The sequence below is a fragment of the Ostrea edulis genome, chromosome 9 (assembly GCF_947568905.1).
Source record: "Ostrea edulis chromosome 9, xbOstEdul1.1, whole genome shotgun sequence".
NCBI classification, from domain to species: domain Eukaryota; kingdom Metazoa; phylum Mollusca; class Bivalvia; order Ostreida; family Ostreidae; genus Ostrea; species Ostrea edulis.
In genome coordinates, this window is record NC_079172.1 from 6,645,917 (window position 1) to 6,718,005 (window position 72,089).

At 35.5% G+C, this 72,089-nt stretch overlaps 1 protein-coding gene and 1 non-coding gene across 4 annotated transcripts; both read left to right on the top strand.

Moving 5' to 3' along the window:
- The first annotated feature begins 14,979 nt into the window (after positions 1-14,979).
- LOC125658009 (ras-related C3 botulinum toxin substrate 2-like) lies at positions 14,980-41,706 on the top strand. Of its 3 annotated transcripts, XM_048889025.2 has the most exons (6): positions 14,980-15,144; positions 25,544-25,689; positions 31,609-31,723; positions 32,328-32,445; positions 35,997-36,157; positions 38,880-41,706. In XM_048889025.2, exons 2-6 carry the CDS (start codon positions 25,574-25,576, stop codon positions 38,955-38,957), a joined length of 588 nt encoding a protein of 195 aa, XP_048744982.2. In that variant the 5' UTR covers positions 14,980-15,144; positions 25,544-25,573; the 3' UTR covers positions 38,958-41,706. The 3 variants fall into 3 exon arrangements, with proteins under 3 accessions (XP_048744982.2, XP_056004345.1, XP_056004346.1); XM_056148370.1 differs by lacking the exons at positions 14,980-15,144; positions 25,544-25,689 and adding an exon at positions 26,029-26,064; XM_056148371.1 differs by lacking the exons at positions 14,980-15,144; positions 25,544-25,689 and adding an exon at positions 26,103-26,107.
- Positions 41,707-69,520: 27,814 nt separating this feature from the next.
- Positions 69,521-69,593, top strand: Trnat-ugu (transfer RNA threonine (anticodon UGU)). Its single transcript has one exon. It is a non-coding gene; the product is annotated as a tRNA-Thr (tRNA).
- Positions 69,594-72,089: the final 2,496 nt, after the last annotated feature.

Consider the following 72,089-nt stretch of genomic DNA (forward strand, 5'->3'; position numbering starts at 1 on the left):
CAATGGAGGTTTCAAAACATGCCCAGACCTCAGATGTCAATTATGCAAATATAGCTCAGACACTGAGGGTTTTAGCAGTCGCAGGTCGCAGTTATAAAATATTGGGAAACTTTTCCTGCAAAACCAATAACTGCATCTATCTCATCAGTTGCGATGTCTGCCAGAAGCAGTACATAGGAGAAACAACAGAACTTCGCAGACGGGTCAACAACCACCGGTCCTCCATCAGAACCAAAAAAGATTTGCCAGTTGCAACACATTTCAATGACAATAACCACCGACGGGAAGACATGACAGTAGTGGTTATTGATCATGACCCTAGTTGGTCAGATACCGAAAGAAAGCAGAAGGAAAAATTCTGGATGCACAGGTTGAAGTCATTCGAACCACATGGTATCAACAAACCTATTGACTTCACCAGGATGAATACGGGTTAAACCCTTACTAGATTTTATGCTTCATCTAGACCTACTCGTCTGATCATGTCCCCAACAGTGGTACTATGACAATTTTTGAACAATTTTTTTTCCCTTTTTCATTCTGTTTACAATCACCCCCCCCCCCTCCTTTCATTACTTTGACCTTCATAACCGATTGTTTACATGTAAAACCCATTTATCAGTTTCTGTGATTCTATGTTTTTTGCACGTCTACCCTAGACATGATCAGTACGGGAATGTCTGATGTTGATTCAATTTCCTAGGCTGCTTATTCTTTGGGTTTTTGGGGTGTTTTTTTGGAGTTTACTTATTCACACTTGTTATTTACATTATTTTTCTCTCAAATTTTTGTTCATTTCTTATTTCATTTCTATAGTGTTCATTCATTTACTTAGTTTATTTTTAGTATTAGTTTGTCGTTGTTGTTTTTTTGTTGATATTTTTTTCTTATTATTATCTTTTATAAATTATTTATTCTTAATGCATGCATAGTTAAAATAGAATCTCTCTGGGTACGAGTTGGCTGTACTATTTGTCAACGTAATATGGTTAACTCGTTCCACTTGAGATTAAGTATATTTTTATCACTTCGTACATTTTATATCAGCTCTTTGGACGAATAAGGCATGTCCTAATTCGCTCCGCTTTTAACATTGATTGGCAAGCCTAAAAACCAAAAAACATGTAGTCTGCGTTGTAAATACGTTTGTAAATTAGTGTAGTTGTAGTGCTAAATGTATTTATATGTAATTTTTTGTTATTATTCTCTGTTATTAAAATCCACTTATGATGTCATTCTTTTATTCAAACACTCCATTATTTTTCAGGAATGAAGTGTTCGGAAAGTAAGTCAACCTTTATACAAGTAAATATAAATGCATGCAACAAAAGAATGAAAAACGTAAGACATGATTAAAATGCACAAAGTTTAGTTTAGCAAAGGTGGATTTTAAGTGGGTCAATGTACTCGTACTTCGGGGCCTCAGTCCATTACTTTTAAAGAATGGAGCGATACTCGTACATTAACCCTTACATATTGGCCACATTGTGTAATTCTTTTCGGGGACGGGTCGTCCCGAAAATTTGACAATATGGTTGTTCGTGTCGTTGGTCATTTTAGTGCTTTGTATAATTTTTTTATTTGACTTTGTATCCATGTTGTGGATCCGACACTTTTAGGTATCGGTTGTTGTTGGTGCTTATATCAATGTAATAGTGTTTATTAATTGATTTAAATTAATAAATCTACACAAATTTGTATATAGATTTCAAATTAAACATTATCTGAATAACCACTACATTGAGATGTGTTTTATGCTCATCCAAGTAGAACAGGCAGTACCTGTTCTGATTTATTGAATTTTGCCTTAGGTCATTATAATTAAACTTTTGTAAATAGGTTTGAAAGTGTTCGAAGTTCCTATTGGTTTTAGTGTTGTTAGCTGGTGTTTTATTGGTCAGTTCTTTTTCCCTCCAAAAGTTCTTGGTGGTGTTCAGTCATTCTTTGTCTAGTTGGTTTATAGAGAAGTTGGTGAAAATATATGACAGATATTTGACTGTTGACTGATCATTTCTTTAACAAGGTAAGCTTATTTTCTAACTTTAATATTATTTCTAATTTGCAGTAAACTTAATAATTTGGTAGATTTAATTCCATAGCACTTGCACAGTGAGAATGATATTTTGTGAGGCATAAATCAGTTAGCTTGAAATAAGTTAAATTTATGTGTTTCACAGATTTGGTATATTTTTAAATACATGCTTGATATTTTTATGATGCAAGTTTATTTATGTAAACTTCATAATTTACAGTCAATCTCCATGGACATTTTTGTTAAATGAGGGATTATTGCCACATCACTTATTCCCATAGAATGGTATGATGGTGTTCATGATATATTCTATGATTATAATGAATAATGTCTGTATAGTCATTATAGAATATCATAAATATATAGTATCAGTGTTTTTAAGCTTTTATAATATCATATGGTAACATATATTTCAAAGAAGTAATTTGTGTAAATAAGTAATACTTTGATGTATATGATTGTAAATATAATTATTTGTTTGATATGTTTCAGAGTGTCATACACATACATATACATGTATATCTAAAGCTTAGATTCTGGCAATAAAATGGAGGTGATCGACATCTAAGAACCCATACAGGACTTTGTTGTTTAATTCGACAGAAACCCTGTTACAAAATGGCGCCCACGTTGGGACTCCTCCACCTGTAAAATCCCTAGAGGACTTTTCTGGAAAAACAACAGTCAGCGGAGGTGACGAGTGTTCGAATAGTAAGACCAGCCCTTGACTTTGGTGCAGTGTGCTACGTTCAGTAGACGACCTACATAACTGTCACGCGTGAATGGACACAACTGTGCATTGTTTTGGAACATCGTCCTAGACTTACTTCGTCAATATTCATTTTTGGATATTATATTTGTGACGCATGTTGTAAGCATTGTGTGTTATATGTGCTGTGTGATGTGTGTTTTCATTCTTTGTGTTTGTGCAATTTTGGTTTACGTCAAGTGACATCTGAATCAGCTGATCGGTGAGTGTTTCAATTGTTACATTTTTCATTGCATCTTCTGTTTATACTAGTTTATTATTACAAAGTGTGTGCAAGCTAGTTTAGCTCTTAGATAGACTTCGTATTTTTACTGCAGTATAGAACCATTTAATTGATCGATCAAATAAGCAAACTTATATAAGATTGTCAAGGTCAAGTTTGACAAGACTATATCTTTTGTGGGGTTTTTTTTAAAAGGTAATATCGTAGAAAATTTAAGCAACTACAAGTACATTTTTTTAGTTTAAAAAGAAATAAGTATATATTTTTTTCTTCTGAATTCCGAGTGCCACAATCGAGAGAAAGATGGGTAAGTGAGGTATCACGTATTTGCACACTAATTATTACCTATATATTCTTATCAATTACTAAACCGTAATATCATAGTGTAATATCTATATCTTTTGACCAAGACACCTTGACAATTTGACAGATTATATTGGTTTGGTTGAAGTTGTTCAGAGCCGTAGTTTCGTTTGATTCACAGTACTTTATTTGTCTGGGTTGGAATGTAGTAGCAGTTGTTCAGTTATCTATATAGCAAGTTAGATTTATTGGGAGTTGATCTGAGTGACAAATTGTTCATATAGTAATTGTCAGTTAGTATATTTATATTATTTTTCTCAACAGCTATTATTTAAGAATTTCGCGTTTCGGATTCATAATTCCATCGAGATCGGTTTATTTTATGCTGCGCAATTCCAGTCGAGCTCGATATTCGCTTTAATAGTTACACCGGAAAACGTAAGTTTCTATACGAAAAATCAAATTTGAGCTAAATATTGCTTAATAACTCTAGTGTTTGTTGTTTATTTTACATAAAAGTTAAGCCTCAGGTAAAGGGTCTATAGTTCAACACACTTGTAGTTCCTTTGTAGGAGAAACTCGGTACAATATCAGTTATTTACACTTCGAACTGTGTGTCAGCTGATGTGTTATTTTTCTGATCAACCATTTCCATTTCAGCAGTATGCATTGAATTATAAGTATTTGTATCTGCGTTTCAAAACCCGTATTCGTCGTTCAACTATGAACGCCCCACTGTAGATAACTTATACGTATTTGATATTATTGCTGTTACAAGTCTGTTTTCAATAGTTCAAAGTGAACTACCCTCCTATACATGGAATTTCCATTATTTTTTGTACATATTTGTTTCTTATTTCAATTGCACTGCATTACAATGTCAAATCCAAGTATAGACACGGAGGATACAACTAATACTACAACAGACACTAAACCAGATGTCAAACTGCCAGTCACTGACGGTGAAATGTCAACAAAGGATATGAATCAATTTTGGAAAACATTGGAGAAAATGAAAATCAATCCACAGAAATTCATACATTGGGCAGTTAATCATGATGAGGAAAAGCATTCTGTGAAAGAATCTATGACGATGTTTAAAGAACCAATGGCAGCAGCATCGCCGCTAGCATCTGGCTATTATAAAGCTCCTTTACGGATTTCCACTTTCTCAGGTGATGGGAAATCAGACTCTTCATATGATTTGTGGAAGTATGAGGTGACTTGTCTAATGAAGGAGTCTCAGTCAGAAGAAGCTCTACTTCAGGCAATTAGAAGGTCTGTGAAGGGGGAAGCAGCCAAAGTTATTATGCGACTAGGTGTTGGTGCTTCTGTTGAAGAAATTTTATTCAAATTAGACAGCATATATGGGAATGTTTTGGAAAAGGAGGATATATTAGCTGAATTTTATTGTGCTAAGCAAAGAGAGGATGAAACTTGTTCAGCTTGGAGCTGTCGTTTAGAAGAAATTCTTTGTACTGCTTTGAGGTTAGGCAAGGTTCAGAATTATTCTGTGAACGAGATGTTGCACACAATGTTTTACAAAGGTTTGCGACAAGAATTGAAAGATGTTTGCGGACATCTGTATCACACAATTAGTGATTTCGATAGACTAAGAGTAGAAGTCAGGAAAATAGAGTCTGAACGCACAGTGCAGATCAAGTCATCAAAGGGCAAACAAGGCAAAGTAAAGGCAGCAATCTCTTCAAAGACAGACTCATCTGATGATGACAAGTTAAAGGATTTGCAGGCTCAGATTAATCAACTAAAGGCAATGCAGCAGCCATATTACATGCCTCCTGCACAGAAACCATATGGTAATAAGGGTAAACAATCTTTTCAAAAGGGAAAGAAAGGAAAGCATTCAAACAAAGGATATTCTTACCCAATGCCTGAAGCTAAATCTACTGCAGCATGCCCTGATGACCAGCAATCGAGTCATAGATCTGACCAAATCATATGTTATAGATGCGGTCAAGAAGGCCACATAGCTATTGGTTGCAGAGTCAGAGTTGACCACAAAAAGGATTCAAACTTCAGATTGCCAAATCCTGGGGACAAGGGTCTGGCAGAAGGAAGAACAGTCCCACCAACTTATCAGAGGAATTAGTTGGAACATCAAATGAGGTTCAAGTGGCTATTAATGGTGTTCCGTGCCTATCATTACTCGATACAGGAGCCACAGTCTCTACAATATCAGAATCCTTTTATATAACATATTTAAAGGATAAAACGGCACTTAATTCAATAGATGAACAAATTGACATTGAATGTGCTGATGGTCAATTGATGCCATATTTAGGATATATCATGGTGAATTTAGCCACATATGGACTGTCATCAGTAGAAATTCTACAAGATTGCATCTTTTTAGTTGTTCCAAACAGTAATTACAACTCAGAAGTTCCTGTTTTGATTGGAACAAATATTTTACACAGACTGATTGACATTACAAGATCAGAGTATGGGTCAAGGTTTTTGCAAAATGCAGATTTACACGCTTCATGGCACTTGGCATTTAGATGTCTGACATTACGTGAAAGGCAGCTGGAAAGAAATGGGAATCGACTTGCTATATTGAAGTCCGCTGAGTCTTGCAGGATTTTAATTCCACCCAATGGGAAAGTTGTTATTAAAGCTTGCTCAGACAGGAAGATTCCTTATCAGAAAGTTTTAGCTATGCTGCATTCAACTCCAAAGTCTAGCATTCCACTTGACTTAGATATCACCCCAAGTTTACATTATTATGACTTTGAGGATTCTAACATAATACCAGTGGAAATAAGCAATGTCACGACGCGAACAGTATTAGTTTCACCAAGAGCAGTTATATGCGAGATGCAGCCTGTTACAATTGCAGATACATCTATTCCTTTGTTAACTTCAGAATTTGAACAAATTTTAGAGAAAGTTCATATATCCGACACAATAGCAGAGACGGAGAAAGAGCGATGTAGAGGACTTGTATCTGAATACCGGGATATATTTTCCATTCTACAGATATTGGAACTACTGACAAGGTGTACCATCATATAGAACTGTCAGATACAACACCTTTTAAGCAGAAATACAGACGCATACCACCAGTGATGGTAGAAGAAGTAAGAAACCACATACAAGAGTTGCTAGCCAGTGGAATCATCAGACCATCTCATTCACCGTTTTCCTCTAATGTGGTATTAGTCAGGAAATATGATGGGTCCTTACGCATGTGTGTGGATTATAGACAGCTGAATTTACGGACTGTGAGGGATAACTACGCACTGCCAAGAATAGATGAAATATTAGATTCACTTGCTGGGAATTGTTACTTTTCTGTATTAGATATGAAATCTGGGTACCATCAAATCGAAATTTTAGAACAGCATAAGCAGCGAACAGCTTTTACAGTTGGGCCATTAGGATTTTTTGAATTCAATAAAATGCCATTTGGACTTGCGAATGCCCCGGCCACGTATCAAAGACTACAAGAACAATGTTTAAGAGATCTTCATTTAAAAGTGTGTTTTATTTATTTAGATGATGTAATTATTTTCTCTAGGACATTTGATGAACATCTTGACCGCCTTAAGCAAGTTTTTGATAGGTTTAGGAAATTTAGTCTGAAGATCTCCCCTAAGAAGTGTTCTTTCTTCATGAAAAAGGTAAAGTATATAGGTCACATTGTTTCTGAAGATGGGGTACAGGCGGACCCAGACAAGGTAGACAAAGTCTTAAACTGGCCTACTCCTAAAACTCCTGAAGATGTACAACAGTTTTTAGGCTTCGCAGGATACTACAGGAAATTTATCCAGGATTTTTCAAAGATTGCACGACCATTGATAGATATCATGGCAACTGGAAAGAAACCCAGAGGAAAAAAGAAACTACCTCCATTGACATGGCATTGGGGACCATCTCAAGACAAAGCATTCACTATATTGAAAGAGAAATTAACCTCATCGCCAGTGCTTGCATATCCTGATTTCAGCAGTCCATTTGAGTTACACACTGATGCATGTCAAAGTGGACTCGGAGCGATATTGTATCAAGAACAGGATGGGATTAAACGCGTTATTGCATATGCCAGCAGGGGACTTGGTAAATCTGAAAGAAATTATCCTACTCATAAACTGGAATTTTTAGCTTTAAAATGGGCAATTACGGAAAAGTTTTCAGATTACCTTACAGGACAGACATTTTCAGTGTTTACAGACAACAACCCCCTCACATATGTTTTAACTACAGCAAAATTAGATGCAACTGGCCACAGATGGATTGCAGCACTGTCTTCATACAACTTCAGTATTACATATAAGCCAGGTAAATTGAACACCGATGCAGATATATTGTCTAGATTACCAGCGAAGACCGAGACCATGGATACTGAAGCTGTCAGAGCGATAGTCAATGCTGATGATAAGCCACCATATATCAAGACACTACCAGTTTTGCCTGCTGTGTGTCAGCAGTTACATCTGCCTTCAAATATTAAGGACATTCGGCGCATTGACATTCAGCAAATTCAGGCTGAGGATGCTACCATTTCGGCTATAATAGGTTATGTCAGAGCAGGAAAGAAACCTCCAAGGAACTCTGCAAGTTGCGAGGTTGAGGCAGTTCTTCATCAAAACTTTAAGAAGCTGAAGATGAAAGATGACATACTTATTAGAGAGACACAGAATGCAGATGGTACCTGTCATCAACAATATGTTGTGCCACATACATTTAGTCCTGTGATCCTGCACTATTTGCACAACGATATGGGTCATCCAGGCAGAGACAAAACTATAGCTTTAGTCCGAAGTAGATTTTATTGGCCAAGGATGCACACAGATGTATTGAAGTGGGTTGACGAGTGTGAGAGATGCATCAAGTTCAAGACACCTAACAACCAGAAAGCATCATTAGTAAACATCACAACTACTCAACCTTTAGAGTTAGTTTGTATGGATTACATGACGTTAGAACCATCCAAAGGAAACATACAGAACATATTAGTCCTGACAGACCATTTTACCAAATATGCAGTAGCAGTACCAACGAAGAATCGAACAGCAAAGACTACTGCTGAGGCAATTTTTAACAACTTCATCGTCCATTATGGTCTGCCGCAGAAACTTCATTCAGATCAAGGAGCGAACTTCTGTAGTAATTTGATTAAAGAATTATGCCAAATTACTGGGATATCCAAATCCAGAACTACACCATATCATCCCATGGGCAATGGAATAACAGAACGCTTTAACAGAACCATTCTTTCTATGTTAGGCACTTTGGATCCAGAACAGAAACATAATTGGAAAAAACATGTCTCTCCATTAGTTCAAGCGTACAACTGTACTATACATGATTCGACAGGATTCTCTCCATATTATTTGATGTTTGGGCGAGAACCAAATCTTCCTGTAGATCTCATTTTTGGAATCGAGTGAAATTGCCAATTTAAATTGACTTCTTCATACATTGAAACCCTACAGGAAAATCTCAGAAATGCATATCATCAAGCTGAAACAGCAATTAAGAATTCTCAAACGAAACAGAAGTTGCATTATGACACCAAGATAAGAGGAGTAATCTTGAATGAAGGAGATCGAGTTTTAGTTAAGGTTGTCAGTTTTGATGGGAAACACAAAATTCAGGATAAATGGGAGGAAAATCCCTACATCATCATTAGTCAGCCAAATGTTTCAATTCCAGTTTATAAGGTGAGACGAGAAGATGGCCAAGGCAGAATCAGAATTCTACATAGGAATTTATTATTGCCCATTGGTTCCAAGTTATCTTCACCTGTTCCATCACCTAGATTTAGAACCAAGAGAAGTGAAAAGTCTCAAGATAGAGAAAAGAGATCTGCCATCCAGGATCAGTTGGAAGGATCTGATGATGATGCAGACAGCATGTATGTTACAGTGGAATGCCCTGTACCATTTAGTGATGCACTGTCTGAGGATGTTGCAGATAGTACTCACACTATTACTGGTGACGATCAGAGTGGTGTTGAGTACCTGGAGGACGGATCAGGGGAGGACGCTCCCAATCAGAGTACTCAGGAACTACCTGATGATCTTGATTCCAGCAGTTCTCATATGGATGATTTACATGAACCTGTAGCTGAGGTTCCTGATGAACATGATGATGATGATAACCAAGATGATGATAACGAGACCGATTTGCCTAGAAGGTCGACAAGAATCAAAAAGAAGCCGCAATGGATGGAACATTATGCCTGTAGTCTACAAACGTCTCAGCAACCCGAATGGAAGGATAAGGCAATGTGTTTTAAAGAAATGGCTTCTCAGTTGAGTATGATGGACAAAGAAATGTCGAAAGCTCTTTTAAAAATGTTTACCGAAAAATTCTGAGTTTTTATTTTTAATAAATTATCATGCATTTTTTTCAGTATTTCAACACTACATGACAGAGGGTAAGTCTTCCTTTAAATGACGTGGAAGTCATTTTAAAAGGAGGGGAAGTGTGTAATAATGTTTATTAATTGATTTAAATTAATAAATGTACACAAATTTGTATATAGATTTCAAATTAAACATTATCTGAATAACCACTACATTGAGATGTGTTTTATGCTCATCCAAGTAGAACAGGCAGTACCTGTTCTGATTTATTGAATTTTGCCTTAGGTCATTATAATTAAACTTTTGTAAATAGGTTTGAAAGTGTTCGAAGTTCCTATTGGTTTTAGTGTTGTTAGCTGGTGTTTTATTGGTCAGTTCTTTTTCCCTCCAAAAGTTCTTGGTGGTGTTCAGTCATTCTTTGTCTAGTTGGTTTATAGAGAAGTTGGTGAAAATATATGACAGATATTTGACTGTTGACTGATCATTTCTTTAACAAGGTAAGCTTATTTTCTAACTTTAATATTATTTCTAATTTGCAGTAAACTTAATAATTTGGTAGATTTAATTCCATAGCACTTGCACAGTGAGAATGATATTTTGTGAGGCATAAATCAGTTAGCTTGAAATAAGTTAAATTTATGTGTTTCACAGATTTGGTATATTTTTAAATACATGCTTGATATTTTTATGATGCAAGTTTATTTATGTAAACTTCATAATTTACAGTCAATCTCCATGGACATTTTTGTTAAATGAGGGATTATTGCCACATCACTTATTCCCATAGAATGGTATGATGGTGTTCATGATATATTCTATGATTATAATGAATAATGTCTGTATAGTCATTGTAGAATATCATAAATATATAGTATCAGTGTTTTTAAGCTTTTATAATATCATATGGTAACATATATTTCAAAGAAGTAATTTGTGTAAATAAGTAATACTTTGATGTATATGATTGTAAATATAATTATTTGTTTGATATGTTTCAGAGTGTCATACACATACATATACATGTATATCTAAAGCTTAGATTCTGGCAATAAAATGGAGGTGATCGACATCTAAGAACCCATACAGGACTTTGTTGTTTAATTCGACAGAAACCCTGTTACATCAATTGTCCATTTTTGAAAATTTAAATATAACGCCCACGACTTATTGCGGACATCAATTGTCGTTTTACTGCAATCTGTCATTTTAATGTTATCTTTTGCGATGATATTTCATGCATGCAAGTAACGAAATAGTTCAGTGTTATATTCATTTCTTTACGTTTTACTTTTCGCTATTTTCCGTGAATACATTTCGCGGGTTTCTGAGCTCATGCACGAGCGCTTTCGCGCTTAGTATATATACTGCTACTGGTCAGTGTTCGGGCAGTGCGAGGTTCGTTACAAGCAACAAAGGTCGCTTTTGTATTTCTGAGCCTTGGCCTTCCCTCCCACCTAGCCCATTTTCAGTTTTGAATTCATATGTTTTCATTGGTGATTTTTCAGCTTTGTCGATTTGATGTTTGCTTATTAAAAGCGATCTTGTAACGAACGCAACCAACCTATTCACTTTTTCTGTTTTGTTTTATGATCAAATAGTCCAGAAAATATTTATTTTCGGACGAGGGCACTGAGGGAGAAAATAAATGCATTGAACTGCTGGCAAAGTCATGGACATTACTAAAATATTGATGATTGGTTAGGGCGATCGAGTTCACAATGGACCGAACACTATATCTCATGAAACTCACTGAGTCTCATGAACTTATTTTGTCTGATATATAAATATCACCAGCATTAAGGAATGATAGATGAATGCATCCCGTCACCTTCGTCAAAGTCTGAATAAAAAAGATTGCAATAAAAGATATTGCATTCACAAAGAATTTGTCATTGCCCACACTGAATGAAAAAACAAACTAAACGAATGGCTAATTAATCAAAACTAGAATTTACGAAAACAAAATATGTTAAAATAAATACAGAGTCGTTGAAATTAAAAACAATAAATTCACAGTAATTTCCACATAATTGACAATTTTCAATGAATCCTCTTTTGAAAACAAAATAACAAAATCTCATAGCTGTTTTGTTTTGGACGGTGTAAATGCCCTTAGCACAAACATTAACTGTTCGTTCGCACAAATGTTGACGTGGCACGCCGACAATGGATACACTGAGAGGAGGAAAGCCGTGCTACATATTGATTGATTCATTGTATCTTGTTTAGCGTCTCACTCGAGAATTTTTCACTCATATGGAGACGTCACCAAGACCGGTGAAGGGCTTCAAATCTAGGCCTTTGTTCGGCGCTTACGGCCATTGAGCAGTAAGGGTTCTTTAGTATGCCACACCTACTGTGACACGGGACATCCGTTTTTAAGGTCATCTCCGAGGACCCATGACATTCACACCTGATGCCGAGCGTTTGGCGATGGAACTGTCACTAACTGTTTTAACGAATTAGGTCTGTCGCGGCCAGGATTCGAACGCCGGCCTTCCGCATGCGGGGCGAATGCTCTAACCTCTAAACCACCTCCGCGGTGCCGTGATACAGAAAAGAGGATGATCCTTGCGAATGGATTCCCTGCCTATATGTTTTATTGACTCAATTACAGGAAAAATGGTAATTGTCAGTGCAAAGGAGGAGGGGGGTGGGTGGCATTTATAGAATTTGAACCAATCTCGTATTCGAAATTGAAAAAAAAAAGAACACCCCCACCCCACCACCCCTCCCTTAATAGTAATGAAAGAATAAGACATGCATGTTTTAATTTTTGGTTTAAATCTTTGTACTGAATTGAGCGAGTTATAAAACTGAATTCAACGTAAATGTATCAACAAACAGAGCTGTTAGTCCAATGAACATGCACTGTACATCAAATTAACTTCATTTATTCTATATCGATCAGGGGAGGATCCAGGAATTGCGGTTACGGGGGGCGCCACTTTATGAGGCACGGGGTCCTGGATTTTACAGATTTTATAGGGGTTGAAATATGTCTCCTATTTAGTCATTTGTACTATTTTCTATTATTTTTTATAAGGTAAAATTAATAAAATGACGTATTTTTAAGGGTTTTTCGAAAAAATTAAATTCTCCCAATTAAGTAATTCAATAAATAAAATTTAAAAAAAATTGTCATTTATTTCTCCGGGAGTGGAAGAAATTATTGCTTCTTTTATCGTTTAGTACATTTTTCTAAACAAGATATCACGATTTACCTTACATTTGAAAATTTTAGGGGGGAGGGCGGCTGTGCCCCCACCCCCCTTAAATCCGCCACTGTCGATTAAGAAACCCGTTTAACAACTAATATTAGTCCAGAGATGCTGTATAAAAAGAAAGTTTAATGCTAAAATTCTGAATTTCTAATGATGTAAACTAATTCAAATTGATGGGTTACAGCGAATAGCAACTAAGGGATGTGACTGAATTCCTCAGAAATCAAAGGAAAACACCCCACCCTACCTGGAAAAATATTTTCTGTCACTTTAGATCAAACCCAGTGTTTCATTTTTTCGAAATATTGAACCAATCAAAGGATTTCCTCTGAAAAGAGGAAAACTCACAGCCCAGAAGAATATAGATTACACATCTAGACACTAGAAAATATACTATATGTTATCAACAGTTTATATCCTCCATATTTTAAACCTGAAAATTAAAGAAGATAGTAGAGAGGGTCATGGTATCAATGAATCAGCGGCGTTTGATTATAAAACAGGAAATTACCACGATTTTTATTGCATGTAAATTTATACGAAAATGTGGTGTTTTAAATCGTGCTGGTATTATTTTTTTCGATATAAAGCGTGCTTTAGTGATTATTTTGTATCGAAAGTGCAAAAAAGCTAGATATGCATATTCTCGTTGGAGATTTTCGCCCCATTAGTTTGTGACGTTATACGTGTCTAGCAAGTCAGAGAAATTTTGTTAACTTAGAACTAAACTTCGAAATACTTCAAACCAACGGAAAACCGCCTTTAATGACGAACTTACATATTGTATTCTAACCCATTTAATTCATGATTTCAACATTTCTGTTTACAAATTAATAGGCTCATTTTCCTTCAGACTGGACATAATCAGACACTGACTTTGGGAACTCTTAGGCCTATATAGCCAACCAGGTATATTGAGGCAATGATCAATGGTCTGGTAACCACAATAATTTCTTTGTAGCATACACTTTTTTATATATTTATACATGTATATGCACCTTTGATTTCATATGCAACGATATATTGATTTACTGTCCCTGCCCCTCCCCCAAGACCCATGCGTAGTTATGATAGTTAAAAAAAAAAAAAAAAATCGTCCTATTTACATTTTCACCAATACATATTGGTTTTGTTTTTCGTTCCGTTCTGTTTTCCATCCCGCGTTTTAGCAACACCCTTACCAGTGGAATAAGATTTAGTAAAATTTCACTTGTCTTTGAAGAAGAAAGTCGTCAATATACGCTAAAATCACCATGAACCAGTCAGGTATTATCAGTGAAGTACCCAGCGAAAGACTGTGACCAAAATTAAGTAATTTCAAAATTAATTTAATGTCGGGGCGGATCCAGGAATTGCGGTTACGGGGGGCGCCACTTTATGAGGCAGTGGGTCTGGGGGCCACCTTGAAGCCCCAAGTGAGTCCAGGGCAAAGCCATGGTGGGGGTCCAAGGGGCGAAGTCCCCGAAAGCTCCTGTATTTTACTGATTTTATAGGGCTTGAAATATGTCTCCTATTTAGTCATTTGTACTATTTTCTATCATTTTTTTTTGTAAGGTGTCATTTTTACGCAAATTTTAAGGGTTTTTAGAAAAAAATTAAGTTCTCCCAATGAAGTAATTCAAGAAATCAAAAGATTTTGTCATTTATTTCTCGGGAGTGGAAGAAATTATTGCTTCTCTTATCGTTTAGTAAATTTTTTCTAAACAAGATACCACGATTTACCTTAAATTTGAAAAATTATGGGGGTGGGGGTGGCGCGAATGTAGGAATTATAATTAGCTGAATTAAAAAAAGGACTTCAATTTGATTGAATGAACATGTTGATTAAATCATCAATCAAATGTTATGTAACACAAAGTTATTTTTGAATCGCATGTTTTACTGACCTCTCTCTCTCTCTCTCTCTCTCTCTCTCTCTCTCTCTCGTTGATACAGTTACAGCTACTTTTTAAAATTAAAATTAAAAATATCGAGAGTACCAAGATATACATTTTTTTCTTTTCAAAACTTGCCTTGATAAGATATTTAGAAATAAATTTAGAACTTATATATATAGATATATATACGGAGTCACGACTATCTTTGTACTGAACGTTTTCATTGGTCAGCTATAAATAGAAAAACTCTGCGATGAATAAAAATGGCAACTGTCTGAAGTATATGTGATGCGATTTCGATTGAAATTTTCGCGAAGAAATACTTATTGATAATGACTATTTAATCCATCAACAACAGAAAACAAGAAGAGGAACACATACGTAAGTATTACAAGATTTTAGAGATTATGAAAGCACGGATGTTGTTGCCGATTTCTTTGTGTGAAGGGACGACGGGTGAGGCCATAGAGTCTGTCGCTGAATCATACCTCATCACGTTCAAATGTATTTAGGATCGCCATATTAGATCACAGTTCGACATATATTGTCATCTGAGAGCTGTCTAGGGATATGCTAGAAAGGTAGTGGTATCCTACTAGGTCTGTTAGTGCAGGCGATGCTGAATATGCATGCGGCTTCAATTCGAATTTCCTCGAAACATATATGAGTTATTGATCTGCATAGTCAGAGACATTATGTCTCTGGTATGGCCTACTGTAAGCTGTGAAAATCCACATGGACGAGAAATACATTTTTGTCCAATGTCTATAAAAGCTCAATAGTGTTTTCAGCACTTTGTTGTTTAGGAGTAGTCCATTGGCATTCAGTGGAAAATATGGAAAATGACAGATGTAAAGATGCAGAGAGAAGTCTTCTGTGGTGTTGTCTCTGCTGTGATTTTTGATTAAGTTTCTTTGAAATCATTAATGTGACAGGCTTTCGATTTTACCAGGCTCCCGTTATTGGGTAATATTTTGAAGATTGTTAAGATATTTTTAATTTTGTTGTCATACATACGATAGTTTGATTCATGGCACATCTAGGGCTTTATGCGCAGAAGCACGAAATCCATCATCCTTAATGCAATTATCTGACTAGGACTCAGTTCCCATAACTTTGATCTCGATCATATAATAATTTTAAAAAATTGACGATGTCAGCTAGCTGTCCCTTGGCTTTTTAAACTTAGTTATCAGTATGATAAAAAATCTAATTCATCTAAATTTTGTGAAGCAGAAATTTTAATACCTGTGGTCTGGCATCTATTCCACAAAATTTGTTTGCCAGCAGTAAAAGTTAAGCATCTCGGGTAGTTGGTTGTACAATTATTTTGAAAACAGTATTTATTACCTTCATTCAGACATGATTTTTCTCTGCTCTAAAGTGGAATTCTGCTTTCTGGACTGGAAAAACCCATTCTCTATATAACGATTCCGTTTCTGGAAATTTCAAGGTTGTTCAATAAATTTTCACCATTTACAAATCTTATTTTCCAGAATATTAGTCTTGTGCAACCAGACGCTTATCTGTCTCCGGAAATCTCCTGCTTGTTGGAAATTTGCAGAGGCAGCAAAGTGTCTTGTTGAACAAAATTACCAGATTAATTTGAAATTTACTTAGTGGTCAGATTTACAGAATTCATATTCTGAAAAAACCGACTGAGAGAGGACTTTTAAATCCCCCTTCCGATTTTTCTACCTTTTTGCAGATGTGATGTTGCAATTGACTTAAAGAATAATGGACTTTGTAAAACCTGGATATTTTCTATAGATCTAGAATGTTTTGCAAAAATATCAAAATATGTAATAAACAAATGTAAAAAACTAGACTTCAGTTTATCCTTGTGCCAAACATGACTTCATCCATGAGTTAATTTATGGGAGTAAAGGGCATCTGAACTATACATGTAAACATTGTTAATTTGTTCAAATATTGTTTTATTGTTATGATAATAACTAAGTAGTGATTATAATCATGATAATAGGTTTGTAAGTTCTAAGAATTAGAATAATTCCAGATTCAATCATACACTGCATAAAGAAAATCACATGCACATACATAGTCAACATCACGGCTCAAAATTAACATATGCCCGTCAGTCTGTGACTGATTAAAAGTCTGGCGGACTGACATACATTTGATTTAGTCAGTCCGATGGGACTGGTCAATTTTCTAAAACGTCATTTTGGCAACATACTTATGGAATCTTAAACACACATTTGGCATTCCTTTGTAGATATCAGATGAACCAGATTTAGTAAATATAAATCTCACATAAGTGTTACAATATTGTCTGAGGCATATCAAGTTCAATTCCGTTGTTTTATTTGAATAACATGAATGAAATTTGTTTATTTTATATTTCTGAAAAACTCTGGTGGACTGGTTAATTTTTCTGCGGACTGGTTGAAATTATACCCTATCAGTCCGGCTGGACTGGTGACATAAAAAGTTAATTTCAAGCCTTGAACATCTCTGGAGGCAGGAGTTGTCTTGCTACGTTTATTTAACGCAATGTTGTGATGCTTGTGCAAATGAAATGTGGCGACTACTGCTGAACACAGATTGCATTTTGCTTGTGTGTTCGTTTTTTTTTCCATTACTGAAATAATTCCAACATTTTGATTTTCTGAATGTCAGACATTTTGCATAAATAACAGCCTTCGACATTGGTTTAAAACTTGGTATAGACCGTGGGTCTATGTCAAAACAAAATCACTGTGATAAACCTCATCAAATTGGCATAGACCGCAACATTGAAAAAAAACAACCCCAAATTTAAAACAATTTTATAAATTTCACTTCTAATATACTTATAAAGCATATTTTCTTTCCATTTCCATAATCATAATGTTTATCAGACGTTGACTGACCATGCAAGGTCCTTTGGGACTTTATTGCTTTAAATCTAGACAATTGGCATAGACAATTTGGTCCATCTCAATTACAGTTGGCATAGACCAGTGCCATTTGACATAGACTTGGTCTATGGTTAATTCCGAACACTGAAGGAAGGTCAGTCCCGATCAAAAATATTGAAAGTTAACCCGGATACCCAAAGAAATATATATGTAGGTGTATCGAATATTATGTATTGATACTCGATCGGCAAAGACTTAAAAATAAAAAAAAATTGAGATCTCGATATATCAGTGTTTGTCTGCAAATACTTTATCCTTGGCCATAACTTATGAATGGATGGTGATTGGGCTTTCATTTTTCACATTTGTTTTCCTTGCTTGTACCAAAATGTGTTTGACCCATCCATGTCCTTGACCTTGGAGTTTGGCCATATAGGGCATCAGTGTTTCACAAACACATCTTGGTTACTTTTTATCAATTATTAGTTCACCTGAGCTTTCAGTGAGCTTTTCTGATCACCCGTTGTCTGTCTGTACACTTTTCACATTTTTTACTTCTTCTCCAGAACCACTGGGCTAATTTCAACCAAACTTGGCAAAAAGCATCCTTGGGTGAAGGGCTTTCAAGTCTGTTCAAATGAAGGGCCATGCCCCCTTCAAAGGGGAGATAAACACAAAAATAGGGTAGGGTAATTTAAAAATATTCTCTCAAGATCCACTGGGCCAGAAGAGCTGAAATTTCATGAAAGCATCCTGACATAGTGCAGGTTCAAGTTTGTTGAAACCTTGAAATGCGGGGGTAGGTTGGGGCCACAATAGGGGATCAAAGTTCTACATGCGAATATATAGGGAAAACCTTTAAAAATCTTCTCCAGAACCACTGGGCCAGGAAAGTACTATTTTACATAAAAGCTTCCTGACATAGTGCAGATTGAAGGTTGTTAAAATGATGGCCCCAAGGGTTAGGATGGGCTCCAATAGGGGATCAAAGTTTTACGTACAAATATAGGGAACATCTTTAAAAAATCTTCTTAAGAACCACTGGGTCAGAAAAGTTAACATTTACATGAAAGTTTCTTGTCATAGTGCAGATTCAAGTTTGTTAAAATTATGGCCCCCAGGGTAGATTGGGGCCACAATATGGGATCAAAGTTTTACATACAAATATATAGGGAAAATCTTTAAAAATCTTATTAAGAACCACTGAGTCAGAAAAGTTTACATTTAAATGAAAGATTCATGTGCAGATTCAAAAATTTGAAAAAATCATGGCCCCTGGGGGTAGGTTGGGGCCACAATAGGGGATATAAGTTTTACATACAAATATATAGGGGAAATCTTTAAAATCTTCTTCTCAAGAAACATTGGGCCAGAGAAGTTTGCTTCCTGACATAGCGCAGATTCAAGTTTGTTAATATCACAGCCCCCGAGGGTAGGGTGGGGCCACAATAGGGGATTAAGTTTTACATACATATATAGAGGGAAAATCTTCTTCCCAAGAACCACTGGCCCAAAAAGTTTACATTTAAATGAAAACTTCCTGACATATTGCAGATTCAAGTTTGTAAAAATCATGGCCCCCGGGGGTAGGTTAGTTCCACCATAGGGATCAAAGTTTTTACATGCAAATATATATAGGGAACATCTTTAAATATGGGCCAAGGTGACTCATGTGAGTAATGTGGCCCATATGGGCCTCTTGTTCATTAAAGGGGAAGGCAACCCCAATTTTTGTTTTACAGGATATTCAATAAATGATAGGATTAATTATATGATAAAAATTTGTCATACTATTCTGTTAATATACGGCCAAGTTTAGCTGAACAGTACTAATTTGAAAATGTTAAAAATTTAATTCCCGCTATCTTAGTAGAGGCTGCTATGATGTGGAACTGTCTTGTATTCAAGACCAGAAAAATCAATAATTTTGACGTCACACTGTCTGTTCCGGTTTTGATGAGATTCTAAGATTATCACAGATGTACATGTGGGGCCAAAAAAAAAAGATAGTTTGTTTCCCCTCACCCGACCGACCCAGTGAAATTCCCGCCGACCCAAAAGTTTTTAATCATATTTTTCAGCGACATTTTTTTTTATTTCCGGAAAAATTCGGAGCCGTTTCCGGTACGAAACATTATTTTACTGTGACTGGAAGTTTCTATTTTTTCCCGGGAATCGATCTAAACACAGAGTTGTTTTGCCAGTCTGCCAAAACTGTGTACCAAAAGGGATACCAAAGAGAATGCCAAAAAAAATGACAGTTTTGAATTTTCAGAAACAATACATGAGTCTGACACTGTCTAGTCAATTCACATTCTAGTCATAAAATCAAATAAAAGTTTAATCGTTTATTTTTTTTTACTGAATTATGTAAATTTCCAAGACAATATACAAGACTAAATACTATCAGGTCTCTTTCTCTGTTTGGTAAATCAGCATTGAAAATAATTGTTTTTGAATATATGAACAGAAAGCAATACAAACAATAAGAGATGTGATATGATTGTCAAAGAGACAACCATCAACAAAATGACAAATATTAACAAACAATTACATTTCTACAGGTCATCCTATTAAAGGTATTCACTGATTGGTTTAAAGCATACTACCTTGTAGTATGTCTTAGTATATTGCCATGGAAATTTAGTACAAAAATATTGTTGTAGAAAAAAACAACTTTTTACCTACCTACCTACCCATATGTGAAATTTAGGGTTGGGAGAGGGGAAACAAACATATTTTTAAATGTGGCCTGGTAGATTTTACGAATAAATAGGTTGATGCCTTCCTGTTAAGCAGTTAATTACACTAATGCGAAGGGGAGATGTGAAAAAAGTTTTGTATTTCTCCCCCGAAATTCCTGACCCAACCAAGTCATCTGAAAAGAAAAGACTTAATTTGTAAACTGTGGATCCATCATTTGTGTACCGTTAATGACAATTTGAGGTTCAAGACATTTGTATGTGGAAACATGTAGCATGTAGCTGCCTGGTCTGCAACTCAACTGAACGTCTTCTTTTCTTTATTTCTTCTTATGAAAGAACGGGCTCAAATTTATACAGCTCCAAACTTAACTGTTGAGGTTCGTGACTTGTCATGTTTACAGTGGTGAAAGAAACCACGGAACCGATGGTGTGACGTCATAAATTAAACTTCAATGGCCGCTTTCATAGCATTTGATAATTTAAAATATATGATTGATTAATATTGATGTAATTGTTAAGCAAGGATTTTTTTTGTTAAAGACTGTCATTTATGATATCAGTAAGTAATACTTTATTCATAAAGGCAACAATGTGGTTAGGGAATTGCCTTTTGGTATAAAAAAAAAAAATTGTTTTAAAAGTATAGTCTGATGGGCTTGTGAAAATTGTGGTGTTACTGTTAAAGTGTTCTGAATAGAAATTGTGTCAAAATAAAGTATGTTTGAGTTAGTTTTTCTTTCCTTGTCACTGTAACGCTTGTGGCTTTGACTCTAACATAGATGTTTAAAGTAGACCTATACACGGCCTACGTCACAATCAAATGTAAATGCAGAACCACGCGTCCGTTTTCTGAAATGTGGTATTTTAAAGATATCAGTTTGATATTTACACGGCGATATGATTGTCCGATATTGATTCCTTCCAAGGTGTTCTTATCAGCTGCGGTCAAATTTTGTATTTAAAAAAGGGGGGGGGGGGCTAAAGATGATTCAAGTTTTAGATAAAAATCGGTTGGAGAACAACAACATTTTGGCGGATGAGGGCGTCCGTGAGATACATTGACTATTCATGTATGTAAAAGATTTACAATGATCCTGTTCAACATATGGAATTACGCGGGCATCAGAAAGTTGGAGAGACGGATGGGAAAAGGGGGCCAATTCATATTTCCACCAGCATCATCATAATAATATTATTTCTTTTGTGAGGATCCGGGTTAAAGTAGGTCCTCAGTACCCCATGCTTGTCGCAAGAGGCGACTAAATGGGACGGTCCTTCGGATGAGACAACAAAAACAGAGGCCCCGTGTCACAGCAGGTGTGGCACGCTAAAAAATCCCTACTCAAAAACTATTGGCGTCGAGCATAGGCCTAAGTTTTGCAGCCCTTCACCGGCAATGGTGACGTCTCCATATGAGTAAAAAAAATTCGCAAATGTAATAATTGCTATTTCAAAACTAAGCAGCTGTTGAATCCAAATTATCATGAACAAATACATGGTAAGCTTGTGTAAAAATAAAAGTTCACACTTCGCTGCTCCAGTCACCACAGATATCGTAGTTGTGTTCGCTGCTCCAATGTTGCAGATATTGACGCAAGCCTCAAAGAACGGCTGCAAATAAGTTGTTTTATTTCACCGACCGTCTGTCATTTTTTCCTCATCCCCTCTCCTTTTTTTCAAAATTATTGGGACGGCATCTGTATGACGCGATTACAACTGTAGTTCCTTATTGAGATTGCATCTACATAGATCGGCGTAAGTGGTGTACATGTAGTATATCCAATTTATGTACATGCAAATGATTCCATGATAAAAGATATAACACACATTACACAAATGCATTAATCATAATAGCAAACCTATCAAAATTCAGTTTGTTACTTTCGTTTTACATTCACATTGTGAATACCCGCTTCTAGAATGATATGTTTTCAGATAAAATGTAAAATGCAAACCACATGTATCTATAATACTTATAGTTTAACATAGTTCAAATTATTACATGTATCCAAGGTTGTAAATATACTCAAATTTCACATGTCGTATGAAAATATAATAAGGTATAATTCAAGATGGGGGGGGGGGGGGGGGGGGTGTACTTGTTGTAGAGCTTATAGCTATTAAAACGATACGTCAACATATGATTTTCTTACGCAAATCCTTTTTCTGAGATAATAATTTGTAAATTAAAAACAATTTATTCAAGGTTTAGTCCATAAAAATTGGGGGGAAAGACCAATATTGACATCAAATGGCATTTTCAACAGTATTTCTTTTAACATGTGTGGGCTCACAAAGTGCACATTATGAAAATAGTTATTCAAATTTATTAAAATAAATGATTACATATAATTAAATAATGGGTATATAGTCTATGTTGCTTATTACAGCCCATTTGTTTTGGAAAAATAATAATTATTAAGAAAAATAAGGAGGAATACATTTTCATTAATGCTGATTATATGTGGATGGGGTACTTACTTTTGAGAAGCAATAACAATGAAATTAGCATGTTGACATATATATTTTTCAATGTTTATCTATTACTGGAATATATATCTATCTTATAAAGGCAATTTTGTCATGATTGAGTCCATTTAAGGCCGAGTATAGGTCTACCTTAAAAGCATTTTAGTGAGTGTATAGATATATCCTTGACCTTCAAAATGTTTTGAAAGCAAACACACTGAAATGAAAAAAGAGAGGATGGTATGGAAAAAGAAACTTTCAGCACAAGGAATATGTGAAGAGAAAAATGATCTTTTCAGAAACGTTGCTTTCATACATTACAATTGTAACTTGGACCTGATGTTTTGTACATGATGCAAAGAAAATAACCAACTGTACTTTATAGCGAATATTGAAATGGAATAAAATGATGCCACCTTAGTTTTGAATTTCATACATTTTTCTTGGTTAGTAAAAAAGTCATTGGGGTAATTAAAATGTCAAACCTACTAGCCGTATTGTCTAAAAGTTTTTTGTGAAGACAGAATTCAATTTTTTCAAAAAAAATTTCATCTGATTCTGCGTGATGTAGTTCACTGAATTTATACCCTCATGTATTTTGAAAAATGAAATTTACTTCTTATATTTACATTCTACTTTCGTTTTTGTCAGAATGTAGGCATACTTTATTTATCAAGTAGTTTTGATATCATAAGCACATTGTTTACGACTGCAGTGCATTCATGAGGAAATGCTAATATTTACAATTTGTAAAAAAAACATTGGAAATGTAAATATACTTCAATGGATGCAGAATTTCTTACACTTTTAAATATAGTATTGAAATAATACTTTGGCTCTCCGTTACTGAGATCATAGGAAAATAACAAAACTTTTTGGCTCTCAAATTACTAAGGATTTGTAGACTTTTTTATGTTTGTGTTTTTAAAGTCATATCCTCAGAATAGATGGTCAGAGAATCATTTCAAAATTACGGCAAGAAAGTTTAAGGAAAGTAGGAGTCAATATAGATTTCCCCAATTTCAAACCAGGGGCAGAAGAGCCACTGAAAAAAAGTTTTTGAAGATAGTTAAATTTCGATAAAAATTGTACAAGTAAAAAAATAAAAATTGACATACTTTTGGCAAGTGAGCAAAAGCAGGAGTATGATGCCATAATAAAAGAATTGTCGTTCACATGAACCTTGTTCATGATGTATGAGTCCTTTAGTCATCATCAGTGATTCTGAAATCTTCAAAAATATACAGGGTTAATTAATTATGCCATTCGTGAACCTACCTCTTTCTCTTTATGGCATTTTAACCAAACTTTGCAAAAATGAATTACTACAAAAAAATTCCTAGATTTACAACAATTTGAGCTTTGTAACAGTATATAAAGCTCATTCCATATCATGTATGTATCTTGAACACAGTTACAACAAATTCAGACTTTGATATGATGAAATAATTTCATTTTCTAGTACTGCAAGTAAATTTTGATTCTTGAAATTTTTAGCTGTATTTAGTAAATATAGGGTAAAAGAAGGTTTGAATTGTGGTAAAAATTCCTAGTGTAATAAAGACTATGTGCAATATACTGGACGAGATTCTACAATATGTAAACAGACATTAGAAAGATCTTCCTTGAATGTTATGTAATTTGACCTTGTAGTTTAACGATTTCTCTATGTGGGACAGTGGGGTAACTGCAGAACTACCTGTGGTTGGTAGGGTTACCATAGCATGAAAGTTTTAACAGGTCTGTGATGCATATGCTTATCATTTACATGTTAAGGTTGTAGAACTGGCCAGCTTGTATGTGACTAACTGACTTACATCAAAGTAGTGCGGATGTACAGTTCTGTTATGACTTGAATTTACATGATAGATTTGTAAATTATATCTGTATGTGACAAAAACCAGTGCAATCAATATCAGAATTATAGAATTTATATTGTAAACACAGTGAGATTATATAATAACAATTTTTTTGTGGATATATTACATTTTTCAGGAGTATTCATGTAGAAATCCCTTCCAGTGAATGATTCATAGTCACTGATAACAGATTTTTGAATGACAGTGTTAAAATCATCAGTGAGTTTTTAGTTCCGCTTTAGAGAAGCAGACATCATGTAGATTGCAGGAAATGGTAAACTAACATCTTATCTCTGTACCACAAAGATAAAACCAGCACATATATAGATTCACTGCCCAGGTCATGTTACACTTGCTTGCTGCAGGCTTGTACACAAGTTGTGTGGATTTGCTGTTCAGTAGGGCTATATGATCCTAAGTTTTAAAGGCATTAAAAACCTTGTTATAAACATCCAGAATGTTGAATTTTTAAAAACACATTTACAAGAGAAGTACTAATCTTTTCTGCTGCCTTTTACACAGTTAAGGTAGCTGATCTATTAATAATTCTAGAGAGTACAGATGATTTTGTGATGCCCTGTACTGGGGAGGGAATATATGTAGACATTTAGTGAGAATATTTGTTTGATGAGCTTAGAAGTGCTGTAAGATCTGTCAAAACACGAGTATCTCACCTAAACATCTGTTAATTTGTTGATAGACCACTATATACATGCCCTCTGATTCATCACTGGTGTCAATGTAGTGTGCAGATTATAGATACTCTCTAAGCATGAAACAATGCTTTATTAAGAAACTGTTAATCAAGTGAAAATCCTTTGATAATTTTCAATTATTGCAAATGGAAGTGGAGATATTTTTTGATTTTGTATTTTTTTATTTATAGGAAATAAAGTTACATAATTAGAAGTGTGCCATGGCTCAAGGTCGGCCAATCAAATGTGTGGTAGTAGGAGATGGTACTGTGGGAAAGACATGCATGCTGATCTCATACACTACTGACAGCTTCCCAGGGGAATATGTACCCACAGTGTAAGTATACCATCGACAATTACCCAGGGGGAATATATACCCACAGTGTAAGTAAACCACTGACAATTCCCCAGGGGAATATATTGCCACAGTGTAAAAAAAAAACACCACTGGCAATTCCCCAGGGGAATAAGTACTCACAGTGTAAGTAAACCACTGACAATTCCCCCGGGGAATATATACCCACAGTGTAAGTAAACCACTGACAATTCCACAGGGGAATATGTACCTACAATGTAAGTAAACCACTGACAATTCCCCAGGGGAATATATTGCCACAGTGTATAAAAACCCACTGACTATTCCTCAGGGGAATATATACCCATAGTGTAAGTAAACCACTGACAATTCCCCAGGGGAATATGTACCCACAGTGTAAGTAAATCGACAATTCCCCAGGGGAATAAGTACCCACAGTGTAAGTAAACCACTGATAATACTCCAGGGAAATACATACCCAGTGTACAAGTAAACCACTGACAGTTTGCCAAGGCTCAATGGTAATACATGTAAACCCCTTACAATGCTATCAAGTTTTAGGGCTAAAAGCATGTTTTTCAGATAATTTTCCATATGGTTTCAGATATTTGCCTGAAATGTAGTCACAACCTTCCTCTCGGAGTTAGTATTTCAGCTTAATTGGTGCACCATGATCTATTTTAGGGCTAAAAATAGGTCAGATAATTTCCTGGACTTTTTCTCATTATGGATACAAATATTGCACTGAAACTTTGTCATGACTGTCCGATAGGCGTATGATGTACCGTTTGCGGTAGTCTTGTTACAAAATCTTCTGGAATTTGAAAGTGATAAAGATTTTTATTTACATGCATATTTCATTATTTCCAATGCATACAATGAACAAATATTGATAGGTCTTTATCACATTTTGTTGAATGATTGAAAATCCATTCCATAAAATCAGTTTCATTCACAGGTTATTGTAAGAAAAAAAATGGAAGAAATGTAGCTGTGGTTTGTTGCCGAGGCTACTGTCTGCACTGAGACAACTTGAAGTGTGGGGTTATGTAAAAATCCCCCCAGTCTGCTGTCCGTTTTCTGTAGAATGTTAATGATACATATTTCTCACATAATCACCAGTGTGAGATCGACAATACCCATGTGAGGTTGGTCTTCTGCGTTTGTCATTGTCCGTTGTGCTTTAACAATTGAACGTTTTCAACATCTGTGGGACAAGAGGGACATACATGTTAAATTTCAAGACTCCTGCACCCCTGGGGCCTTAGGGGTGGGACAAAAATTGACTGTTTTTTTCAAAAATCTTTTCTACAACCGCACATGTGTAAAAAAAAAAAAAAAAAAAAAAAAAAGTAAATGCATTGTGATGTAAAGCATGAAATAGTAAATGTCATGATCCCAGGGGTAGAGGTTCTGACTCCAGGGCAGGGCCAAATTTGGTGTATAGTGTTTATGTGTAAAACATTTAAAAAATATCTTTAATGCATTTGATACTAAATTGAAACTAAATACATCTTTAGAATGAGTAGATAGTCATTTAACAAAATTGTAAATTTCATGGTCCCAAGGGTTTTGATATCAGGGTGGGGCCAAAATGGTCAGTGATTAAATGTGTTAACAAGTGAAATTTTTTAACTTCTTTATAACTGCCATACAAGTATATTCTTTTCAAATTTGGTATGAAGCATCTTTGAGACAATGGGGGCATAAATTGTAAATTTCAGGATCCCTGTACCTCAGGGACCTTAGGGTTGGGCCAAAAACTGCATAATATTGACTACTTTTCAAAAATCTTCTTCGTTACAATCACACATTTGTAAGAAAAACTAAAATAAATGCATAGTGATGTAGAGCAGGAAGGCTTCTACCAAAATTGTAAATAGCATGATCCCTGCAGGTCTAGAGGTCTTGAGTCTAGGGCAGGGTGAAATTTGGTAGCTTATAGTTTTTATACGCCCGTCGAAGACGGGACGTACGTATTATGGTATGGCGTCGTCCGTCTGTCTGTCCGGACCTTGTGGGTAGGATTCAGACTGAACCGTAAGTAGGGCTGAAACAATTAATCGCGGTTCACTCGAACCGCGATTCACGGCATTCGGTTCAATTTTCGGTTCAACATCTTCAAATTTCGATTCGGTTCATGTTTACATTTTTTTTCCGGAAATAAAGAATTCAACACGGATTTGGTTTTTTACCTTACAATTTATTACAACAAAAATGGCAGACGCTAACTCGGGAATCGTGATTAAAAACTCTCCGGCAAATCTAAGGTCCCCTGTATGGAACCATTTTGGTTTTAAAGAGAATGGAACTGCAGCAGTATGTAGAATTTGTTTCACAGAAATAAATTACCAATGCTCTTGGATATTTTATAGCATGTGATATAATAAAGACCATATTCCGTTGTTGAAAACGATGATTTTCAGGGGGGAAATGAAATAAAAACATGAAAGTTGTGTATTTTTTATTGTTTATTAGAGTTTTAGACAACTATTGAATTGAATCGAAAATAATCGAATTGTGCCCTAAGAATCGAAAATTGAACCGAACCGTGAGGTACCTGAATCGTTTCAGCCCTAACCGTAAGCCCTAGGACTTTACAACTTGGTACATTTGATCACCATGACGAGAGGAAGATGTCTATTGTTTTTCAAGGTCAGGTCAAAGGTCAAGGTCGTAGTATCACTTATTAGGAAAACCTTATGGGCAAGATACAAACCGAACCGTAAGCTCCAGGATATTATAACTTGGTATATTTGATCACCATGATGAGAGGAAGATGCCTATTGTTTTTCAAGGTCAAAGGTGAAGGTCGTATCACTTTTTAGGAAAACCTTGTGGGCAGGATACAAACCGAACCGTAAGCTCCAGGATATTATAACTTGGTATATTTGATCATCATGATGAGAGGAAGATGCCTATTGTTTTTCAAGGTCAAAGGTCAAGGTCGTAGTATCACTTATTAGGAAAACCTTGTGGGCAGGATACAAACCGAACCGTAAGCTCCTGGATATTATAACTTGGTATATTTGATCACCATGATGAGAGGAAGATGCCTATTTTTTTCAAGGTCAAAGGTCAAGGTCATAGGTGTACTTAGTAGGAAAACCTTGTAGGTATACAGACCGAACCATTGGGACTAGGAGTGTCAAATTTAATACGCATACACCTTATTCCAAGTGGAGGAAGCCTATTGTTTCTCAAGGTCAAAGGTCAAGGTGGTTGTAGCAGGATTTTAGTATACTGTACCTGTACTTATACTTTAGCACTAACTGTTTCAAGCAAAGGTGTGTGGTATATTAGCAATATTTATGAAGTAGCACATTCTAAGGCTATCCCTCTTTATATCTTGATATCCATTTCTACAAGCATAATAATGAATTAGCTCACAGAGGACAGTGCTAACTTCACTAAAATATGAATCCCACTAAAATATGTTTTCCTTGAGCAAAATCTACCGGCGTATTATGCCACATTGGCGTTGCTCTTGTTTAACTTATACTATATGAAAACATAAGAATATATGAAGGGGATTAAAGGTTGTTTAAATGAAGGGCTATGGCCCCTTCAAAGGGGATATAATCACAAAAATCCAAAAAAAATTAAGGGTGGGGTCATTTAAAACTCTTCTTCCCAAGAACCACTGGGTCAGAAAACTTAAAATTTACATGGAAGCTTCCTGACATAGTACAGATTCAAGTTTGTTAAAATCATGGCCCCTGGGGGTAGAAAAAAAATCTTTTGAAATCATCTCAAGAACCACTGGTCCAGACAAGTTCAAATTCACAAGTCAGCTTCCTGGCATAGTGCAGATTAAAGTTTGTAAAGATCATGGCCCCTGGGAGTAGGTTGGGGCTGCAATAGGGGATAAAAGTTTTACATGCAAATGTATAGGGAAAATCTTTAAATATGGGCCAAGGTGACTCAGGTGAGCGATGTGGCCCATGGGCCTCTTGTTATAATGTTTTAGTTTAAACAAATGCAAATCACCCTGGGCATTCTATGAAGAAAAAAAAGATGAAAGAATTCAATAATCCCATTGGAGTTTGTAGATTTTATGATTTACCGGTCCCCAGCCAATTTCACTGGCTTCGGACCTGTGGGATCTGGTTAAGACTATTTTGAACAACACTTACAGCAGCAATTGTTTACAAGTTTGCAGCGCTTCAACACTATTAATTAAATGCAGAGGGTGAAGTGTTCATCGAATCTAATTTAGTGTCTGCATGTACACTGCATATAAATGTTTTACAATTACGGTGAAGGACAGGAGCTCACCAGCATATCTACTTTCTTATTTTTGCATCTTGTAACTACATTGAAATGCATGGAATTAGATTTTATTAAATATATTCTAATAATCACATACTTTATGGCATACCCATGACGTTTTCTCAGAAGCCAAAAAAATCTTGAAACAGTACGTATGTGCCTAAGGATAAAACATAATATTAAATTGCATTGTATGTTTCAACAATGAAAGTGTGACCAGTCTTTATAACTTCGACTTCTTAAACTTCAAGTAAGTTTTGCAAGTGAGTTTTATGAAGTACTAGTATTGATTGATTATGTAAATTCTTTAATTCTATTCATCCCCTGATTGATTATGTAAATTCTTTAATTCTATTCGTCCCCTGATTGATTACGTAAATTCTTTAATTCTAGTAGTTCCCTGATTGATTACGTAAATTCTTTAATTCTAGTAGTTCCCTGATTGATTACGTAAATTCTTTAATTCTAGTAGTCCCCTGATTGATTACGTAAATTCTTTAATTCTAGTAGTCCCCTGATTGATGACGTAAATTCTTTAATTCTAGTAGTCCCCTGATTGAGTGCGTAAATTCTTTAATTCTAATAGTCCCCTGATTGAATACGTAAATTCTTTAATTCTAGTAGTTCCCTGATTGAATACGTAAATTCTTTAATTCTAGTAGTCCCCTGATTGAGTACGTAAATTCTTTAATTCTAGTAGTCCCCTGATTGAGTACGTAAATTCTTTAATTCTAGTAGTCCCCTGATTGAATACGTAAATTCTTTAATTCTAGTAGTTCCCTGATTGAATACGTAAATTCTAGTAGTCCCCTGCCAGTGAAGTCAATGGAGATTTATAGTTTGCATTCTGTCTGCCCTTCTATCACATCTTCATTTTCTGTCTACCTTTCTGTCATATCTTCATTTTCTGTCTGCCCTTCTGTCACATCTTCATTTTCTGTCTGCCCTTCTGTCACATCTTCATTTTCCAGACTTTTTATGTCCCATGAAATGGCTGAGGCCTTTCTGTCCTTCCATTCTGCCATAATTCATCTCTGGTACTGATGCACATAATCAACTGAAATTTGGTATATAGATACATCATGAAAATAGCCAGGTTTAATAATCTCTTATATGTTTCTGGTTGAATAATTTTTGACAGAGTTATGCCCCTTAGACTTTGGTAAAAGTAAATAAATGGTTCAAAAGAATACACAGAAAACAAGTATCAGAAGATGATAAAAATACACATAACATTAAGTTAGAAATCGGAGCTTAAGAAACATTTGTTACTTTATTCTGTATATGACATGAACCTTGAAGTGCTAGTTACTAATGTTGAAACAACCCTGTAAATTGAATGTCAATTTCATGTCGAACAAAACAAGGTGCTCTATACAGTGAAGGTCACAGCAATACTTCATGCTTGTTTAGTGGTTTTATTTTAGATTTTACTCTGACCTACTGACCTAATTTTAATTTTAAAAAAAGATGCATAAACCTACAGTCATTTTGTGTTTTGTAGATTTGATAATTATACAGCTAACATTTTGCGTTTTGTTGTAGATTTGATAATTATACAGTGAACATTTTGCGTTTTGTTATAGATTTGATAATTATACAGCTAACATTTTGCGTTTTGTTGTAGATTTAATAATTATACAGCTAACATTTTGCGTTTTGTTGTAGATTTGATAATTACACAGCGAACATGATGGTTGATAGCGTTCCAGTCAGCTTAGGATTATGGGATACTGCTGGACAAGAAGATTATGACAGATTACGACCTTTATCTTATCCACAGGTGTGTTGATTTAAAGCATGCAGTATAGATTATCAGGTTTTTACCATTGGGTATTTTAGAATTTTTTTTGCCTCAAATGTTCTTTGAAAAGTTCTCTAATTGAAAATTTCATCTTAATCTCATTGGAATTCTTTTTGATTATTTTTATGTGAATATGATAACTGATACAGCACTTTTGCATTCAACGGACCTAGAGTACTAGAGTAGTAATAAGGAAATGATAGCGATGAAAGACAGAAGATGTGAATGAACAGACGCTGTAATTACGAACATTATTTGGAAATTGATTTATTACTGCACATTAAATCCGCTGTATAGGAAACAGGATTTGTAAAAATTGGAAATTTAAAGAACTGTTCATTAAAATACATATATGTATTCAAAAGAACACAAAAAATACTTTATCCTCCCAGCAATATAAATGGGTAATGATTGATTAGGCCCTAATCTAAAGAGTACTCTTCAATAGCAAATTCTAACCAAGCGATACCATTGCCTATGACTCTAATGCACTTTAGAACAGGTGCCTACATGTAAGCTGGAACTCTGTAAAATTCAATGTTCAGCTTGCTGTCTAATATTGTGTGTATTCTTTTCTTTGCAGACAGATGTCTTCTTAATATGTTTTAGTGTAGTCAGTCCATCATCATATGAAAATGTCACAACAAAATGGAATCCAGAAGTTAAACATCATTGTCCTGAAGCACCCATGCTTTTAGTAGGTGAGTAAATACGAGTACCCAGAGCTTCGTAGGTGTGAAGTTGACATGTATTGAACTCTGAACGGTGTGGTTTTTGCATACAATCACAGGTAGAGTAAAATGCTACATCAGTAGTCTCCCCTTGCACGGAGGTAGTAACCCTGATTATACCCCCCGCAAACGAAGTTTGGGGGGGTATACTGGAATCACTTTGTCCGTCTATCCATCCGTACGTTTGTCCGTAGACGCAATTTGTCCGAAGTTTATTTCTAATACCGCTGGACATATTTCATTCAAACTTTATGCATATCTTCTATATATTATGTAGTTGTGCATCTCCTATTTTCATTGAAATATTTTAACAGTTATAGAAGTTACGCTTATTTTCTTTCCATTTTGGGGGTTACGCACTTTGTCCAGAGTTTAATTCTAATACCATTGAACAGATTTGATTCAAACTTTATTCTCATCTTATATATATAATGTAGTTGTGCATCTTCTATTTTCATTGAAGTATTAGTCCCATTAGGACAGTTCTAGTTGAATCTCAAAATGAATGCGTGTGTAAATGTAGGTAAAGCGCATCTAGATCCACATGATTCAGTCTGTGAAATTAGCGGTTGTCTGAACGCCCTCGGCCACTGATTTTCCTGTCAGACTTGTAAAATCCGCTTGGCAACAAGTCTGACTGGCTTGTAAAAAAAAAAATACCTGTCAGAGTTTTAATTTGACAATCAGAAGTAAATAAATATTACGTGCATGCTCAAGTCATAGAATTAGAATAACTTGCTCCAAAGTCATTTGTCCCATTAATTACGCATCTTCACTCGGTCTGTTCCAGATTTGTCTTGAAAATTATTAAGATTTCGCATGCGTATAATTTATTTTATTTTTTCGGGCAAGTGAAATTGAGTTCAGGCATGTGGATATCCTGAAAATGGTTGCCCGAATGGCTTGTGGTTTGCAAATCTTAATATTATTGACTGATGATTCATGTAGGATGCTCAGCTTAATAATAATAATAATGATTGGTTTTATATAGCGCCTTTTCCAGCGTATGCTGCTCAAAGCGCTTTACAATAATCAATGTACATTATTACCCCGGCAGACCTTATATCAATCTAGAACTTTCTCAGCCTCCTAGGAAGCATACAGTGCAAGCTGCCACTACAAGCGCTAGAGCACTAACATTCTAACAATATCTTTCACTGTCTATAGCCAGGTACCCCTTTTACACTTGGGTGGAGTGAGGAAATTAATGTAAAGTGCCTTTCCCAAGGACACACCGTCAGCCCTGCCGTGGCCAGGACTCGAACCCACGACCTTTCGGTCGAGAGTCTGACTGCCTAACCACTCGACCACCGATGCCATTGGTGGCTTTGTGGTGCTCTTGCTTTGTTGACTACAACTTTATAAGGATAAGCAGTCTGTGATTTTGTCACCTTTATAACCACAAGAATTATGATTGTGTCCATGACAAGGGGTCCTTATAGTGCATGTTTAATAGAACAGAGAGATAACGTCACAGTAGGGCATGTTTAATAGAACAGAGAGATAACGTCACAGTAGGGCATGTTTAATAGAACAGAGAGATAACGTCACAGTAGGGCATGTTTAATAGAACAGAGAGATAACGTCACAGTAGGGCATGTTTAATAGAACAGAGAGATAATGTCACTGTAGGGCATGTTTAATAGAACAGAGAGATAACGTCACAGTAGGGCATGTTTAACAGAACAGAGAGATAACGTCACAGAGAGTTGACGTTACGTAGCGCCATAAAGACACCTGCATGTGTATGAGGTACAAGACTGGGATAGACTTGAAGGGTATTATGGTCTCAAACTACCAGGAAATGGAGGAAAATTCGCCTTCAGAAGCCCATGTTTTAATTTTCAGATTTCATTACCATGGCAACCAATTTTCAAAAATAATGTATATGGTTCTTGAAAGTACACATGTGAAAGATTTTAAAGGTCCATCATGACATCTGATGCTAGCCTGGAAATGGGTCGAGATACTACTCAGGCACCTGCCATCCTGGGAGTAAAAAAGCAACAAAAATGAGGAAAATATACCCATTTTCAACCCCTCCTAATGCAAAAAAAAAAAAAAAAAAATTCCCAGTATAATGACAGATATCAACTTTCAGCAAAATTCCTAACCTTTCCAACAAGGCCAAATTTGCAATAGGGTCCTTGATTCCTTTTCGAGATATTTTACATCAAAGATGCAGCATGCTCTTTTCAACTTACCGTTTAAAGTGAAAGTAGAATTGCCCGCCTAGAAGTCAAACTCTCATACATCTCACAGTCACAGTTTCGAATCCCATAAAAAGGCACTGGATCAATGTAGAATGGTCATCTCCCTATATTAATACAGATATCAATAACAATGAAACTATTTAAATTCTATAAAATACTCTTTTAACTTATTTACATTTTAACCCTGGTCACTTTAGCTTCGTATTGGCAATTCGCCAGGTATATTGAGACTTATGTTAACCAAGAAATCAGCATTCTTATAAAATACTGCTTAGTAAAATTTTGTAATTGACCAAGACAAACAAAGCATGATTACTGTTCAAGTCTGCCCATGCCAGTAGATTGTTCAATGTACAACAATAAAATAAATGAGTACTTCTAGATATTGTGGTTATAGTAATTTACTGTAGGTTCCTCATTTTGATATGAGTACTTTAAAATATTGAAAATGATGGTAGATGTCAAATAGCAAGAACACGAATTGGTGAGGGTACTCTAAAGATAAAAGCGAGTAATTTTATGCTGTGAAAAAAGCTGCTAAAAATTGACCAATTTAAAAAAAAAAAGAAAGCAACTTCTCTACAACTGTCCGTTTCTAAGAAAACGAAATGCATGGTGATGTAGAGCAGGAAGGCCTCTACCAAAATTGTAAATTTCATGATCCCTGGCTTACAGTTGCTGACTGTAGGGCAGGGCCAAATTCAGTGTATAGTGTTTATCATTTCAAAGACTTCTTTAATTTTAGTGATACTATATGAAAACTTGAGCATACCAGTATTTAGGAAAAACAGAACCCAAGAATTTTGAATACAGAGTGGGTTGTTGATAATATGGTTTGAAAATTATTGATGCATATCATATTACCACAACCATTTTCACAAGTATTTATGATGATTTGTGCTGTTTTGCATATTACTCTGGTATTTGCATTGCATTAGATATTTAAAAAAAATCTTTGATGAAGCACTGTTTTCTACATAGTTTGCAAATCTCTCTCTCTCTCTCTCTCATTCATATATATATATATATATATATATATATATATATATATATATATATATGTATGTATATGAATGACATCATCAAGCAAAAAACTGAACCTACTTCTCCACCATAGTGATTTTCCATAATTTTACAAGAATTGGAGTATTTTTGATGTATGGGTAAAGATTTGATTTGAACATATTTTATTGTATAATTATACAAAGGGATTGGTTACAAGTTCTAGCAACTTAGAAAAAAACCTCTCCTGTAAAGAAAAAGTTTGAATATTTAAAGAAGATTTTTTAAATGTTTACAATTTTGCAGGAACTAAAATAGATCTACGAGAAAACAAAGAGGCTATTGGACAGCTGGCTGCCCAGGGTTTATCTCCAGTAAAGCGAGAACAGGGTATCAAGTTAGCCAACAAAATACGGGCTGTCAAGTACATGGAATGTTCTGCACTCACTCAGAGAGGTCTTAAACAGGTATCGGCAAGTTTGGATGATTCTAAAAATAGATAACTTCAACTTTAAATATTGACTTAGAACTCTGCGTTCAAGATTGTAGTAGCTACATAATACATGTTAGCGTAACAAAATTTTTAGACAGTGTAGCCTAATAGATTTTTATGCTAGGTAGGCCTAGATAAATATATTGTGTGTTTCCGGTTCCCCGACCGACCCTAAAATATATGAGCCGACCCTGAAAAATTTATACACCGATATACTTCCTGGAAGTAAACAATTTCCGGTTTCACTATTAGAAATCCTAATCTCGATTTAAGATCGAATCCCTAAGATTAGGAACATTAGGAAATGATCCTAATCTCGATCATTTCTGTGTTTGAGAAAATACATATTCCTTTATGTATTAAACAAAAATGTTCTGACAGCGATATCTCTGGGGGAAAAATGGCAGCGTGTTTGTCTTGCCAAGCATATTGCTGGCAATTACGATAGGAAACTGCAAACATCAAGAGGGAAAAAACTTTATGACAAAGGTAAAAACAATGAATCATTATTTAGTATTTTTGAGAAGCATCATGAAGGGCCATCTGATTGGCCAAAACACAGCAAAACTACAATATTATGTTGGCCAAATAAGTTGCATTCCAAAAACATGGAGCTTTATGAAGTTCAGGGCAGTATTTCTGTTGGTGATTTAGCCAGAATTGAAATGAAATATTTAGAGTTTATTTGTGAACCAGACGTTGACCCTACATTAGACGCAGGGTTGTTAGTGGCAGCTAAATCGGCGACCAAAAAAGCTATTGATGCCTTCCAGGTTTTAATGTCGAAAGGACGAACATTTCAATATTAAGAAAAAAAATGTCCATGCAAGTAGCTTTTGCACAAATATGTCGGTGTAATATGCAATTCTCAAAATAGTTTTACATGTACACAATATGCTTTATTCCTGATATAAAATGTCATATTGTCAAAGTTGAATTTTAAACAATAAAATGTGCAAATAAAATAAAATGTTTTCCCTACCTACCTGCCTACCCTATTTTTTTTCAGGCTGGAATAGGAAACACACTATTTATTTATCTTGGCCATACCAAATGATTGCTTGATACCTATTTTATTTGCCCATGATGTTTGCATAATTCTGTAATGTTCCCAACACGTTATGGTTTAAAAAGTATTTTCATATACAACTGATATTACCTCCACAAATGAATGTCTGTCTGTTTGTCTGTAGACATGATTTGTCAGATGTATATATCTTATGTGAGTAATGAAATTGTGCACTTGCTATTTTGATTGAGATATTTTAATATTCAAGGAAGTTATTGATATTTTCTTCCATTTTAAGGGGGTGTTGTCAGTTTCCAGAGTATATTTAAAAAACTAATGAACAAATTTGATTCAAACTTTGTGTATATATTTATATACATGTAATGAAATTGTGCTCCTGTCATTTTTATTAAGATTCATTAACATGCAAGGAAATTATGGATATTTTCATTTTACGAGTGTTTTTTCAACTTCATTGACTTAGTCATTTTCTTTTAGATTTTGTGATGATCTGTTCTTTCACAGAGACTACTGCAATAATTTAGGAGAGGACGTACTGAAATCATCAGTCTGTTTGTCTGTCAGTCTGCCCATCTGTCTGTGGATGATTTTGTTAATAAAACATGGTTTTCTGGCTCAATACACAGAATAGTAGCTTCCATTCAGAAATTATATTAAACATATCTTCAATATTCTGGACCCAGTTGCATGACAGTTAGTTAACATTAACAGACAGTTAACTTTCCATTAACTCTTACATTTACATAGCGTTAACTAGACATTTACTGTCAGATGAATTTAGCTCAACTGGGCCCCGAGTAGCACAATTCTGCAGAATATATAGACTTGCATTGACATTGATTGCTCTCAAGAATCTTCATGTCAAAAGGATGTGTTTATTCTTCAATGTCAGAGCACAAATTCAATATTTCCCACCATACAATGTGCCCTGTGTGGCGTATTAGTCCTGCTAGGACAGTTCTAGTTGTATTAAGAACTAATTATAATGGAGACATTTATTATACCTTTATAAATTGGACACCTAGGCTAGGTACATTCAGTATAGCTTGATGGCTAGGAACACTTAGGGACACCTAGGCTAGGTATATTAAGTATAGCTTGATAGCTAGGAACACTTAGGGACATCTAGGCTAGGTACATTCAGTATAGCTTGATGGCTAGGAACACTTAGCTGCTATGATATGGAATGCATCTTAGTTTTAGTTAGTAATGTTGTTGTGATTTTGATTTTTGTCTGTTGTATGTCTTTTTTTCTGTCTACAATTCTAATCTTCCTAACTTTTAAACTAAACAAGAGATTTCATACTTTTGTGAATTGAAAAGTCAATGTTATATGAATGGTGAAGGTCATATCAAGGACTTGGTTGCAATTTCCACAATCAAACAATAGTGTTTCTTAAATGTTTTGTTCATTATATTTATGGTATTTGTTGTGGGTATACTAGTCGTTGATTTTGTTTTCACAGGTATTTGTTGTGGGTATACTAGTCGTTGATTTTGTTTTCACAGGTATTTGTTGTGGGTATACTAGTCGTTGATTTGGTATACTAGTCGTTGATTTTGTTTTCACAGGTATTTGTTGTGGGTATACTAGTCGTTGATTTTGTTTTCACAGGTATTTATTGTGGGTATACTAGTCGTTAATTCGTTAATTTTGTTTTTACAGGTATTTGATGAAGCTTGTAGAGCAGTGTTGCAGCCACAACCAATTAGAACAAAAAATCATAAATGCCAGCTTCTATGATCTGCGTCTTTCATCTGTTCATCGCTTTGGGGATCCGATGCCATCAGACACCATCATCTACCTGTCCATGTTCAATGTGTGTCACGTCAAAATATCTGTCAATAGTGTAACGAATTTGTGTTATGTACACTCGCATGTGTCATCAAAGGACGTAGAAATGAATTGTACAGTGTTTTTGTTAAACATGTATGTACAGGCTAGTTTTCACATACATGTTTTAAGATTAAGTTCATTGAGAATGATTTACTTTTAAGACTTTCCTTCCTTGACAAATATTATCAAAAGGGAAAAAAGTCTGTATCCCCCCCCCCTTTTTTTTTAAAAAAAAATCTTTTAAGTTAAAAGTACATGTACATGTAGTACTTGGTATAGTGTTGTAAACATATTTTAGTATGTGAACAATTATGCCTTATATTTCACTTGCTTTTAAAATTGTGTATTGGGATACTTAATTATATACAGATTGATACATTTGAGAATACTGTTTTAGCCAACAAAATATTTCCATAAAACTCCATCATTTATAATATTGTAATTTTAATGAAGTTCACGAACTGAATATATTCAGAATTATTTTCCCATGAAAAACAGAGTACATGTATTTAATGTTTTTTAAACAATTGATGCAATTTTTTTGGAATAGTTATCGCTTTTGGATGACTTGTAGATACCTCTTTTAAAATTTCCAACCACCCTATCATGTTTTTGATATCATATTTTGTGCTGTATCAATATATTACTGTAAAATGAGTATAAACCATTTTACAGCGTCAACATTTTGAAATAAGTTTATATTGATCCAATTGATATCTTTGTTTTAAAACATTCTTGCTGGGAGAATAGACAATCAGATAGCTGTATAGATTCATACTGACCTCATTGAGATGTGGATTGGCATGGGATCGGAATTTAGATAAATCTTGCACTGTGGCTGTGTACGCGTAGCTTTAGCTTATTTTGTATAGGAATGTGTGGTATTCTGTTCATCTTTAATACTTGGAATCTGTGAAACTGATTAAGAAGAAACCTATGTGAACACTTACATTGAGAATGGGTGCCAACCAGTGTGCCTTGGACAGGATTGCTATTCAGAGATTTTATCAGGTGGTGGGGTATCATTTTGCCCACAATATATCCATTCTAAAATATATCAAAATGAAAAGACATCGCTCTGTTTTAATGGTTTTGAAAGACTAAGATAATTGCCTCGGAAGTTATGGTGAAATAATTATGTATTTGTCTACTGCATGAAAATAAAAGAAATATGCATTTTGTTATCTTTTTACATAAACATAGGAATTTGTAATGAAAGAATTTTTTTTTTTACATCATGCCAGAATGGGCCATATGTCAGAAAGGGAGGTTTTTCTAATGGTTGTGATCCACTGTTGTCAGTTTCATGTTGTGTTTAACCTTTGGACTTGGCCTTTTTTGTTGCCATAGATTCAGTAATCTTTTATATAATGTTAACATGATACATATACTTCAATTTTGTATGAATTTAGATGCACATCAATATTTACAGGAACATGCACACCTAGATTGGTTTTAATTAAACATTTGATGTTGTTTTTAAGTGATATTTTTGGAAATAGTATTCAGAAAAATATATGACCTTGCATTTAATTATGCATGCATATATGAATATCTACTATGGCACAGCATGTAGGTGAAACTTATATACATTATTGCTAATCCTGTGTATCTTTAGTGCAGAAAAATTCAGTTGAAAAGTTCATCAAAATATTTTCATTTCTGTAAAGTAAGATTGTCTGTGTGGCTATTTTGATTGGTGAAGTTTACTATTATTCCATGATACAAAGAGAGACAACTGTGTCAGGAATGTGGATATCTTTGAGCGTAGTTTTTGTTGGTTTAACTTTTGTATTAACAAGTAACAGTATCTAGTCATTCATTTTAGTGGGTTCTCATTAAATGTTCACAATCGTTTTTATTACAGTAAATTTCAAGGAAATATTGTGCACTGGTATTGTAGATTTATTTTATGATGCAGTATTTCGGAGATGTGGACGTGTTGGGGAAAAAAAATCATGAAAACTATAGAACATTTTCCATCTTTTATTGCATCAGATTTGATGTCTGTATCAGTGTTAATTATAAAACAGCTTTTGGGGATATATTACAATGAAATAAACTTGCTGTTGGAATGAATAGCCCATCCAGCATGTAAACTCTGTAGGCCTACATTGTAGTATGCAGTTTTTACAACTTGTCCCTCTCTTTTTTTTATTACCCCATCCTCGTCTTTTGCTGAGAATCTATGTTGTCAGGTGGATCATTACCAGTCATGTCCTGTGACTTTTGAGCTCTAAAATGTTCAGTGAAAAATATGCATGAAAAAATGGGGAAAAATTAGAATACAAATATTTTTTTTTAATTGGGTTTTTATTCAGTTGAGTATTAATCCAAAATATTAACATTATTAGTAAGCTATTTCATAAAGGAACATTAAATTTTAAATATCTATGTTTACGGTACTCAGACAGGGTTATAGTGAATGACTGGATGTTGCTCCACCTTTAAAACTGGCTGGAAAGCTCCTGCTGTGTCAGGTCATGTGATCCGAAATAAACTGTGGCTTTCATTTGGATGCACCGATGCTATTAAAGAAGGCTCTGGTTTGCATATGTGATTATGAAGTTAGCTGTAAATTTTTGTATGTCATATGCTATGTCTTATATCATAATTCATGTCACTTGTGCAATATAGAATAAACACTACAATGGACTGGAGCAGAGTTTATGTCCTAACTATTACAGGTATAACAAAATAGTCTTCTTAGTTTTCTTTTATGGTTGGACTGTTCACTACATACTTCTTTAAAAGAAGAATTTGGTTTTGAGTGAATTTTGGGGTGTAGAACTGAGTCAGTTTTTCATGAGATGCTGTAGATGTTGTAAAGAGGGACATTGTTTGTGCAATCAGTATCTGCAACAGTTTAGAACATTGATTATATATTGAATGAGATGTTCTTTCAAATTTGACACCATTTAAGATTTTCCTTTTGTGTAGGGTCGTCATTTCGGACATGACAATCTAACGGATATACAAAATCGGTGTAAACTGTAATGGTTTTTTTCCACCAGTAACCCGTGGAAAGGATAACGCTTTAAAGCCCGGAAACCATATTCCTACTTCAATGTCCAGTGGTTTGATCCCAAAATCGATAGGGAACATCTTCATCCCATGGGTAGTCCATATGTATGATATGGTGACTGTAGGTGGAAAGGATACGCTTTAGAGCCCGGAAAACATATTGCTACTTCAATGTCCAGTGCGCTTGACCTTTGACCCCAAAATCGATAGGGAACATCTTCATCCCATGGGTAGTCCATATGTATGATATGGTGACTAGGTGGAAAGGATAACGCTTTAGAGCCCGGAAACCATATTGCTACTTCGATGTCCAGTGCGCTTGACCTTTTGACCCCAAAATCTATAGAGAACATCTTCATCCCATGGGTAGTCCATATGTATGATATGGTGACGGTAGGTGGAAAGGATAATGCTTTAGAGCCCGGAAACTATTGCGTCTATAGACGGACGGACAGACAGACGAACACCCCGATTCCAGTATACCCCCCCCCCCCCCACACACAACTTGTTGCGGGGGGGGGGGGGGTTATAATAAATAGCAATACATATACATGTCTCTTGTCCTCCTCAAGGGTGTTGCTTACATTTTTGTACCTCGAGTTAGTGTCCAGCGTTCAAAAAGCATATGCCAGTGAGTGATGTGTCTCAATCTATGAATTCCACGGGCATTTGGCGAACACAACAACCCTTGTTGAATTGAATTGTTGCGCGCATCAAACGATATAAGTGATATCTTCAAATAATCAAAGATATCTTCGATTAGTTGAGTGATCATCAGTTGAGATTATATTAATTTGGCGCTCGATAGAAAACTTCATCAATGCGCTATGATACCACCACCAAGAAAAGAATTATAAGATTGGTTATCATTTAGATATTTTTAAACATAATAAAACATAATTCATACGACAAACAATACACACAACATGAAGTCAAAATCACGTTTTCTTTCATGCAGGAATTAAACGAATTTTTCAGCCAATCAAAATCACCGTAATTTCATCACCACAATAAATATTAAATGACGTAGCAATCACTGCACATGTACTTACTTAAGTTCGACACGGACAGGGCACGAGCGGAACTTGAACTCATGACCTCCAGGTTGTACCACTGAGCTACCGCGGGGATAGTGCCCAGGGAGGGAAAGTAATTTTATGAGACGATGTATTCAACGACAAAAAGATACTTTAAAATATAAGTCTGTCTTACTTCGAATAGTGATATCTAACGAATTGGCTATTGATTAAGTAAAAAATGGCGAAGAGAATCACATGGTTTAAAACGTGACTGGGAATCACGTAGTATAAATCACATCAAGGCCGAGGTGAGGAAGGCTGGTTAATCTGAATTAGACAATGCACCCCTACTAACGTTATTGTTATTTAAATTTACACCACGTGGGTTTTTTGACCCATTAAAAGGTTAAAGGTGAGGTCAAATTCCGCAGTGAAGGAAACCGGAAATAAATCTGCCAAAGCTATAGTCATTTTCTACATACTGTAATAGACATGTATCATCAATGCAAATTAGAAATTTCAATTAAGTACTGTCATACCGACGATGATTGTGAAATAGTGAAAAGCTCAGGAAGTTAAAGTCATTTACAGATTTAGATTGTAGTTTAACTGATATTTAGTCTTATTGTCGTGTCATGAGGGGGGAAGGGTCTTTTCTTCTTTTGTTCGGGGGGGGGGGGGGGGGGGGGGGGGCAACGGTAATAATTCCATTGTTTATAACATATGCAAATAAAGAAATTGGGGAGACTGCTTTCTTCCATTTTCATTTATAGTGGTATTTAGGGTAAAGACAGAACTGCAAACATATATGCATGTATTCATGGAGAATTTGTATAAAAAATTATCTTTGGTAGTAAGTTTTTAACACCCCCTCCCCCCTCCGAATTAAGAAATCGTGAATTTTTTCGAACTTAAGAGAAAAGTTCCCCCTCCCCGATTTAGGATTTTGTAGAGTGGGCAAGTCACAGGACAAAACAATTTTATTTTCTCTTGTCAAGGATTTTTAACAAATTAATTAAGTTATCTTCAGCATTGGTTACAAAAAGAGAGTATTTTGCATTGAAAATAGAATTGGTGAAGAAAATGTGCGATTCCTCCCTTATAGTATAATTGCGACTCATATAAACTGCACAAAATAATATATCACATTATAAGTAAATCATCAACGTCACAGAAAAAATGAAATTGATGTTATTGTTATTCTATTACTACACTTCTATAACATGCTATTTTTAGATTTATAAGATATCTCATAAATTTTATAAGATATCTTATTAAACTTACAAGATATCTTCTAAAGTTTATGAAATATATTAATTGTATCCTTTATAATTGGATATCTGATAAAAGATGATAAAATATGTTATATATTTTATAAGTTATCTTCTGAAACATATATCTTATGTCTTTTAAGATATCTCAAAGAGAGTTAAAAAAGTTCCAGGAGGCGCTTGTAGGGGTAGGGGTACTCAACAAGATGAATAAGGTATGCTAATTATCCTGAGCCGTCTCATCATTGTTCAAAAGGTGACCAAGCTTGAGGATATGAGATACATTCCATCATATCATGATTTGGGTCCGGCCTCAGAACCTAAACCCCTGGTGCAGGTGTAAGTAATTTAACATTTATAAGTCCATAGCAACATCCTTTTGATAACCAAATATACAATTATATTTCTTCACAAAACACTGAAGTAAAGAATACAACATAGTGCCATAGATGAGTCGACTGCTCAATGCTCATAGGTATATTTTTCAGAGAAAAATATCTTTTATTTGAAAATCATTTCTGAACTGAAAAAACTGCTATAAATCATTATGAAATCTAAACGAACTTTTATTGCAAAACTACGGGAGCCGATAGGTGCCAGGGCAAAGAATTAATATTTATTTAAGTGGCGGCCGCCACTTATTTCATGAATATAGCTATGAATTTTAGCATTTTATTTCCTCATATACAAACCTTTGTTAAAGAAAACCTTGAATGTGATGTTCTTACAGTCATTTTACATAAGTATATGGCTGTTCAATAAAAAAAAATATGCTGAGACCATTTAAATTGCAGATATTTGTGTTCTTAATGCTGTAAAAGTTACTATAAATTATTCCTAGATCTTTTTATGTAGAAAAGTGATTGTTTTCAATGAATTATTTAGTGAAAGAAAAGGATTTTAGTTGACTTATTTTTGGCACTATATTGTATAATATGCATTTTCGATTCCATACCCATTAATTTAGGTCCCACCCAAGTGTCCAGGGATACTAGATACATGCATCACATTCTGGTAGAGATCCACCCATGGCTTGCCCTTCACGCTTTACATACCTTAGTAGGTAAGGCAAAAAGATATGCATTTTCACTAAATAAGCACATTATAACGTCCTGTACTAGTACCAGATCTTCTGGCCCAGGTGTCATGAATTTCACAATTTGGTCCTTGCTCATCATGATTGTGAAAACACACGTCAGATTGCTAGATGTCCCTCATTTTACAGATTGTAGCATTTTTCTTGGTTTTGACCCCTGCCGTATCACCAGATCTGCTGCATGATGGGATCATGTGTATTCCAGTTTGGAAGAATCTTTCTCATTACAAGATTTTTAAAATTGCATTAATCATGTTTCAAAGGTTGGCACAGTAATCATAAAATTCACAATCTTGGTTCCCCTAAAATACTCCATAAAATAAATTGCTAAAAACAAAAATCGCCACGAGCTATCAGTGATTATGTTTAAATTCCAAAATAAGACCGCAGTGACCTACTATTGGGTAATGGTGTACACCCCCTAAGATGCTTCAACTGATCAAGTCTGATGGTCCTAAGCCTCATGATATGATCCAGGCACAATTTGAACATGTATATTAGCCGTAAAATTCCAAAACGAGGCCGCAATGACCTCTGGCTTGTGATACCACTACCACCCAAGACACACATCAACTGGCCAAGTTTTGACGGTTCTACGAGACCTGGCAGTTTCAAGATACAAAGTATGATCCGGGTACAAACACCATAAAATTCCAGAAGGGGGCCAGACCTATCATTGAGTCCCGACACAACGCTGTTTCAGTGCATTGCTAATGGATGTTTTAATTTCCCTTGATCCTGATTCCATAGTAATACCAAACTACAATTATTAAGATGATATTGTTTTATTTCCATGCTCAAGTTTGATGCACAGTCATGTAATACAAAAGTATAAAATACAAAAAATAAATGTTTATTCAGATTGTATATTTTGAGTGATGATACGTACAACGACAAAATGAACTGGAATTATCTCTCATTTTTTAAATTTGCATAAAACATCAATGAAGCAAAAATGAAGTATCAGTGGATCAAATTCAGCATAAAATATCACTATCATACAATGCAACAATACATCAAATTAAGTTGGACAAAGGATTTGACATTAGAAGTAATCAATGAAGTGACCACTATACGATCAAACAATACAATGTAGCTATGAATGATCACTACCGTAGTAATAATGAGGAACATTTTCCGGTTGTCGTAAATATCATACTATAATGACGAACCTCATAATGAAAGACATCTTAATGGCAAACCACATAATTATGACACATCATATAAATGTTAAACCATTTCATATAAACACGAAACCACTATGTAATGGTAAAAAAAATAACAGGATATAACAGATCCACAGCACAAAATTAAAAATCGACACCATACGATATCAGAACTGCGTATGATATGAGATCAGCAGCATATGATATGAGAACTGAACACAGTACTCGGTAATAGATCCACATTAAAAGTCAATACTATATAATAAAAAAAATTGCAACACATAATTGAATATCAACAGCACATAATATCAAAGGCATAGCATGTAACCACAGCATATAAATATGAATCCATGATATATAATTATGAAAACACATCATATAATTAAATAACTTAACATTAGACAGATATGGCGTTCCATAGATAGGAGACTACTCTTACGAAAGAATAACACAAAACACCCACACACAGAGTGTGACCCCCAAATAATGAATAAATAAATAAATCACTTTTAAAATAAGTGACTAGTCTTAATCAAATGATGCTAAAAGCAGAGCATGACTACTTTATAATTCCTTTTATAGCATCAGCTTGCAGCTACATACATACATCTCTACACTCACATTAACAAATGCATGCATCCTGGTATAATATGGTTTCTCCTCCTCCACCACATCCACTTCCTCCTCCTCAATATATTCCTCTACTTTCTCCACTTCCTCCTCCTCCTCAATTGCTGTGCCTCAGGAACTTCCCTTCAAGCAATGGTGTCCTCTCTTTTTACCAATTCTTCATTATTCTGGACCATTTCTGAAAAATATACAAAATCAAACTTAATATTTATCAAACATCATGCAAATCATTTTCCTTGATGTTGCAGATCACAAACAGGTGGAGTGAGTTAAATGGGTTTTTTTTATGTTTAACTTGTTGTATAACATTTAATATACCAAGCTCTTATATAGTATTACCTCTCTCCTCCATCTCCTCTTCCTTAGCAACAATGAGACCATCGCCTTCATCCTTACAACCATAGCAATCATCATCTACATCATTCGTCAGTCTGAGTAGTCTCTTCTTGAGAGGAGGGGGTGCTGCAAAATAGTACACAAATGAGATGTCAAGTAGATATTCTTATAAAATATAATTTGTATTTCTGAATGGCATCTCCTCTTCCAAGGAAACAATGGGATAATCACCTTCATTCTTACAACCGCAGTAATCAGCATCGATAAACAGCCTGAGTCGTCTCTTCTTGCAAGGAGGGGATCCTGCAAAATAGTAACCAAATCAAAATTAATGTCAAGTAGATATAGGAAAGTGAAAAAATACTATAAACACTACTCTTTGATCCAATGTAAATTGTAGGAAAATATTACATCCTGTATATATGTAGGAGGAGAAGTGTTCACAAGCTATTCTATACCCGCCACCCCTCTTAGATCCACTATAACTTTAAGGCTAACGATTGGATCCACCTGTCCAGACAATATACACATCTGCAACGTGCCAAGTCTATTGGATAAACAACGGTATATAGGAGAAGTGTTCACAAACTATTTTACATCCCCCACCCCTCTTAGATCCACTGTAACTTTTAAAAATATAATTGGGTCCTTGTGTTCCAAGACTATGCACATCTACCGATGGGAACGAAACACTGTTAAACGATGTCAAAATTAGCCCTATAGGAGGAGAAGCGTTCACAGGATATTCTCGGACAGAAAGTACAAAAATAATTACCCCCCCCCTCAAGTGGGAAGACATAAGAATGAATATACAGCATTGTGTTGTTGTTGTTTCTTTGTCTGAGACAAATTCTTACCTTCTTGTTGAAATAATTCCCTGATGCCAGGGAGATCTTTAGTGGCACCAAAATATTTATATCTTTCGTTTCCGGGAACTTCTTTCCACTCAAGTTTCATCATCTTGGGTCCAATTTCCTAATTAAAAGCAAAAATTCATCAAATTAGAGATACAAGCAAATTTATGCATTTATAAAAAGTTTGTTCTCACTTAACATGAATAATACTATAGTTTATATTTTACATCTGCTTTGCACTTAAAAAGAAATTCATATCTTCCTAGCCTCCCGATAGTATTATATTCTATTGCTAAAGATTCACACATTTTCAATGTTTTAACATTTTTGGTTGATCATGGTTGGTTGGTTTCACGTCCCGTTGAAGATTTTTCACTCATATTGAGACGTCACCAGTTGTAGGTGAAGTACCATAAATGACATATGCTTCGCACTTACGGCCAACACAGCGAGAGTTCTTTAACGTACCAACGCCTGCCGCGACACGGGACCAACACTTAAAAGTTAACTATTTTCACTATCTATTATTTGATATCAAAGTGCATTATTTGATCTACATCTGTACTTTCCATTAAAAAATTATATTTTGTTATTTGTGACTGTTAATGTGACGCCGAAGTCTAACGATTAAGATTAACGATCCCGCAAAATTTTCAATTATTTTTAGTATACAGCTTTCTCACTTCTGCCATTAAAAGTTATCTTCTAAAGGGAGACAACACAGTTGTCACCCTGCGCGTGAGGGAGACATCACGAATTGTCTCCCTCCACGTGATCAGCCCTCGACCAATGAAATTGACTAATATTATTCTTAAGGATAATAATTGTTTTGTCCTTCTGTCATCCTTTCTGAAACTTTAACCCTGCTAATAACTTTGGAACAGTAAGTGCTAGAGCTTTGGTATTTCACATGAGTATTCCTTGTGACAAGACCTTTTCATGGGTACAAAACCTTTTGACCTTGACATTTGAACTACTTTTTAAAAAAATTGACATTTGTCATAATGGTAAATATCAGAGCTTTCATATTGCACATGAGCATTTCTTGTGACACGATCTTTCTACTGGTACCAAGATATTTGTCCCTGTGACCTTGGCCATCTTAGGAATTGGCCATTATCGCGGGCATTTGTGTTTCACAAACACATCTTGTTGCAAATATTTTTTAACAATAAAACAATTGCAATTATAAGTATGAATGTGAAATAATGAAATAAATGATACAGGAATTAAATTCTGATACCTTTATCTGTTTTATATCATTATAGTATATAGTGATCAGACTACCAGTAACGTGTAAATGTACTTCAGCTGCTCTGAATTCTCCTTGATGCAGTAAATAATTTATTGTTTTAAGTAAAATAATTAAATATTACAATTTTAAAATATTTTTGTAATAGTTAGTAATCAGTAGCATACCATAAGTAAAAACCAAGTAATTTGTTGTTGCTTACATATACAAATTTAAGTAAATATGAATTACTAAGTAAAACTTTTTTTAGTGTGTTCATATCCGAGAGACCCGTGACTCTCACTTCTAAATGTCGAGCGCTTGATGAAGGACTAACCAATACTTATATCTAACGCGGTCCTGACACCAGCTGGGCTCGACCCCCCCCCCCCCCCCAACCGGTTACGAAGCAAACGTTCTACCACTGGTGGATCATGTTATTTTTAAATTGTGAATGATAGGTAGAATATTTCCCGCTAGTATCTACGTTTACACATTTTCTATACTTACAAAGTAAACGAAATAACTCACCTTGTAATCAGGACCCCCAAGGATCTTGATCTGTTCATCCCATTCTCCCTTCTCAAGTAGAAGTATGTTAATCTGATCGTTCAGATCTATCAGCTTGAATTCTCCAAGACCAGCTAAAAAGTACACCAGAAATTTCACTACAGTGGGCGAACACGTCTATCTAGTCTAATCATGTGCATAAAAAAACATTCACAATCTCTAAATCCAAGATCGTTAACATGGTAATCAGGACTTTCAATTTGGTGCCAATCCTCTACCCCATAAAGCTTGCTCCCCGAGTCAATCTAATTGAAATTAGATGTTAGATCCGCTTGTATACTCGCTACACAAACGAGTATGCGAGCGGATCCAACATCTAATTTTAATTAGATTGTCCCCGAGTCTGCATTTAGCTGCTTTAAATTTCAAATTAATCACTAAAACGCTTACTTATCAAAAGCCCTGATTGACTTTTCAATGATTCACATTACAATGTTTCACAATATTCACATTACAATGATTCACATTACAATGAAACATGTTATATAGACCATTTCTCAATCTTTATCTCTACATACCATTCTGAATCTGCTCCATCTTCCTGGAGATTTCATCGATGATTTCTTGCCTCCATTCCTTTGCTCTTACTAAGTCCTCACATTCTGTTGCAGGGTAAGGTCTTTCCTACGAATAAAAGTATAATATTTATTTTTATATCCATGGTTTTTTTTTTTACTTAGATTATTTCATTCAGCATGGATAAAGAAAACAATTATTTGCATCATCTGATGATATTGTTAATGAAAATTGTGTGTGCAGAGAAATTTTGAAAATTCAATAATATTTAATGATCAATGAGGAAAACCAGGACTGGTAGAATCTGAATTTGTCTCATCAAACGATAGTAGCTTCTCATTAAAAGAAATTTACTACAAGATTTTTTATGAAAGTTAACATAATATTTCAGATTCTCTTGACTTATACCTGCTCCTTGGACATTTCTTCCAAATAAGCCGCTATCCACCTGGCAATGGGGGTCCTACAAAGACAAATGCAACAGAATGAGTAAATAATGCACTGAATGAACTTTCTTCAAACTCCGACTAGAAATCAGGAACTCAAACGAGAACTGATCGACAAATTCTCTAAAGATTCTGACTTAGCAGTACAATTACAAGTAAGATAATATTAGCTGCATTCATTCACAAGAAGCCTGTGGTGTGAAATCTTCCCATTTGTATTACTAATGCATACATACAGAAATAAAAAATATCTGCGTAAATTGATGTTGAATGAATATTTCACAGATTATATATACTTGCGTAATATGAGGAATTTATATACAGTACATGTACACTGATATCTTCACTGTGTACGAAAAAGTTATAGTATATAATTATCTTCACTGTACGATTGATCAATTATTGAAAGTATATCTTCATTGACTAACTCTACTTATAGAAAGTTTTATACTTACATAGCTTTTTGACTACTTGTGGCCTGAAAAAGAGAACAGAAAAAGATATTAATTAGCAGTAGCAAATAAGAGAAGTATGCGGTAAAATATCGATAGGGGCCATCTACTTCTTAGGATGTACCAGTGTATCAAGTTTGATGTTTGTCAAACGAAGAGTTTTCAAGATATTGATATCGGATGGGACCGTTAAAGGGACTGATTCACGATTTTCCCCAAAATTTTGCTTTTCACTTATAATGATTAAAAACTACTGTCTAATGTGTTTAAAAGATTTCACATAAAAATTAAGGTTAGGCCTATACATTATCACAGAAGCTCATTTTAGAGAATTTATGATTTGTTTTGTAAACAAGGATTGCAGTGTGTTATTGTTTACGAAATTTTCAAAAGAAATGGAAATTGATCGAAGTTTATTATATTTTTCACATTTCAAGCATTCTTTGGGTAAAATGTGTCACCTAAAAGTTCAAATTTGTGACTATGTTAAATTAAGATGTTTTATATTACAAAATTAATATTTCACTGGTTTGTTTGTATACATTAAAAGACTCGAGTCTTTATTTACATAACACAGATTTAAGGCTAAAATATTGCTTTTATTCTTCCATTCAGAAGGTCAAAATTTTGGCTGTCAATATAAAATTAATGTTTTCCATAAAAAATGACAAATATTTTTATCAAAAATCGTGAACCAGTCCCTTTAAAACTGAGATCCCGTGTCACAGTAGGTGTTGCACGATAAAGATCCCTCCCTGCTCAAAGGCCGTAAGCGCCGAGTATAGGCCTAAATTTTGCAGCCCTTCACCGGCAATGTGACGTTGCCATGTGAGCTGGTGAAGACTAAATGTGAGTGAAAATTTCTCGCTTGCCCATGCATTCTTTGCTAACTTCACTTCCCGTATTGATTTTACATGTAACTAATAGACGACAAGTTCTTGAGAAATAGATCTATACAAAAAGTATAAACATGTAGAAATATTTTTTTTTCTTTTCAACAATTCAATTCAATTACATATTTATATATACACAACTTTATTTTTTAAATCACATGGAAATAAATAGGAAAAATCTTCTCAAGAACCACGAGGTGGTGCACTTGTAGATTAATTATATTTGTTTATAGCAACTTTGAGAACCAAAGCGAGACTAGGCTTAAAAGGTATTCAATGAATGGCGAACGGATAATGAACAATTTTGAACGCTTTGATCAAAACGTTTATTGTTAAATAATGATAAAATTGAAGTGAATCAAATTCACATGACCGGTACATGATTGAAAGTTGACCTTTTTGTGCCTGAGACCTTTTTGAAGAGTTATCTGCTCTTTTTAAAAATAAGTAAAATCTAAAAAATAAATTTAATGTGTGCGGTAAATGATCAATTTTGTTTCATATTTTTATAGAAAGATAGTGTATACATATAACCTTTCGCTAAGAGATTTGAATGAAAATGTAATTTCTTTTAAAAATAATTTGATAAAACATAGACTTCAATATAAAATTCTAGGTGAAGTTAAGAATAATACCATGATTAAAAAAAACCCACCTTCCATCTACTATATATATGAAATATGGTCGTTAAACATTAAACACCTTAAAATTCGCACGGGGATGTATGGGAACATTATTTTAAAGATAATCTTTTCAAGAACCGCCATGGACATCTAAGCATTAGTCCAAACTCTCACCGGGTCATTATATATTTCCAGTTTAAAGGAAATTATTTTTTTCTTATAATTGGTTTTGTACAATGTATATTGTTGGGCCATTCTTACATATGTAGTAACCTAATTCATCTTTCTGTGTTAGTGTTCCTCTATATATAAATAAGGCGGCTCAGGTGAGCGTTGTGACCCACGGGGCTTTTGTTGTTTCATTTCATCGGTATTATGTTTATATAACGTTAGAAGTTAAGGGGGTATGCTACACCAGAAAAATTTGTTAATGGATGAAAAGTGGAGGATATGCACCACAATATTTCGAAATTGAAAACTTTCAAATTTACTTTATTTAGACAAAACATAAAATGCAGTTTTAGTCGAAAGTAATTTGAAAATTAAATTAAAAACCCCTGCTAGACTCAAACCCGCGACCAACCTTTTAGCAATCGAATACAGGTACCTGTTTACATATAAATACGAGCGCATGATATTTTAAATTTCCAAGATCTTATTTCTAAAAACCAAATAAACTAAAGAAAAATGAATAAATAACAAAATGGGGGAGGAGGTAAAGAAGAATAAAATCAAACATAAAAAAGGGAAAGATAACAAGAAAATCAAAGATCATGAATTTATTTAACCCGATGAACTATCACTCATAGATAGAATTGATTATTGATGTAATTTGTCGCTCATTACTTTCACAAAACAAAATAATGATAATCGGAATCAAGTTGCCATAAAATATTTGGTCTGCTCGCTAAAAACTGATACTATTGACAAATATTATAAAGAAATGTTTATTTAAGCGTTACAGGGCGGATCCAGGAATAACGGTGACGAGGGGTGCCACTTTATGAGGCAGGGGATCTACAGCGAAGCCCCCGGCATCGTCTCAAACCACGGGTTATTGTTACATCGAAATAGAATGAAACGATAACCCGTGCTTTGCGACAATGAACCCCCAGAACCTCCTGGATTTTACAGATTTTAGAGGGCTTGGAATATGTCTTCTATTTAGTCATTTGTACTGTTTCCTATCATTTTTTTAATGGTGAAATTAATGAAATGACGCAAATTTTAAGGGTTGTGTTTTTTTTGTTGTTGTTGAAAAAATTAAGTTATTCCAATATACAATGTAGGAATTCAAGAAATCAAAATATTTTGTCATTTATTTCTCAGGGAGTGAAAGAAATTATTGCTTCTTTTATCGTTTAGTACATTTTTCTAAACAAGATATCACGATTTACCTTAGATTTGAAAAGTTTAGGGGGGGGGGGGCTGCTAAAATATCCGGAGCTTACACATCGATAAATTCTTCAAAAAGAATGTTTGATTCTTATAATACCAATTCATTCACTGCATCAACAATTTCAAAAATTTAAATAGTTACCCCGCACTATGTTATTTGTTGTCAGGTGCACATGAATACATTTATTGATGTGTAAACTCTCGTTTGAACAGCTTTATTTTTGTCCAATCAAAACAACTATAATATATATCATTAGAATTATCAAGATTTATGCATAACGGGAAAATAAATTTTGTTGGAGTCTTTTTCAATAGTTTTTTGTAATAAATCTTGTTAACCATAAAATATATCAAATGTCTAAGTTATATATGAATAGCCAATCATATGTTTGAAAATATTGAATCCAAGGGCGATAACTCTGTTTTCATAGAATCCCTTATTAAGTCCATTATGCGATAGATTTTTCACAAACATTTTGCATATTTTTTTTTAAAACGGTTTCATGAAATTGCTATGAATACTATTATATCGTTTTAACCATTTTTTGTGAAATTTTGATAATGCTGTTTAAGGAAAATTGCAATTTTCTGACGTTGATAACAGTATATATAATGTGCTAATTGATAAAAAATTTGTTAATACCGCAACATACTTACTTTATCACTTTTATTTGTTACTAAGATCTATTATTTGAAGAATCAACAAATCAAATATAAGAATGAACCCATAATTCTAGAAGGGTGTGGAATTACCTTAAATTATGAATTTTTTACTCTGTTTAGTAGTACCCTTTATAAAGCATGTTAATTTTGCAGTCATAATTAACATTTTAAAAATGACACGTTACCCAAAGAATGATGGAAATGTGATACATATAATGAATTTAGATAAATACCATCTCGTACACGTATATAATATAGCGCAATCTCTGTTTACAAAACAAACAATAAACTCTCAGAAATGAGCTTCTGTGATAATGTATAACCTTAAGTTTTTGTGAAATCTTCTAAACACATTAAACAGTAAATTTTGAGCAATAAAAATGAGGAAAAAATTGAGGGGGGGGGGGTGAGGATGGAAGCGTGAATCAGTCCCTTTAGCAGATCTTATATTATCAATATATAAAGAAAAACATACCATAGTGTTATAGTATTCTTGTAGATTCTACGATTGCAGTCAAAATCACAGCTATAGAATTTCGGAACTTCGGAAATCTTGTAGAACTCTCGTAGCTTATATTGCAGCCAGCAGCACAACTAAAGACTTTTAGAACTTCTGTTTTGTTACGGCTATATATATGGGGTATCTAAAGATGTTTGTACAAGATTTAAACAATGAGTTTCACTACTCAATTCCCTATTAATCATAATTAATCTGCCACGATTGTTCACACTCTTGTCAAAATCGCGGGTTCAGCGAATACCCATGGTGTCGTCACTAATTATAAGATTTTGAGTTGACACCTGCGTGTAGTACTCAAATCATCCGGACAAACATCAAACACATACCGCCTCCCAATGACAGATGAGATCACAGATCACGCCCGGACTATCGGAATCGGCCTAGCGTCAAATGAGCACCCGAATTGGGTGTGTATATAGTACCAAGCGTATCCGCCCCTTTTATCTACCGCAAAACAAGTTTGGATATTTTGTTTTACTTAGAAGTCGATAATTACCTGAACACCAGAAGTAAATTAACCACGGGTAAATCTCGGAGAAAATGTCTTAAAAAATCACTACTTTACAAAACTTTTGAAACGTTTGTTTCACTAAGCGGCCCCACATGGAGCATAGTACATGCAGTACATATTGAATATCACACTCTAATGTTGATCTCGGACCTGGGATTGGCCCCGAGATCACGCGAGGGGCAATCCCAGGTCCGAGATCAACATTAGAGTGTGATATTGTTTATATCATATACCTAAAACACAACAAGTTGATAAACTTTTTTTTTTGAATTGGGTGGTGGGGGGGGGGGGGGGGGGTCATTGACCCAAACATAAATACATGGTATACTGTACAACGATATTTGACTATTTCATTCCTTCAGAGAGTTTACTTTAATGGTTACGTTTCCAGTACTATTGACATTGTGAAACATGCTAAAGTCTGGGTTTTGTAGCTTTATTCCATTGCTGATTTTTATTTATTTTTTCGGATTTACCAAACTCGCCCGTTTTCAATATTTCATATAATTTGTAAGAGTTGTAGAACTTTGTTTACGTGGCGGATCTGATGCTGCTATTTCTTAGCTTAAGGAATGTTACCTTATACTGAAGTAAGTTTTTTTTTTTTTTTACCGTTTCCCATCTGTTTAGCATCTATAAGTCGTTGAAATACGTCGGAAGATAATGGTTCTACTTTTCTCGTTTTATTGCCAAGTCCTCGGGATTTTAGATTTCAGAAATCGTTTTAAAACAGTTTTCTACATCAAAATTGCTGTAAATTAACATTTTATCTCCATTAGGACCGGGGATTTCTGAAAATGCTTCAGTATCACCCTCCATAATCCTCCTACTGTTTTCTGTCACCTAGAACGTTGATTGTTTTGAAATGAAGTTAAACGTGTTATTATATACTTTCAATTTCATCTCTTCTTTTTTCTTTTCTTTTTGCGGGCATATATCACACGATTTTTCTACGATTTCTACGCCGTTAATTTTCAATTTTTTTGTGTTTTTCCATCTTTTACTCAGTTAAACCGATAAAGTTATTGTTAAAAATAAAATTATTGTTAGTTTCTAAATGAAATTGAAAGTATATAATAAAAAGGTTATAGACTTTGTATGGGAAATATGACGACCTCGTTTTTTGTCGCGAACGGACCTCGCAAGCTCGGTCCGTCTACGCGCCAAAAAACTCGGTCTTCATATTTTCCCATACAAAGTCTATAACCTATAATTATTGTTCTAAATAAACAATTGTTACTTGGGTTACCCCCCTTTGCTTAGATACTCGCTACAATTTAGCGCTGTTTTCAAAAAGGTTTTTATTTAATTTTTCTGCTTAAATTAAATTTTGTCGTGGAAGAAAGTATTATATATGAAAAAAATTGTGTCTAACATCATTTTTTCATGTAGTTATGTTAGATTTCAAAAGATTAAAGAAGAAATAGCCATTTGAAATTTGAGGGCGAGACAGCCTCTTGACAACGGGCCGAGACAGAGATATCTCGGCCCTTAGGGCGAGACAGCCCTACCTACTTGCAGCTGTCTCACCCTAGCCAAGATAGGTGTATCAGGGCTGATACACTACTAGGTATATGATATAAAAAAGTGTATTCAATAATGAACAGTAATAAAGACAACAGGAATATGATATCATATGAATATGAACATTATTATCCTAATGAATTTGGCATGGCTTATCACAGTAAATATATTTCAAAATACATTAATTCATTATATAGCTAATATTATTTGGACAAGAATTTACACCTTTCTGGAGAAAAAGTAAGTCCGGGTTAACAGATATCAGAATTCATCACCTACTTATTGTTTGTTACAAAATGTAAATTTATCCATATATTCGTTCGGTAATCGGGGAAAAAATGTAACCGGAATAAAAAGGCACGGGGAAAAAGGCACAGGGACAAAAGTCATAATATTAGTAGAAAAAAGAGTCATAGGAAAATATTTAAATGCAACAATATTTGATCGATTGTAGATTAAAGTCATGTTTGTGGAATATTTATAGGGTAATAATAATGTCCATGCATATTACATGGTGGTTATTACATTTTACTGTGTATTTCCATTTCGGTTGAGATGTCGTTTCAGCTTTGCTCTCACCTTATATCCCTAAATGAAGAAACCAAACATACCCCCCCCCCCCCTTCCCCCCAATAACCGGTATTCTAGTTAGGGCTGCATGGAATTGTTTTTATTGCAGTGTGAAATGGCCATCATTTAAATGTAAAACAAACAATTTTATGGCATGTCAAACGTTGCAATATTTGATCTTTTCCATTTGTATTGTATAATTTTCCATTTGTATTCTATATGTTCCATTTGCATTGTATAATTTTTCATTTGCATTGTATAATTTCCATTTGTATTGTATAATTTTCCATTTGTATTGTATAATTTTCCATTTGTATTCTATATTTTTTCTTTGTATTGTATAATTTTCCATTTGTATTCTATATTTTCCATTTGCATTGCATAATTTTTCATTTGTATTGTATCCAGGAAATGTTTATTTTGATTTGTTACGATGGATTTCATTAGTTAACGTCACTGATATACCACAAATGTAGACGTGCTTAGCACACATGACCGTAGCAATGACGGTTCTTTATCGTGCCAACGCCTGTGCAGCGATACGGAATATCTGTTTTTAAGGTCATTACGGAAAGACCCGTGATTCTCACTTTTAAATGCCGAGTGTTTGGCAAAGGAGCAATCACTGTCTTGGTTTGATGCGGCAATGATAGTAACGGTTCTCGAACTCACGACCTCCCGCCCACAAACCAAGCGATATATCACTGAGCTACCGCGACCAGGTCCATGCAGGACAAGTTATTTCTAAAAATACGTAGCTAGCTCTAGTAATGGCGAATCCCCCCCCCCCCCCCATCATTTAAAAAAAAATAAAAATAGAACTGTCCAGAAAAGCATGCACATTTTTATTTAGTCAGAATTGAGTAGATTCGGGGGACTTAATTCGGCCCTTGGGTCCCCACCAATTGTTCACATCGAGTTTGATTTTTAAGTTGTCGTTTATTGAATTTGGTACTACGCAAGATGTTGAAGAGGTAAAGTTCAGGAGCCACGTTTCGCAGGAATGTACCGTATTTGCTAAGTGTAATGGTGTAACCCCCCCCCCCCCATTAATTTATCGCTTTTATGCGTCTTATGAGATCAGCATATTCAAACTAGTCTCCTATTTAACCACTAGCTGATCTAGATAATTCTGAACGCAGTAAACTGCTGGATGTCTGGGGACTGCCTTAAGATCCCTAGTGAGTCCAGTGCAAAGCCTTGGTGGAGGGGGGGGGGGGGGTACAGGGGGAGGGCGAAGTCAGTGGCGGATTTAAGGGGGGCGCCCCCCCCTAAAATTTTCAAATTTAAGGTAAATCTTGGTATCTTGTTTAGAAAAATGTATTAAACGATAAAAGAAGCAATAATTTCTCCCATTCCCGGAGAAATAAATGACAAAATCTTTTGATTTCTTGAATTACTTTATTGAGAGAACTTAATTTTTTCCAGAAACCCTTAAAATTTGCGTCGTTTTACCAATTTCACTGTATTAAAAATGACATATTTCAAGCTCTATAAAATCTGTAAAATCCAGGAGCTTCCGGGGGCTTTGCCCCTGGACCCCCACCAGGGCTTCGTCCTGGACCCACTGGGGGCCGCCTTAAGGCCCCCAGACCCCCTGTCTCATAAAGTGGCGCCCCCGTAACCGCAATTCCTGGATCCGTCCCTGAAGTCCCCTGAAACAAGTGCGTTCTGACAAAATAAAAAGTACATGCATGCTTTTTTCGACATCTCTATACAAAATATCATATCTGTGAAGGGAAAAAAGGGGGGAGGGGTGTCCCGGCGCAAGATTTCTCATTGCTAGCTACATGTATGTTCAACTAGTCCTTATATGGAACCGATCGCGGTAGTTAAGTGATATACCCTTTAGTTCGTAACCTAATCCGAGATTCCTCTGACTCTTACCCCCGCTTTTATATTTGACATGTGTGGGGGAGAAGTCACAAAATAAAAGCGGGGTTAAAGGACATATCTCATGTTTTCAAAGTATACAATATTACATGCATTTTGTTTTCTTTATGCTTATAGTAATTAATTCTAATAGTTCGTTCGCCGAAATTTTGCGATAATTAACCACAATACAGACTTAAATCTAGGCCCCGATTTCAAAAAGTCAAATTAATTAGGTAGGTAGTCACGTGGTACAGTGACGTCACATGCGCCCTTCGGATTGTGAAAGTACTGTGAGATATTATTAAAAACTCAACTTTTAGGGGCCTAATTAATTTACCATGGTCAACATTTAAATCGATGTTGATAAATTGTCCGAGTTTTATATGTGTTCGCCACCAGTGCACACATATAACGATGTAAATACCCAAATATAGCGAGTAAAGCGTATATGAAATCGGCAAAATTGTGAGTAAATAATGTTTATATGGGTCGCTGTCTACAAACTGTTTGGGGATGTTATTCCTTTTTACATCTGTAATTGGCGCTGTTTTTCTAAAATAAACAGTGCAATCATTATTTATTTTTGGATTAGACAAATTATGATACGTTAAATTGTTGACAACTAGGCCCTATGCCAAGCTATTGTCACGCGTGCATTTCGGAAAGAAAGAAAAAGACAATACACACACAAATCAATAAAAATATTCAAATTTAAAGTGGTAATCACATTATTTTATTTTGATAAAGCAATCTTATTACTATTTTTGAATTGTGATCTGCACTTCTTTAGGAAGTACGAAGTGGGAGCACGGCGTTATAGCCTACTGACGCACTCAAGATGCTACGAGTTCAATAAAGAAATAATTTTATAATTCAATTTAAAGTTAGGAAATACAATATTCTATTATTTGTATAATTAAAAGTTCAATTATTTTGTATCTTTATTTTGTTGTTGTTGTAAATCTACCAGTTGGTCGAAGTTACATTGTATCGTCGATATATGTTGTTACAAGGTGAAGGTCAGTTGATTCGAGTGTGTATTGAATTTGAAGAGCAAAACAGAATGTATGCTATAGGCCTACCAGTGCTTATAGCTTCGATATATCCATTTTCTCGCAGTTTATCAGGGTCTCTGTCCAAGCGATGTTTGAAAAGGTGACTGGGTGTGTTTTTTAAGGTAAAGTTCTTGCTCCAACAAAAAAATTATCGACGTCTTTTTTCTCGTACCTTCCTTTGAAAAATTGAAAAATACTCAGTCTTAATCCTTTCTACCGACAACTAGTACACCCGAGCACGGCACAAAACATCTTAATGCATTATTATTTACATGCCGTTAACGTGACAATTGGTTTTTTGTCGATTAAATCTAATCTGTTTATGAAATGGCTAATAGATGTTTTCAAACCCGAGGGCGCATATGACGTCACACAAAATGGCGCGTAAACTAGCGAAAGAAAATATGCATATCGCAAGATTTGAATTTCATCGCTTTCAAACTCGAAAACTACGCAAAACATTTCATTTAAAATACATTTAAAGTAGTTTTAGGCATAAAAAGAGTTAATTTTCCTGAAAAAATGAAAAAGTTTAGAAACATGCGTTGTGTCCTTTAAGAACTCAATAATGGCAACACCCTTTGGAATCTCTTTCAAAACTAGATTTTCCTGAATTATTTCATACAAAGAACTCAGGAATTCCCGCCAGGAATTCCTATTGGCTAGAACAAAATACTAAAACCAATCAGATGACAGAACAAGTATGACACCTAAGAGATACATGAACTAATCCAAGTTATGTTTTAACTGGACCCTTACGGATTAAACCATTATATTGTAACGTGCTATTGTCCAAGAATAAGGCAGATGTTATATTTACAGTTTATTTACAAATATACACATATTTACACACAACATTTATGTTGAACAACTTCAAATAGTTGAAGTTCAATATACACATCAGTCCATCTGCTTACGGAGCAGAACTGACATCCATCTGTATTAAACTCCAATACAGAACTGACTCAAACTTGGGCATGCCCCTCAAACTTCAAGGTTCCCAGCCAAAATCATAAAGCACCGATAATGGCTAACCTTAATCAGGAATATAAACAATTAACCCTTATATTCCCATGAGAACATCGGCGACCACTAGTGTAGGACGCTGACAGACATATCCCGTTATCCATTGTGATAACAGTATAGAGCAATAAATGCTGAGCATGCATACAAGATAAACAAGTGAACAGAATTAGTGAAACTCCAAAATTATGACATTGCTCCCTCCTTCCAAGACATGTGCCCACACATGTTATTTGCAAATTAAAATTGACAGTTTTCTCAATGTACATTCTCAGTTAATTACACTGTCACTTTATAAATCCAATCGTTCCACAGGACGGCGGATTCGTTTACCGCGACCGTATTCTGCATCAATCCCTGCTTCGCAATCGTCATTATAACTCGCATTGTCAATAGAACGTACCTCGTCATCATCACCAGACTGCTGATCACTTGACGGCTGCCACGCGTCACTTTGGCCATAAAATGGTTTTAATCGGTTGTAATGCACAACACGCGGTCTGGAATTTGGTGTCTTTTGGATTCGGTACACAAGATCACTAATTGACGTAACTACGCGATAAGGTCCGTCCCAATTAGATTGTAATTTTGGGCTCACGCCGATTTTGCGTTTAGGATCAAAAAGCCACACGAGGTCACTACTTTTATATGGGTTAAATTTCACAGAATAATCGTATCCGGACTTCTGTTTATCACTTGCACTTTTAATATGTTGTCTAGCCGATTCATGCACTTTGCACATTTTGTCCTTCAAGTCTGCAACATAATCAGGCACACTGTTTGTTTCTTCTTTAGGAATACTTCCGTACATTAAATCCACAGGTAAACGTACTTCCCGACCTAACATCATCAAATTCGGGGAATATGACATTGATTCCTGGTCAGCACTCCTACATGCCATCATTGTCATCGGGAGAATTTCGTCCCAGTCTCTTTGATCTTTAGACACTAATGTTGCAAGCATATTTCCAACCGTTTTATTGAAACGCTCAATCATTCCGTCAGTAAAGCTGTAGTTCGAGTCTTCTCCATTCCTAGTAGTTTTGACATCGAGATGAATAGTCCAGATTCAAAATTTCTTCCCTGGTCGGAATGAATAAGTAAAGGGACCCCAAAACGACAAATGAACTCATCAACGAGCTTCCTGGCTACAGTCTCAGCCTCTTGATCTGGGATCGCGTATGCCTCAGTCCATTTAGTAAAATAATCTCCCACAACAAGAATGTATTTGTTTCCGCGTTCTGTTACAGGTAAGGGACCCATGATATCCAGGGCTACCCTCTCCATTGGAGCTCCCACATTGTAGATCTTCATAGGGGCCTTGTAGGATTTAGACGGACTTTTCCTTGCCGAACACTGTTCACATTTACGACACCAGTCCTTTACACTAGATCCAACACCCGGCCAATAAAATCGTTCTCGTATCCGAGACAAAGTTTTGTTGACTCCAAGATGGCCAGATGTAACGGCATCATGAAGCGATTTTAATATATCTGCACGATATATTTCTGGCACAATCACTTGTCACGAAATTCGCTTCCCTGTATCATCTTCCCATCTCCGATGCAGGACACCATTCTTGAATTCCAGTCTTTGCCACTGAGACCACAAAGTTTTCACTGGCACACTTTCCAAACAGATTTCCTCCCATTTAGGCTTGGTATGGCTTTGCTGCAATTTTGAGAAAATAACACCTATTGTCGTATCGTCTCTTTGGGCTTTGGCCATTTGAGATTGTGATATTCCATTTATCCAGGAAAGTTGAGTCTTTTTACGGACAACATTGCATTTTCCTTCTTGACGAAAAGTTTGCTCAGTTCGCTCACAATATGAGCAGTCTTGGCAAGGTCGGCGCGACATCGAGTCAGCATTAACATGTTTTGCTCCAGCTCGATGTTCTATTTCAAAGTCATAAGTGCCAAGAACTTCCAGCCATCGAGCTAACTGTCCTTCAATATTTTTGAAATTCATAAGCCACCGAAGTGACCCATGGTCTGTGCGTAGGCGAAACTTCCTGCCATACAAGTAGCAGTGGAAGTGTTTTATGGACTCTACAATCGCGAGTAATTCCTTGCGGGTTACACAGTAGTTTGTCTCGGATTTCCCTAATGCATGACTAAAATAGCCTATTACTTTCTCCTTACCATCTTGAATTTGAGAAAGCACAGATCCAATGGCTTTGTTGCTAGCGTCTGTATCTAGGATGAACTCTGAGCCTTGAGGATCCGGGTATGCCAGTACCGGACTGTGCATTAGTTTAGATTTTAGCTGCTGGAAAGCCGTGTTGCACTCATCCGTCCACAAAAATGGTTTATTTTCTGTCATGGAATTTAATGGACGAGCAACTTTTGCAAAGTTCAAAATAAACTTGCGATAATAAGAGCATAATCCAAGAAAACTACGAAGCTGCTTAATGTTGACGGGCACAGGCCAATATTTTATGGCATCAATTTTTGATTGATCCACTTGAATTCCGTCCGGGGTTACAATATGCCCCAAGTATGTCACTCGCTTTTGAAATAAGAAACATTTCTTTGGACTTAATTTCAGTCCCGCAGTACGTAGTCGCAAAAGCACTTCCTCTAAACGATTTAACGTTGTCTCAAAGTCTTGACCGAAAACAATCACGTCATCAAGATAAACCAAACAAGTTTTCCAAGATAATCCCGATAAGACTTTACTCATTAACCTTTCAAAGGTGGCGGGTGCATTACACAGTCCAAAGGGCATGACCTTGAACTGGTACAGTCCATTTTCGGTCACAAAGGCAGTTTTCTCACGATCCTGATCTTCCACTTCAACTTGCCAATAGCCGCTTTGTAAATCAAGGGTGCAAAACCACTGAGAACCAACTAGAGCGTCCAGTTTGTCGTCAACTCTGGGAACCGGAAATGAATCCTTCTTAGTAACATAATTCACCTTTCTATAGTCTACACAAAACCGAAGGGAACCATCCTTCTTCCTCACCAATACAATTGGTGAAGCCCAAGGACTGTTTGATTTTTCAATCACGTCCTGAGATAACATCATTTCGATCTGTGATGACACCTCAGATCTCTTAGCAAATGGCATTCGACGGGGTTGTTGTTTGATGGGTGTAGCGCCCTGAGTGTCAATCTTGTGTTTGATTACTCCTGTGCGACCAAGTGCTAGTTTGTCGGGTGCAAACACATCTCTATTGTTGATCAAAAACTGTTTTAGGATTTCCGATTGTTTTCCATCCAAATTGACACATGATTCAGATAGTAAAGTCGAAAGGTAATCCGGAATTTTGCCATCTGGATAAGAACAAGTTTTCTCACTTCGGTCTATTGTTACATCTTCGCAGTGACCAACTACTGTTCTCGGATAAAGTTTGATTGATTTGTCTGACACATTGAGCACACGTATAGGAATTTTTTCCTTCGACAAATCTACTACAGCTTTCCCTACAATCAGTTTGTACTTTTCAGTGAATTTCTCCGTAGGAATAACAAGGCCGGTCTTAGGTACTGAATCGGTATCCAAAACTTTTCCTTGAAGCAACATCTCACTTCCAGCTGGAACAACACTGGTATCTTCCAGAACAACCCTACAACATCGCATGTAGTTGCACGAGAATGTTGAACATTTTACAATATGCCCATTCAATTTAAACTGACTATTTCCTACATCAAGAACACATTTATGTGCCTTCAAGAAATCAAATCCGAGCAATCCCTCGATGTCCTCATCAATGTCAACAATCCAGAATTCGTGCTGTACAGAAATGCCTGCGAGAGTCACGTTCATTGTCGCGATCCCTTTTGCATGAATACATTTCCCATCAGCCATCTTCATATTCATTTTAGAAGATTGTAATTCGGGGAGTGGATTCATTTTCCTGTAGACACTGGTATTAATGATGGAGACATTGGCACCTGTATCTACAAGAAATCGTACAGATTCAGCATCATGTATACATCCATCCACATACATACCAGACCCGTCCTTCGATATTCGAGAAGACCGCGGGGCAAAGTTTGAATTTCCCTTACCAGAACTTGATGATTTTTTGGCTTTCGGGCAGTTCCTTCTAAAATGATTCCCACCACAGTTCCAACAACGGATTTCTTTTGTTGATGGTTTTGAATTAGCAGCACATGTATCTTTCGATTTTTTCATTGTTGCTATTTCCTTGCGCATTTCAACGAGTTCCTTTGAAATTTCTCCCATACATGCTTTAATGTCATCAGCACTGAATGATTTTTCATTTGCATAGTCACTGACAGTTACATTCCGCACCGCTGTAGTAGCTCGTTTTTCTCGCTGTTTTTCTGCCATATTAAATGCATCCAGTTCCACGGACAGTTTTGTAGCATCATCAATGGTTTTTGGATGCGCTTGCTGAATCCTCAGTCTCATGTCGGAGTCAGTAAGGGCGTCTATGAAATGATCCCGACACAATGTTTCCAGTAGATCTCGCGGAGCATTAGGGTAAGCTTTTCTGCTCAATCGTTTTATATATTGAGCTAACTCCGGAAGTGATTGGTCTCTTTTCCGGACAAGGTTTTTTAGCTGAACTCGGAACAGTTCAGTTCTGTTCTCGGATCCAAAACGGCGACTGAGTGCAGTTGACAATTCAACATAGGAACGTCGTTTTCCTGGCTCCAGATCAGCTAACACTCCTTGTGCAGCACCCCTGAACGAGGACGCTAAGAACATGGACTTCCTTATGTCGTCCCATCCATTTATCTCCGTCACGAGTTCAAACTGGACTTTATAATCATCCCACGGCTCAGACCCATCATATGCAGCTGGACGTACTAAAGGTTTCATGAAATCCCTGTTACTTTGATGATCATCATTGTAACTATTGTTTCTGAGTGCCGCTGTAGTATTGCGTATTTCTCTATCAAGCGCTGCACATTCTCTTTCTATACGCTGGATCTCATGAGGGGTGGATGTCATCGTCCCTATTCCTGTATCTGACCTATTACGTCTTATTCCTAATAGCACAGTTGGGGTATCTAAATTTTCTGCCATATCACTTGTAATAATAATCCCACCGCTGCCACCAAATTTGTAACGTGCTATTGTCCAAGAATAAGGCAGATGTTATATTTACAGTTTATTTACAAATATACACATATTTACACACAACATTTATGTTGAACAACTTCAAATAGTTGAAGTTCAATATACACATCAGTCCATCTGCTTACGGAGCAGAACTGACATCCATCTGTATTAAACTCCAATACAGAACTGACTCAAACTTGGGCATGCCCCTCAAACTTCAAGGTTCCCAGCCAAAATCATAAAGCACCGATAATGGCTAACCTTAATCAGGAATATAAACAATTAACCCTTATATTCCTATGAGAACATCGGCGACCACTAGTGTAGGACGCTGACAGACATATCCCGTTACCCATTGTGATAACAGTATAGAGCAATAAATGCTGAGCATGCATACAAGATAAACAAGTGAACAGAATTAGTGAAACTCCAAAATTATGACAATATTTAATAGGGGTGTTTAGGTTTCTTTAACACACAACACAAAGTTAGTAAGTGAATGAATGTGCATGGCAATATAAAAGTATAAAACTAAACTAAGTACAACTACCACATATACAGAAGGTTTGTCAGTCCCAGTGCAGCACAGAAACAATCATCGTCGCAAAGCAGTTTTGAGTCCACCCACGCTCCCTCAAACTGTCATGATGGAGAGAATCGATTAGAAGCACCCGTGGGTAACCAGTCAGTCTCCGTGTTGTACATAAACAATAGGATGTTTGATTATACATATCTATGCATGTACTAACCTTCTCTATTTCGGGTGTCCATGTAGCTTACATTTAACGATACATCTTAATTTTTGTATAGTTATATATTCCAAACTTTATTTGATGGAGATACAATGTAGAAGGAAGAATACCAGATACCGCACAATGTAACAGGTACAAGTGTATACCGGATACAGCACAATGTAACAGGTACAAGTGTATTACAACACGGGATTTATTGAAGAATACCAGATACCGCACAATGTAACAGGTACAAGTGTATACCAGACACCGCACAATGTAACAGGTACAGGTGTATACCATATACCGCACAATGTAACAGGTACAAGTGTATTACAACATGGGGTTTATTGACAAGTAAAACTAGAAATACAACCACTTATGAATTATGATTTCATAAATTTCAGTTAGAAAACACAAGTGAAAATATGAAAATCATTACAGAATACAGAATATTTTATTTCTAATTTACAGCTAGTGCCTAGAGACTATAGAATACATATACCCCCGGCTGAAAGTGAGTAGAGTAGTGTACATGTTCTGAATATTTTCTCAAATATTTCGCCATTTTATCTTTACCATCAACGATATTATTTCATGCTACTATCTTTATCCAAATTGAAAAATATTGTAATATAGTGATTCAGAATATGTAAGTCTTATCAGCTATACGATGTTTGTAATATAGTGATTCAGAATATGTAAGTCTTATCAGCTATACGATGTTTGTAATATAGTGATTCAGAATATGTAAGTCTTATCAACTATACTATGTTTAATTAATATCGTGTAAATATATGTCTAAAATACATGTGTACATATATGTATAACACACACACACACACACACACACACACAGAGAGAGAGATAGATACATATCAAATCCAGGGAGCCCCTGGAATCCTAGATGAGGATTATTTGCATGGGGGTCTCTGCGGAGACTCTACCCCAAATATCAAATGTATGTCAGCTAAAAAAATAAAGCAGAAATTGATATTGAATTTTTTTCTTTACATCTAGTCCAAAAATAAACAAACCTGGAATAGGAGAAGCCAATCAATAGAATATTTCAATAACAATAGATGGCGAGGCATATTCAAGTACACTTACATGTAATTCTATGACAAGTAAGTTCAAGTAATCCCCCGTTGACTACACTGAGATTGCGTGTGAATTTTCATTTTTTATTTTGTCTTACAAATAACTACTTTCATAAATGTATTTATAATATAAGTAAGTATATACACGCTATTTTATTAAACTGATTCACTAGTGACATGACAAAATTAATTTTAGATTCATTACCATACAGTTGTTTATGCATACATACATTGAAGTGGTGAGATAGCGCACAGCGGATTTTGAATACGTGGGTTTAATCAATTTACCTGAACCGGGACATGGTGGGATTAAATCTTCAGTGGTGATATATAGCCTCCATAGCTCAGTGGTTAGAGCACTGGTCTTGTAAACCAGGGGTCGTGAGTTCGATCCTCACTGGGGGCTTTTTACAGTGTATTTTTGTGCTTGAACATTCATGGAATGTTCAGGTAATACGAGGGCATATAAACGAAAGATGCATCATTTATGTATTTGTGAACTTCTAATATACTAGCAGGAAAAAGAAACTGTGCATTATAAAATTTAGTATAATTTTTCTATATTTATTGTTTATATTTATAAAATGTAAACAATCGATAAAGGTGATGTTTTTTAACAATATCGGATAGTACCCGACTCAGATGCACGGACTTTTTGATGGTTAGTGAACACATGTTGTTTATTGAAGTGTTCGTACGCACGAGATTTACTGGCCAATACTGTTTGGAGTAAGAAGTGTAAAAGGTTTGTTTGGACACTATTCGTTTTAAAGGAAAACACTTTAGTTTTGACAATATTTTACCCTTCTGTCATGCCACGACTCAGCGAAAACCAACGTTATCGTGCTGTTGGGATGCTTCAAGCTGGAGTGGCACAAAATATTGTAACAAGACACTTTGGAGTTCATTGGAATACCATCCAGTCATTATGGAGACGTTTCCGACAATCTGGTAACACTCGGGATCGACCACGTTCTGGGCGTCCTCGTGTGACGTCGCGTCGGCAGGATTGTGCACCTGAGAAATCGTTTCCAGACAGCAAGTTTGACTGCTCGTAGCATTCCTGGACTTCGACCAATCAGTCCAAGAACTGTGCGTAATCGTCTGCGCGAGCACAACATCAGACCAAGACGTCCAGCGGTGCGCCCAATACTACTTCAACGTCATCGTATCGCTAGACTAGCGTGGTGCAGACGAAATCTGCGATTCAGAATACAGGATTGGGCCAATATTCTGTTCACTGATGAATCCAGATTTCATTTGGATAACAGTGACGGCCGTTGTGGAGTGTATCGTCGCGTTGAGGAGCGGTACCAGGACGCTTGTGTTGTGCAACGTCAACAATTCGGTGGAGGTAGCGTTATGGTGTGGGGTGGAATAACAGCACGTGGAAGGACCCTTCTACAAATTGTCAATGGAAATCTCACCAGCGTACGCTATCGAGACGAAATTATTCAGACATGTGATACCCTTCATGCAGAGACAGCAAAATCACATCACTCTGCAGCAAGACAACGCAAGGCCACATGTTGCACGTGTAGTCAGGGACTTTTTTTTGTTCAACAGAATGTCGATGTCTTGCCTTTGCTAGCTGTTTCCCCAATTTATCGCCGATCGAGCACGTCTGGGATGAAATGGAACGACGCGTACGCCATTTACCAAATCAGCCAGTGACATTGGCTGATTTAGGCCAGGCTTTAAGCAACATCTGGAACAACATCCCGCAAGCATTTCTGAACACTTTCGTGGCATCAACGAGGCGCCGTTGTCAAGCATGCGTTAATGCAAATGGTGGTCACACGCGTTATTACATGTAACTTTGTTAATTCAAGTTCGAATACCAGTGTCTTTCGAGTGTGCTGAAATTGACGTTATTCGACGTTAACATTAATGGATTATGAAATGTTGTAACGAATACACTTGTTAACAGTATTACAAAAAAATAAAATTTGTTCATAGTTATTTTTTATTATTTTTTCATATATTAAATAATGCACAGTTTCTTTTCTCCGCTAGTATATGTAAGCTTTGGTCAACATTTGCTAAAAAAACGCTATTTCTACTGAAGTTAGCACGATTTAGTGACAATACTTCCAGATTTAGACACTTTTAACAGAGTCAGTGATTTATGACAAAATTTCTCCCCAGACACTACTTTAGATTAAAGATATAATTCTTAATCGACTTTTAATATAAAAACAACAAATCACTGATATCGACTGCATTGCTAGAAAAATGAATATCATTATTAGAAAGTGACTGAGAATCACAAGGTAAAAGTGAGGGTAGAAAATGCAATGGATCAGACCAAGATTCGAATCCGGGCCCCCTGAATCTCTAGTCAGGTGCTCTACGAACTGGTGTATCCGGCACCGAGGATTATACCCGTCGGACTGTCATATTTCTCCCTCCTTAAATGCCTTTACACTCTAAAGACATCATTTCAGGGCGTGTATCCCCTGGTAGGCATTTCCAGAGACTGGGCTAAAGCACCAAACGTAACAGAAAGGGAGGAACTGGAACAGATCAGATGAGCACTTGAACCCAGAACACTGAAGTGCTAGTCAGATGCTCTAGTGACTAGACCTACCGGTATCTATCCACTGACATTTAAAGCTCCCTGACTGCTGCATTTAAAGCCACTTCTAGTAATTATTTGGTAAATTTCAATAAGGAAAAGTACTAATCTTAGAAAATTTCAATAAGGAAAAGTACTAATCTTAGAAAATTTCAATAAGGAAAAGTACTAATCTTAGAAAATTGCAATAAGAAAAAGTACTAATCTTAGAAAAGTACATAAAGGGTCAATAAAATGAAAACATGAGAAATCAGTACATGTAATCGTTGATAAGAGTAGTGTAAATCTGTGTAAATTTTGTCTTACAAATAAATTCTTTCAGAC

Bases quoted from the DNA above. Each gene is read 5' to 3' on its own strand.
- LOC125658009 (XM_048889025.2), top strand. From the start codon at position 25,574: ATGGCTCAAGGTCGGCCAATCAAATGTGTGGTAGTAGGAGATGGTACT. The intron at 31,724-32,327 runs GTGTGTTGATTT...TTTTCTTTGCAG, and splicing joins GACCTTTATCTTATCCACAG to ACAGATGTCTTCTTAATATG. The intron at 36,158-38,879 runs GTATCGGCAAGT...TTGTTTTTACAG, and splicing joins CTCAGAGAGGTCTTAAACAG to GTATTTGATGAAGCTTGTAG.